We start from the raw sequence: 72,089 nt of genomic DNA on the forward strand, positions 1-72,089 counted from the left end.
AGACTTATGATAGGATAGGCTCCTGGGAAGATATGGGCATGACTTTTGATGAGACTCCTAGCGGCAGGAGTCTTGGAGACTAAAGAGGCCACCCTCTAACCAAAGAGACCATGTAGTGGAGGGAGGGGAACACCAACTCACCCACAAAACTTTGACATAAAATGCATCCTCCTACAAGATGTGAATTGGTAAAGATAGAGCAGAGATGGAGGGAATGACCAACCAAAGCCTGGCCCAACCTGAGACCCACTCCATGGGACACAGACAACCCCTGACACTATTAATAACAAAAACTCTGCAATGCTTGCAGACAGGAGCCTAGCAGAGTTGTCCTCTGAGAGGCTCTATCCACGGAGATTTGAAACAGATGCTGAGACTCACAGCCAAACATTAAGCAGAGTACTGTGAGCATTGTGGAAGAGTTGGGGGAAAGGAAAGAAGGACCTGGAAGGCTCAAGAACTCCACAAGAAGACCAACAGAGCTAACTAACCTGGGCTAGCCCAGGTAGGCTTGAAGAGACTGAAGCCCCAACCAAGAACCATGCATGGACTGGACCTATGCCCCCTACACATATGTGCCTGATTGGCCGCTTGGTTTTCACGTGGGTTCCCCAAAAAGGGGAGTGGAGACTGTCTCTAACATGGACTCTGCTGCATGCTTTTCAATCATGTCTTCCTGGTGGGGCTGCTTTGCGAAGCCACCATGGAAAAGGATGTGCTTAGTCTTAATACTACTTGATATATTTGGCTGGGTTGGTGTTGGGGGTGTGCTCCTCTTTTGTCAGGGGCTGAAGATGAGGATAGGGGGAAGAGGGAGGGATGGTGGAACTGAGAGGAGTGTAGGCAGCATGCTATAAATAAATTTCAACAAGAAGAAGATAATGGACCCAAATCCTGAAAATTTGAGAATCTTGAGTATACAAATGCAAAAAGATCAAGTAGAAGAAATGAGATGACAGCAACGTTATTCACAATCGCAAAAAATATGGCAACAATCAGTGATGAATGAATAAAAAATGGTACATATACACAACGGAGCATTATTTTTAAGAGGAATAGAATTCTGACACATTCTACAGTATGAATTAAACTTGGAGACATTAGGCTAAGTGAAATAAGACAGTAATAACAGGATAAATATCATACAATTCTATTTATATGTATGTATTAAGATTCATATAGACAAAGAATGGTAGTTGTCAGGGAGTGACATCTCATTTGGAAGATGCTAACATGTACTTCCTGTTTACTCATGTAATTAATTTTATTCCCCCTCAAGTCTTTGATGGAGTTGAAAACCAGACAGTCTAGATATACAATGAAGCTTACTTGTTTAGGGGTTAAGATGTTTTTAGTTCTAGATAAATGTTTTAAGTTGATAATGACAAGATGTGATGGAGACTGATTTACATTCAGAATTTTAGACTCATCAAGATAGGAAAAATGTTTTCTTCAAGATTGTCAAATACAAATACCCAAAACCCTAAGAATGTAACATTTTTATAATTCCTGATTGTGTCATGGTTCTTCTTGTTGTAGGTAGTTTATTGTATGTATGAGTAATAATATAAAGGCATATATAAAAATAATTAAAAAGAAAACAAAGTTATTGTTTAATGGGTACTGATTTTGCAATAGAAATGTTGAATGTTCTTGAGGTGGATGGTACTGATTACAGCAAAAAATTGGGAGTGTTCCCAGTCCAATTAGTTGTCTGGCCTAGGAAAATATATCCCTGGGGGGAAAAGTCACATTATTGCTATAGGGATAAGTGACCATTTTCTGATTGGGTTTAAGTTCCTTTTCACAGTAAGAACCTCATGCCTGGTACTATAAATCTGTCCCTGAATCCATGGCTTGAGAGCCCACTGGCTCAAAATGTGAACCTACTACTATTTTGCTAAATGGACATAGTACCAAACCATCTTTTCAATATCTATCACAATACCCACAGATTAGTGCGACCTTCACTATTCAAGCTGCCTTTTGCAGACAAAGATCTGTGGACTTTTTACCTATTAAAGGGATATCTGGCTTGATCCAAGATGGCAGCGAGCAGTGTGGACCGTGTTTGAAAGCTCCAGAGAACAATTCAGGGAATTGCACAGATTTCTGAGCCAGGAACACCAAGGTCCCCACACCACGGCAGCAGAAGAGCTCCACGGTTCGGAGGGACCAGGGTGCGGAGGAACTGCCTGCCCCTGCACACGGGAGGAGCGAGGACTTTCTCGGATCAGAGCGGTGGCGGTGGGGACAGCAGTGCCATCAGCAGCTCCGGCAGCGCCAGCGGCTCCAGAGGCGCCAGCGGAGGTGGCTGAGATTCGCAGCTCAGAGCCTTCCAGTGGAGGCGATTAGTGTGGTGGACGGTGGGAGTTGCTGCGGGAGAGGGGACTCTGGACAGGATTTGGGTAGCGTGGTGCCTTGAGACCCAGGCTGGACTCAGTGGACGGTTCGGCCCGGAGTCCTGGGTTTGCTCAGTGAGCTGTGCTGTGGAGAGGCTGGCTCGGCTCGGTGGGCAATTCTGCCCGAGGCGCAGCTCCCCTGCTATGACGCAGGCTAGGAGTGCCCGCTTCCACCCTGGGCTCCGGCTCAGCGCAGATGCAGTTTTCCTGCTGTGACGCGAGCGGGGCGGAGCGCTCAGTTATACTCCCGGTGCTTGCCCAGCGCAGACACAGTTTTCCTGCTGTGATGTGAGCGGGGCGGAGCACTCAGTTATACCCTGGGTGCTTGCTCAGCGCAGACGCAGTTTTCCTGTTGTGATGCGAGCTGGGCGGAGCGCTCAGTTATACTCGGGGTGCTTGCCCAGTGCAGCCTTGGTTTTCCTGCTGCGATGCAAGTTGGGCGGAGCGCTCGCTTCTACCCTGGGTGCTTGCTCAACGCAGTCTCAGTTTCCCTGCTGTGACACAAGCCTGGCGAAGCGCTCGCTTCTACCCTAGGTGCTTGCTCAGTGCTGCCGCAGTTTTCCTGCTGTGACGCGGGCTGGGCGGAGTGCTCAGTTATACCCTGGGTGCTTGCTCAGCGCAGCCTTGGTTTTCCTGCTGTGACGCAAGCTGGGCAGAGCGCTCATTTCCACCAGGTGCTTGCTCAGTGCAGTCACAGTTCTCCTGCTGTGGCAGAAGGTTCAGGCCCTGAGAAACTAGCTGAGCTCGACGCGTGGCTCGGGCCCAGTATCCCTGGCTGGACTTGGCAGGGGACCCAAAAGGTTGTGGATACCTTGGCCTGACCCAACGATCATTCAGAGACCCAGAACGATTGCAGGACCCACAGCAAAGGGGAGCTGAGGATCACTGGCGGTGAGAGCCCAAAACGACAGGGCTAACTTCCTGCCATCCACACCAGTGAAGTATCAGGGCTTCCAGCCTACGGAAATCATGAGAAAACAAGTGAATCTATCATCAGACTCCCTCCACTCAACTCTGGAAGTTACCCAACAAAAACAGAGACGGCAAGATGTCTAAAGGACAGCGTAAAAGCATTCGCAAAAAAACCCAAAACAATATCACGTCTCCAGTTCCCAGCTATCCCAAAGAAAACAACCCAGAGAACTCACATACAACAGAAACACAAGAAAATGACCTCAAATCCTTGGTAATGAGGATGTTAATGGAGGAAACAAATAAAATTCAAAATCAGATGCAGGAAGAAGCAGCGAAGCAGGTGTGAGACATAAAAGAAGCACATAGAGTGGAACTGGAAAATTTTCAGGAAAATATAAACAACCAGATGAAAGAAATAGAAAAATCTGTTCAAGATATGAAAATGAAAATGGATTCAATGATAAACACACAGACAGAAGAAAAACGAGAACGTGAGGCCTCAGAGAAGAAGGCAAATGACACAGTGCTGAGCTTTTCTAACAGAATCCAAAAGATGGAAGAACGAATCTCAAGTCTAGAAGATACAATCACAGATCTTGAAGCAACCATTAAAGAAAATGCCAAATCTGAAAAACTCCTGACACAAAACATCCAAGAAATTAAGGACACCATGAAAAGAAGAAATCTGAGGATAATAGGCATTGAAGAAAGAGAAGATATCAGACTCCAAGGCCCAGAAACTCTTCTCAGCAAAATCATAGAAGAAAATTTCCCCAATCTAAAGAAAGAGATGCCTATAAACATACAAGAGCCATACAGAACACCAAATAGAATTGACAAGAAAAGAAAAACTGCCTGGCACATAATAATCAAAACACAAAACATACAGAACAAAGAAAAAATATTAAAAGCTGCAAGGGAAAAGGGCCAAATAGCATTTAATGGCAAACCTATCAGAATTACACCCGACTTCTCAGCAGAGACCATCAAAGCCAGAAGGGCCTGGACAGAGATCCTACAAACCCTAAGAGACCACAGATACCAGGCTAGACTACTTTACCCAGCAAAACTATCAATAAATATTGATGGAGAAAACAAAATATTCCATGACAAGACCAAATTCAAACAGTACCTATCCACAAATCCAGCTTTACAGAAGGTACTAGAAGGAAAACTCCATCCCAAAGGGTCAAGCTACAATCAAAACTATTCAGGAAATAGATAACTATACCATGGCACAAACACAACTACACAAACGCTCAACTGGAACCAACATCAAAATTAAACTCTTAATAGTAACTGGTCGTTAATATCTCTCAACATCAATGGTCTCAATTCTCCAATAAAAAGACACAGACTAACTGAATGGGTGCATAAACAGGATCCAACATTCTTCTGCATTCAAGAAACACATCTCACCCATAATGATAGGCATTACCTCAGGATAAAAGGTTGGAAAAAATATTCCAAGCAAATGGTCACAAGAAGCAAGCAGGCATAGCCATTTTAATATCGAACAAAATAGATTTTCAACCAAGATTAATCAAAATGGATGAGGATGGACACTTCTTACTCATCAAAGGTAAAGTCAACCAAGATGACATCACAATTCTGAACATCTATGCTCCCAATACAAGGGCACCCACATTTGTAAAAGATTTGCTAAAAAGGCTTAAACCACACATCGATCTCCACACAATAATAGTGGGAGACTTCAACACCCCACTCTCACTGAAGGACAAGTCATCGAAACAGAAACTAAGCCGAGAAATAACATCATTAACCAATGCCATGGGTCAAATGGATCTAACAGATATCTATAGAACCTTTCACCCAAAAAAGAAAGAATATACCTTCTTCTCTGCACCCCATGGAACCTTCTCCAAAATTGATCACATCGTAGTTCACAAAGAAAGCCTAAACAGATACAAGAGGATTGAAATAATACCGTGTATCCTATCAGATCATCATGGGCTTACGCTGCAATTCAACAACAACAGAAATAACAAAAAGCCTACACGTATGTGGAAACTAAACAACTCTCTGCTAGATGACACCTGGGTCAGGGAAGAAATAAAGAAAGAAATCAAGGAGTTTCTGAAATTCAATGAAAATTAAGGAACAACATATCCAAATTTGTGGGATACATTGAAAGCAGTGCTAAGAGGAAAATTCATAGCACTAAGTGCCTTTAAAAAGAAATTGGAAGCATCGCACATAAGCACCTTAATGACACAACTGGAAGCCCTAGAAAAAAAAGAAGCAGAAACAACCAAAAGGAGTAGACGTCTGGAAATAATCAAACTCATGGGTGAAATGAACTAATTAGAAACTAAGAAAACAGTCCAAAGAATCAACAAACAAAGAGCTCGTTCTTTGAGAAAGTCAACAAGATAGACAGACCATTAGCCAAACTAACTAAAAGACAGAGAGACAGTATTGAAATCAACAAAATCAGAAATGAAAAGGGAGACATAACAACAGACACTGAAGAAATACAAAGAATCATAAGATCATACTTTGAAGGCATATATGCCACAAAATTTGAAAATCTAAGGGAAATGGACGATTTTCTTGATCAATTTCACTTTCCAAAGTTGAGTGAAGAACAGATAAACAAACTAAATAGACCCATTTCCCCTACAGAAATTGAAGTAATCATTGATAGTCTCCCAACCAAAAAAAGCCCAGGGCCAGATGGCTTCAGTGCAGAATTCTACCAGACCTTCAAGGGCGAGCTAATACCGATACTCTTCAAGCTACTCCAAAAGATAGAAAGGGATGGAACATTACCAAACTCAGTCTATGAGGCCATAGTCTCATTGATACCTAAACCTCACAAAGACTCAACAAAGAAAGAGAATTTCAGACCAATTTCTCTGATGAACATCAATGCAAAAATACTAAATAAAATACTTGCAAAACGAATACAAGAGCACATCAGAGATATCATTCATCATGACCAAGTAGGCTTCATTCCAGGCATGCAGGGATGGTTTAATATACAGAAATCCGTCAATGTAATCCACCCCATAAACAAAATGAAAATAAAAAACCACATGATCATCTCTTTGGATGCAGAGAAAGCATTTGATAAAATCCGACACCCATTCATATTTAAAGTTTTAGAGAGATCGGGAATACAAGGCACTTTTCTCATCATAATAAAGGCTATATATAGGAAGCCAATAGCCAAAATCAAAGAAATGGTGAGATACTCAAGGAAATTCCTCTAAAATCAGGAACAAGGCAAGGCTGCCCACTCTCTCCATATCTCTTCAATATAGTACTCAAAGTTCTAGCCAGAGCAATAAGACAACATAAGGAGATCAAGGGTATCCAAATGGGAAAGGAGGAAGTCAAATTATCCCTATTTGCAGATGATATGATAGTCTACATAAGTGACCCTCAAAATTCCACCAGAGAACTCCTACAGCTGATAAACACCTTTAGCAAAATTAACTCAAAAAATTAACTCAAAAAAGTCTGTAGCCTTCCTATACACAAATGATAAGCTTGCAGAGGAAGAAATTAGGAAAACTACACCCTTCACATTAGCCACAAGCAATATAAAGTACTTAGGAGTTACTCTTACTAAGCAAGTGAAGGACCTGTTTGAAAAAAATTTCAAAACCCTAAAGAAAGTGATTGAAGATGACATGAGAAGATGGAAGGATCTACCTTGCTCATGGATCAGGAAAATTAACATAATAAAAATGGCCATCCTACCAAAAGCAATCTACAGATTCAATGCAATCCCTATCAAAATACCTACACAATTTTTTAAAGACATTGAAAGTTCAATTCTGAACTTCATATGGAAAAACAAAAAACCCAGAATAGCTAAAACAATCTTGTACAATAAAAGGTGCTCCGGAGGAGTCCCATACCTAATCTCAAACTGTACTATAAAGCAATAGTAATTAAAACAGCATGGTACTGGCACAACAACAGGCTGGTTGATCAGTGGAATCGAATCGAAGACCCAGATATGAATCCACACACATATGGTCATTTGATTTTTGACAAAGAAGCCAAATCCATTCGATGGAAAAGGGATAGCATCTTCAACAAATGGTGCTGGTCTAACTGGATGTCTATGTGTAAAAAAATGCAACTGGACCCATATTTGTCACCTTGTACAAAACTCAAATCCAAGTGGATTAAAGACCTCAACATAAAACCAGAGACACTAAATCACTTAGAAGAAAAAGTGGGAAAGAGCCTGGAACATATTGGCACAGGAGACAACTTCCTGAACAGAACACCAACAGCCCAGGCATTAATGTCAACAATTAATAAATGGGACCTCATGAGGCTGAGAAGCTTCTATAAGGCAGGTGACATGGTAAAGAGAACAAAGCGACAGTCTACAGACTGGAAAAAGATCTTCACCAACCCCACATCTGACAAAGGTCTAATATCCAAAATATATAAAGAACTCAAGAAATTAAATACCACCAAACCAAATAACCCAGTCAAGAAATGGGGCATGGAACTAAACAGAGAATTCTCAACAGAGGAATATCAAATGGCTGAGAAACACTTAAAGAAATGCTCAACCTCCTTAATCATCAGGGAAATGCAAATCAAAACAATGCTGAGATTCCATCTTACACCCATCAGGATGGCTAAGATCAAAAATTCAAGCGACACCTCATGCTGGCGAGGATGTGGGGAGAGAGGAACACTCCTTCATTGCTGGTGGGATTGCAAACTAGTACAACCACTTTGGAAATCTATCTGGTGCTATCTCAGAAAAATGGGAATAGGGCTTCCTCAAGACCCAGCTATTCCACTCCTTGGAATATACCCAGAAGATGCTCCAGCAAACAGTAAGAAAATTTGCTCAACCATGTTCATAGCAGCCTTATTCATAATAGCCAGAACATGGAAACAGCCTAAGTGTCCCTCAATAGAAGAATGGATAAAGAAACTGTGGTACATATACACTATGGAATACTATTCAGCTATTAAAAACAAGGAATTCCCGAAATTTGTAGATAAATGGATTGAGTTAGAAATGATCATAATGAGTGAGTTAACCCAGAAGCAGAAAGACTCAAATGGTATATACTCACTTATATCTGCATATTCGCCCAAGGGGCATGTCCCACGAAAGCCTTCACTTACCAGGAAACTGCGACAGAGGAGAGGACATTCTAGTGGGACTCTAGATGAGAGAATCATGGGAGAATGGCAAAGTAGAAGGACCCAGAGGGTCCTAGAAGCCTACAAGTAGAACATTATGATAGGCAGATTTGGGCCCAGGGGTCCCGCTCAAACTAAGGCACCAGCCAAGGACAATACAGGCGGTAAACCTTAAGCCCCTACCCAGATCTAGCCAATGGACAGAACACTCTTCACAGTAGAGTGGAGAGAGGGATATTACTTTCTCACATACTCTGGTGCCTCACCTTTGACCATGTCACCTGGACGGGGAGACCTGGTGGCTCTCAGAGGAAGGACAGCAGGTTACCAAGAAGAGACTTGATACCCTATGATCATATAGAGGGGGAGGTAATCCCCCTCAGGAACAATCATAGGGGTGGGGAATAAGGGGAAATTGGGAGGGAGTGAAGAATGGGAGGATACAAGGGATGGGATAACCATTGAGATGTAACAAGAATAAATTAATAAAGGAGGAAAAAAATAAAAGGAACCATAAAACAGCCAAAAAATAAATAAATAAAAATAAAGGGATATCTGTACCACACCAGTTGCTCCACAAGATGCAGACAAATTTTCAGAGAGTACATTGTAAGAGATAAAGGTCAGAGAGAATTGGGATGAAACATTGTCATCTGGACATGATAAGACCAATGCATTCATGCAAACATGAAATCATTGCAGCTGTGGGTGACTGCACAAAATCAATCCAGCCATAATTCCAAAATCCACGTGGGAAGGGATATTGACTATTGACAGCCACAAGGAAAGAGTGAGTCAATTTTCTTTAGAGATATGGTGCCCTGGTAAGTTAACCATTTTCCAGTGAATAATATCACACACACACACACACACACACACACACACACACACACACACACACACACGCATGCATGCAAATGGACACACATATGCTTACAGGCACACAAATAAGCATAGGCACCCATGCACACAAGCATGATTCACATATATGAAAATAACTAATTAGGCTCTACGGTTTATTATACTATACCATGTTTAAAAATAAAAATAGGAAACAGAAAATCATCAAGATCAACCCACCAACCTGAACAGGAGTTTTAGCAAATATTTCTGACAGATGGACTTACAGCCTTGCATAAATCCTTGCAACTTCGTAGGCCCACTTAGAAAATGTTTGTTTAATAAAATGCTGAATTTTGTTGTTTCAGCTACTTAATGATCTTAATATTGCCTCACACAGCTATTATATTTATACTTGGTCAAGATCTCTTCATCATTTGCACCTGCTATTTTTAGTGTCACTATAGTGATGACAGAATAGCAACTACCAAGTTAATATGAGTTTGTTTACAAGTGTGTTTGAATATGGTAGTCATATGAAACTTCAAAGATGACTGGTAAGGAGGGTCAGTGGGTAACAGTGCCTGCTGTATATGCATGTGGGCTTGAGTTTAATAACATGGAATTCACATAAAAGGCAAGGTATGGTTGTGTATGCCTGTAATTCTGGCATTTGAGGCCAGACAGAGCCAGATGCGAAAAGCTTGTTGGCCAGCCAGGCTAAACTGATAGCTTCCGATTCCATTAGAAACCCCACCTCTAGCCATTAAGGTGTAGACTGATAGAACAAGGCGCTAGCATCCAATTCTGGTCTCTTCATGCATGTGCTTTAGCACACATGCACACTTACATAATTATACCACACATGTAGACTACACTGTACAGTACCCCATGCAAACACACACACACACACACACACACACACACACACATGCAAACAACTAGTAATTACTTAAGAGGTTGTGAGTTTGAAAAGGGATGGAGAGGCATGGGAGAAACTGAAGGGAGAGGTGGAGGAATGGAAATTGTGTAAGTCCATCATTTATTAGTAGAGGTAATATTTAATAATATATTATTCCTTATACTTTCCCTAAGAAGCTTACATATTTTGATTTGCATACATTTATAATAACACTGTTATAAATACTTTATTATAATAGCTTTTATTATAATAATCACTCAAAACCTGATTGCGACTCCAGTAAGTTTTGTTAAATGACCCTAATTCCCACCCAGGGTACTGCCATCATTGCATGATGCTATCTTGCGTACATGTCACATTTCTACAAACGTCTAAATAATATTTTACTTTTTGTTAAAAATGCAAATGCTATAATAGATATGGCTGGGCATAATGGTGTTTTGATGGCTCTATTTCATTTTCTATTGAGATTTTATGTTCTGATTCCAAATGGATGAAAGCTCTATGCTGAATTATGCACCTTCATGCCCTCTATGTTTATTAAAAATTGTTTCATTATCCTCTTACATCATAACTGTAAAAAACTGTGAAGTGGGGTCATCATTATTGCTCAGTGGTTAAAGGCACTGACTGTCAAGCCTTAAGACCTAAGTTTGATCCCTTAAGTATCACATGTTTGAAGCAGAGAACAAACACACAGAAGTTCACACTGTGACCACCACGCCTTCACAGCAGTTACTCACACACTAATACACACAGTAATAAACTGTAATACAGTATTTAAGAAACTAGAAAAGAAAAATCAAAGGTAACATCAAGACAGAAAGAGCAAAGAGAATGTAAGTGCTAGAGGATGGGAGAGGGGTCCTTGGCAGAGCTGTCTTCTACCATGATATGGCTGCTGCAATTGTGGTCTCACAGCAGATATGGCTATCTGCCTGAGATCTGTACAGGATGAAGCCAGTTAAAGTTTCAGCCTTGATGTGTGAGGGACTCAGAGGAACCCCTTCTCAGACAAGAAGCTTTTAGGAAATACTGGCTACTGGGGAGTAGAGAGTCAATTTTCTTTAGCCATGTAGCAACAGCTAGGTTGTCCACTATATAATTTCACACATGTCTATATGGGCAATAATAATTGAATTCAGAAGAATATACAAAAGAAGAAGACATGAATTGGAGGATGGTGTATGTTGGAGAATCTAGATAAAAGTAAAGGAGGAAATGAAGGGTGGCTATGATAAAAATACACTGTATAAAAGGGGGAGGAAGTTCCGCTCAGGAACAGTCATAGAGGAGGGGAGTGAGGGGAAAATGGGAAGGAGGGAAGAATGGGAGGATACAAGGGATGGGATAACCGTTGAGATGTAATATGAATAAATTAATAAAATAAAATTTAAAAATTTTCAAAAAATAAAACAAAATTCTCAAATAAGAAATAAATTGAATGATTTTTAAATGTCCTATTTGAAAGTGAATCAGATTATTTTGCCCTTTCCTACTTGTCCCAGCTATCTTCCCTTGAATCCCTGCCATGTCCCCCTCTGTCTTTCAAGTTGATGGCCACTTTTTCTTTTATCAGTGTTGTTACATACAATATGTACAATGTGTGTGTGTGTGTGTGTGTGTGTGTGTGTGTGTGTGTGTGTGTAACCTACTGAGGCTACTTTTCATGTTTGTCTGTATATGGCTTCAGAGCTGACCACTTGCATTGGTCAACACATAATGGTGCTCATCCCTGGAAGAGCCTAATTTTCCTTCTCACAGCAGTCATTAATTGCCTGTAGTTCTTTGTGACTAGGACCAAGAAATTTACCTCCTTCCATGTTCTCATTCCATTGATACTGCCATTGTCCTGGTCTTGTTTGTGCAGCCATTTGTAGGAGAGACTTTTACATAAGTAATCTTGGGATTATGACTCTTAAAATCTCTCTACCTCGTCATGATGTTCTAAAAGCCACAGATACAGATCTCTAGTGCATCCACTGAGGCTGGGCTACCCACACAAGCTGTTGGTCTTTCTATGGTTCCCAGTTTGGGCTTTCTATGATGCCCTCTATTCCTTGTAAATATGGGCTTTGGTGAAGTGTGATAGCTACACTTGTCTGTGGGTGTAAGGATAAGATTTTAAAGGAAGTAAAGAATTATGATGGTCTAGCTAAGTGACAAATGTAAATTATGTTCTAAGGTCTCTGACCACACTAGCCCATGGAAACTGGCTAGGATGTTAGTCATACATAGAATTTCTCTTCTTTTAAGTGGACCATAGGTCCAATTAGATAGTGATGGGTTGCCACTGACATGAGAGTGCACAGCATATCTTGTCATGCTGTTAATTGTCATGGTTCACAGGTATTGCAGGTGAATAAGGCTGCTTAATTGCTTCCCACTATGGGCAGTTTTCATAGTATTTTCTGGAACCATTGGATCTAGACCACAGGAAAGAGTATGTCACATCAGGTCCAGCTTGAATCATCCAAGTATAGTGCTCCAAGTGTGCATTGCATTCAGCAGTGGATCCCTATACAACCATCAAAAGGTTGTACCTTTCTTCATGTAAACATCCAGTTTTCCCAGCACTGTTTGTTCTTTTTTTTTGTTTTCGTCTTTTTTTTTCAATATTAATTGGCTGTAGTTACAAGTACTCAAGTTTGGCTCTTCTACTTTATTACATTTATCCACATAACTGCTTTGTGCCAGTATCATAATGTTTTTATTACTATAGCTCTATAATATATCCTGACATTCATGAACGGCAATTTCCGCAGTATTCTCATTTATCAGGATTGCTCTGACCATCCAGGGACTTTTAAGATTCCATATTAATTTTAGGGTTTTTTCTATTTCTTTGATAAATGTTGTTTGTATTTTGATAGGGATTGAACTGACTCTGTAAATGCTTTGGGAGAATGGTCAGTTTTGCAAATAATAATTCTACCAACCAGTAAACATGAGATGACTTTATTTTTCTAATACATTTCTCTATATGTTTTTTCAGAGGCTTCAAGTTTTCATTCTAAAGGTCTTGCACTCCCAGGATAAATTTTATTTGAAGGTTGTTTTTTGTCTTTGATGCTATTGTAAATTGGAATAAGTCCATGATCTCTTTTTCAGTGTGTTTGTCGGTGGTGTTTAGAAAAGCTGCTGATTTTCCTAAGCTTATTTTGCACCTTGCCAACTCTCTGAAAGTGTTGATTGTCTTGAATTTTTGTGGTTGGATTGATGGGATCCCTTAAGAACATCATAAGATATATAGTAGAGATAATCTGCTTTTTAATTTTCCTATTTGTATCCTTTTAATTTCCTTCTATTGAATTATTGCTCAAGCTAATGTTTCCAGCAATATATTGAAAAGGTGCAGGTAGTGGATGGCCATGATTTACTTTCCTTTTTTTTCCAATTTAGGATGGTACTGGCTATGAGTTTGTCATACACAGCCTTTATAATGTTGAGGTTTGTTCCCTCCTTTTGATGACTTTTATCATGAAAGCCTGTTGGACATTTGTCAAAGACCTTTTCTGCATCTATTGAATTATATCACTAATTACATTTATATGATTTATTATATCTATTTATTTATCTGTGTAGAACCCATCGTGCATTTCTGAAGCAAAGCCAACTTCATCATAATAGATGATCTTCTTGATATATGCTTGTATTTTATCTGCTAGTTTTGTTCTTTTTGGTTTTGAGGATTTTTATATCTATTTTTATCAGACATATTGCTCTGTGGGTTTTTTATTGTGATTTTATCTGGTTTGGATATTAAAGTTAATGGCTTCGTAATTGAACTTGAAGGTGTTTTTCTTTTTGCCTTCTTTTTTATTCTTTCTTCCTTTTGAAGAGTTTAAGAAGAATTAGTTGTAGTTCCCTGAAAATATGGTAGACATCTGCTGTGAATCCATCTGGTCTTGGATTTTGTTTTGTCAGTTTTTTTGGGGGGGAGGTTGCTTTTGTTTTTGTTTTGTTGTTGTTGGTTAAAAGGTTTTTTATTGTTACAGTCTCCTTTCTCTGGTTCTGTTTAAGTTCTTGATGTCTTCCTGGTTTGACTTTATAACTTGAATAAATCAAGAAATTCATCCATTTCTTTTATATTTATAACTTCGTGTGGTACAGGTTTTAAAAGTATTCTCTCACAATATTCTGTATTTCTTCAGTGACTATTATGATGTTTACCAATTTATTTCTGACTGTGTTACTTTGGGTTGTCTTTTTCTTTCCTTTGGTTAATTGCATCAAAAGTCAGTCAATCTTGCTTATAAATTAAAGAACTAGCTCTTAGATTTATGGATTCTTTGCATTGTTTTCTCTGTTTATATTTCCTTATGTTCGATAATAATTTATTTAAATCCCTGAATCTAGAGCCATTCGATCTGCATTTTAGGGCTTCCTTGGGTGACTGAAATATATCCAATGACTCCACCTTATAGATTCCATGGAGGTAATCATATTCAGTTAAATTCATAAAGTTCAACATGCTTTCACTCATGACATGATTTCAGCTATTACAGAAACATACTACTTGATAGCAGTCAATTCTAAGAAAAAGCTACCTTCTTGGATATATTTTCTGTTTTGCAAAGGAGGAGGCTTTCACAAAAAAAGTCAACTTGCTATATAGTTGAGACATGAAAAAGTTTGGAAGCCAGTCAAAAGAAAGTGAAAGCCAGGCATAATGGTTAGTGTTCACACCTTTAATCCCAGCATACACTAAGCGAAGACAGGTAGATCTCTGGGAGTTTGAAACTGGCCTGGTTTGCAAATTTAGTTCCAGGACTGCCAGGGCTATGTAGAGAGACCATGTCTAAAAAATCAAAGTGAAAATGAAAAGAGTCTCTCAAAGTATCATAATGGAGTGGTCAAAACATTTGATTTGTGTGTGTGTGTGTGTGTGTGTGTGTGTGTGTGTGTGTGTGTGTGTGTGTGTGTGTTTTGAGACAGGGTTTCTCTGTAGCCCTGGTTATCCTGAACTTGCTTTGTAGACCAGGCTGGCCTCAAACTCACAGTGATATGCGTGCCTCTGCCTCCCAAGTGCTGGGATTAAAGGTATGCACCACCATGCCCAGCTAAAAACATTTGAAAGTGTATTTTTGGATGGATAATTTCATGTAACTTAATTTTTATGCTTTCATCTGAGTAATGGACAGCTACATTGTGTTTTGCTAATATATTTTGGAAGGATTTCTAGAAAAATGAAATCAGATAGAAATTTGTCATATTTACATCAAATTTGAGATAAATGAAAATTAATAGTTCTTTCAGATAATTCAAAGCAGATTCATAAAAATTCTTTATTTAAAATTTTGTAGGACTTTTCACTATGCAAACTCCTTTCCACATACCATCTGTTCAGTGTTTTGGTGCATCTGCAGGTTCTATCTCAAAGAGAGGTATCAGAGCTGTGTAGTTTTAGACTATTTAAAAAATACTGAAATCTTTAAAATGTATAGTACTACTAAACCATTGCATAGTACTTATTGTCTAAAATGGACAAATTGTAGTCAATGAAATAAATCAATATTGTGTGGTCATTTAAGGCTTTGTTGATGCTATTTGTTTTAATGCACACATGACATCTATTACATTCCTTCATCAACATTCTAACTGAACTTCTTGAAATACCTTATAGGATGTGTTGTGCATATCACCAAATCTTATAATAAGGCTTCATTGTACATTTCTATCTGGGGTTATTTCATTTTTTTAAACTTCTATGTGCCAGTATAATTTATGAAATGGGAAGATATCACCGAATTGGGTTAAAATATTTAAATGAGTATTTAGAAATTCTTTCATTTCTGATAGAGAAAGGAAGAGGTCATTTGTGCCTAGAGTTAAAAATTCTCCCTTGCAAAGGTCTAAAATTAATCTATATCAGAATTTCAAAAGGCTTGGATACTAAGAAACCCATTCTCAGAAGCTATCTTACTAAATTAAACATTAAGATGATAAATCCTCATGATATTTTGTCCATAGTATGATACCTGAAAAATAATTGAGTCACTTACTTGTTAAATGCACTTTACTGTTAAATATTCCACATTTCAGAATTGACTTTTAAATCAATTTATTTAGGTACTGACTCTTGAGACTATTTTAAATGTAATATCACATTCTATCAAACCTCCTTAGGTATAGTAAGAGAAGGCATGGAAAAATAATATTCGGTAGTTTAAAAGTAAAGATAAATGACACAATGCTCTGTTCTTAAGGCCATGCAAAAGGATGAACTTGGAAACTTTATTGCTGCAATTATTAATTGTTGACTCAATTTATGATTTAATAAAATGAATGAGATACCAGTCCTTTTGAGTAAGTGCAAATAGAACCTATGTTTTAGCAAATGACTTCTTCCAGGAAGGTCAACAAATCCTCAGGGGAAAATGGTTAATAGATATTGGTAAATACACAAGGACTGAATGTATTGCTTTTTGACATGTTCTGAAATGAAATGATTTTCACTGGCACTTGAAGGTCAACTCAAATATCCTTTGATAAAGCATAAGAGACAGATTCATTCTTGATGAACTGTTAAGCACTTTGTCAGAAAAATTAAAACATACTCATCAACCTAAAATAGGTCTGGTGGGAAAAGAAGGAAAGAAAATATATGTGTTGTTAGAGAACTTGCACCAGAATTGGCTTCTATATACAGTTGTTTTTCTTGTGGACAAAAAAGCACAAAATATCTCTTTTGGATACCTAATGAGGATGTGATAGACTCCAGGCTTCCTGAATTTGCATATTCAGACATCATGCCATTAGTACAAAGCATCATGGTGCTCAAACATCTCCCTGGTAGCTGAATGCTGGTTTTCAAAGTGCCCTTGGCTCCCAAACAGCTGAAAAACACTGGTGAGCAGATGGCCAATGTGTGATGAAAAGTCTAATTGTATTTGCCTTCTCTAATGGAGAGAAAGCCAGGACAGGCAGGCAGGTCAAGGCATGTGGGCAGAACTAACATATTGTGTCTGAAGAGAAATTTGGGAAGCTCAGTTGGATAGCTAATGAGACAACTTACAGGCCCCCCAGGCTGAGTCTGTACCTGCTAACATTATGAAGAAAGGCGATGAAGCGCTAAGCCAGAAAACACAGTTACACGGGTCCTCTGAACACTATCTGACAACACAGGAGATTCAAAATTAGATAGAATTGTGCTTTGCATTCCAGCTGCACAATATAAAAATTCCATGACATAAGAGAAACTAAATCAACTCTCTAAGCCATAGTCATTTGAAGTATAATGTGATCATAATAACCATACTCTCTGCTGCTATGAGAATACCATGAAATAACATACACACAAATGCACAACACAAAGAATAGCACTGCTTGATGATAAGAGTTCACTAAGTGTTAGCTTATTTTAGTAATTATCTGGAGAATGCAGGCAAAAGTATGAGAGGTTATCTTATGTTGGCTTCCTTGGGCTTAGAGCTTAACATGATGATGCTTTAAAACTAATACAAGTGGCCATTGCAGGACCACCTTTGTTCTATGAGAATCCATTGTGATCTCAGAAATGGACTGTCTAGATCACTTCCCATTTTGTATTAAGTGAATCTGTGATAGTAGCTTGAACTCAGCCAGGGCATTTTAGCCAGCAATTCCTATAATCAATCCACTTCCCTTATATCTTTTAAAAAAACAGTCAAATATTAACCAGTATACCCTTGCTTGTAATTAAATTAGCAAAGGCTATTTATGAACTTAATCCCTATGTAGGATTTACAAGGTGGCATAAAGTCTAAATTGGGAAAGTCCCAATTGCCTGAAAACAGCTAAGAGATCCAAGTTCCTTGAGTAGCCTTTTAGAAACTTTGTTTTTAATTTTGTTTTGTTGTGCGAATAAAATTTGTTTTCTGTATGACATGTGTGTACATGTTTGTGAGTTTATGTGCATATGAAACTGAGGGGAGAGAGAGAGAGAGAGAGAGAGAGAGAGAGAGAGAGGAGGTCCATAAATGTATGTGTATGTGCACAAGTATTGAGGCCAGAGGTTGACATCAGGTGACTTCATAAATTGTTTTTCTGCTATCTTTTTGAAACAAGGTCTTTGACGTAATCAGGACTTTAACAGATTGTCTAGACTGGCTGGACAGCAAGTTCCTGGGATCCTCCTACCTCCATTTCCTTCAGCATTGGCACTAGAGCTGCTCATTACCATACCTAGAGCTTTCAAATGGGTGCTGGAGATCTGACTTAAAGTGAAGACTGAAAAGATTGAGTAGGAAAACATCAAGCACACTGAACACAGAGATCACACCATAGACGCTTTCCTCAGAAGGATGCTATACATTACTCAAATACAGTTTCAAGTTAATGGAGCTTATTTGCACAAGGAAGCACTCAAACTCACCAGAAATGCTTTCAAGCCATGACAAGAGTGTTTGAAAAACAGGCTTATCCAGTGCCGTATGAACAACAACTTCATGGACACAATTACCAAGGAGATCACATGGAGAATATACAAACATCAGCCCTAAGGATTCATTTTTGTGTTTCAAAATGATGATTTTAAATAATTTGTCTACCACATCTTCAAATATCATAAAAACAGAAGAAACAAAAAAGAAATACTCAAACTTATTTTCCAAATTCACTAAGTCCTTCAGGGAATTGGAACAAAAGCTTTGATTATAGCCCTGCAGGTGATGCCCCTTCCCAACTACATGCTGGCCTTAGCTTCATCAGAGAAAACATGCTGTTGATGTAATGCATGTCAGATATCCTACACCTACTATAAAAGGCCTTAAAAGGTAGATGTTTCAAATTCTCCTAAATCTCTTGGAGCAATGCAATCTAAGTCTAAAGGCAACTCGGATGGGCCCCAAGCCTTATCTGTGATAATAGTTCAAGTGTCATACATCATGAATTTGAATCATAAATACCAAACACAAATTAGAAGTATGTTTTAATAGCTCATTGGCAACATATATTTTAGCTAGATGATGATAAATGGCTATTCTCTAAAAAAGTATAATCAAACAAAACTTCAGTGTTTTAAGTTGTTTTCATAAACAGCACTTTCCAAATTTTAAGGAGTGCGTCTATGTATTCACCTCAGAGACGGCTTTCTTTCCTAACCTTACCCTTCTTCTTTCTACTGTTTGCCCTTCTTCACTCATCCCATTTTAGTTCATCACCCTAAAATTTATGGGTTTTCTCAGTTATTTAACATACATCATGAAACCTAAAATTGACTGCTTGTGATGCAATGATTTTCTGAATCACTAAGCAAGGACTTCCAACTTAATTGATATTGCAAATGTAATAATATTTTACTCTGCCCCTATACACAATTTAAATTTCACAGGAATGAGTACCATGTTTGCTTTGATAACTATTGTATTGTCACTAAGACAGTGACAGACTATAACTGCTTGCAGAATAAGTAGATCTAATCCAATCATGTTTAGAACACATTAAAAAACTGTTTTCTTTTTAAATAATTATGTAAAATTCTTAATACTAGTGTTTTCTACATAGTATTATTTTCCCTTTTCGTATAAATTAATAGTTTTTCTAACATTTCTAATGATAAAAAGGGAAGGTGAGGGGCATAAGAAAGAGCAACAGAGGAATGAATATGATATATATGGAAATTCATAATGAAACCTTTTAGTTATTGCCATATTATTTGAGATATATAAATCATGCAAACTGTTGTTCATGCTTGGCATTGTCAAAATAATAGCACCAGTATTATTGTGAAATAATAGTTTTTGTTTTTACCTTTGGCTGTGCAAAGGATAACTCAAGAATTGACAATCCCAAAGTAGATCTAAGTTACTTTTTGATGTTTTGCCTCCTATCTCCAGTTATATTTCTAACACATAGAGGATGCCTATATTTGAAAATTAAGCAGTCAAGTCTTAGTAAACACACATTTTTCAAATGTTTGTATTAATAGTTCACTATTTGTATACCCATCTAAAATTTGTATTTTCCCTATTACATACAAGGCTGTAGGCCAAGGAATGTGATAAATAAGTGTGGTGATAAAAACACTAATGAATTTGATTTGACCATTCTACACTGAATATATAAATACAATGAAGCACCATACTGCAACAGAAATATACTCAAGATAACACCATTGCCAAATCCTAAAACCTATCTTGTAGACTGTTGAAACATAGTCTTTGTGTATAAAATATTTTGTTAAGGAGTATCCTTTAGATAAACTTTTAGAAATGTAATTGTATCATCAAGTATTCACATTTTTACTTAACATGAATTGTCAGATATAGAATTTTGATTTTGTTTTGTTATCAAACCATATGAAAGAAATATTCTAGTAAGAGTCTGTTTTGAGCAGCCTATTTAGAAATATGTCTTTTTACCTCTATATTTCAATGCTTGTGCAAGTCCCACATAGGCACAATTGTGTATCTAGATTCATAAAATTAGCATCCAAGTTGCTTCATCATCTCCATTTGGAAAAACCCCACAAGATTACCATCCCTTAAATACAGTGTGTACACCATCTCATGATTGACTTACCCGTTAAACCATTCTATCCATGGTGTACCATTTAAGGTAAACCTGACCCAATTTGGGATGGTGTCCAGATTCATCAGATTCATTTATTTTTCCTGGTGTGTGTGTGTGTGTGTGTGTGTGTGTGTGTGTGTGTGTGTGTTCTATTTTAAATAGAGTATTTAGAATGACTTTCAGTCTATACCTTTTCATTAATAAAAGAATGATATTGATTATCTTGCTGCTGCCCCCTCTCCTGCCCCCCCCCAAATTGCAAATACAATCGGATTGGTGTTTGCAAAAATTTCAGATCACTGAAACCCAAAGGCAGCAAGTGATCTTTGAAGATGCCTTTCTGGATTCATCTATCAGTGTGACATCTTATATTTCTTGTCCCCCTAGAAAATACAGCTGACCGATTACCTCTACAATGTGGAGAGTTTTTGTGCTTGTCAAGAAAGCCCTGCAAAAGGTACTGAGATGGGGGTAAGTTTCCACCTTGGTAAATGTCTGCATCACCTATTAATAATGTCACTTCTCAAGGCAACTATCAAATAAGATAAACTATAAGAACTTGCAGAAGTTTTTAAGGAGGAAATGTGCTCAAAGTACATCTGATAGAGATTGTCTCATTTTTTCTCTCCTTTCAGATGACAGGGCATAGTACAGGATGAGAAGTGAAAATGTCCTTAGTATATAAGTTAATATACATGGTCTGCCCATTAGCTGCTGAACACTGAATCCTATGGGTTTCACCACTATGCTAATTTCTTCCTGTCTTTATGCTGTATTACTAAACTTTTTAAAGGCCTGTGATGACTTCAGGTCATATAGTAATTTTGGGGGGGGGGTTAAATTCTTTTATTTATTCTTGTTACATCTCAATGGTTATCCCCTCCCTTGTATCCTCCCAGTCTTCCCTCCTTCCCATTTTCCCCTTATTCCCCTCCCCTATGACTGTTCCTGAGGGGGACTTCCTCCCCCTATATTTGCTCATAGGGTATCAAGTGTCTTCTTGGTAACCTGCTGTCCTTCCTCTGATTGCCACCAGGTCTCCCCCTCCAGGGGACAAGGTCAAATGTGAGGCACCAGAGTACGTGAGAAAGTCATATCCAACTCTCCACTCTACTGTGGAGAATGTTCTGACCATTGGTTAGATCTGGGTAGGGGTTTAAAGTTTACCGCCTGTATTGTCCTTGGTTGGTGCCTTAGTTTGAGTGGGACCCCTGGGCCCAAATCTGCCTATCATAATGTTCTACTTGTAGGTTTCTGGGACCCTCTGGATCCTTCTACTTTGACATTCTCCCATGATTCTCTCATCTAGAGTCCCAATAAGATGTCCTCCCCCTCTGTCTCAGTTTCCTGGTAAGTGAAGGCTTTCGTAGGACATGCCCCTTGGGCTAATATGCAGATATAAGTGAGTATATACCATTCGAGTCTTTCTGCTTCTGGGTTAACTCACTCATTATGATCACTTCTAGCTCAATCCATTTATCCACAAATTTCGGGAATTCCTTGTTTTTAATAGCTGAGTAGTATTCCATAGTGTAAATGTACCACAGTTTCTTTACCCATTCTTCTACTGAGGGGCACTTAGGCTGTTTCCATGTTCTGGCTATTATGAATAAGGCTGCTATGAACATGGTTGAACAAATTTTCTTGTCATGTGCTGGAGCATCTTCTGGGTATATTCCAAGGAGTGGAATAGCTGGGTCTTGAGGAAGCCCTGATCCCAGTTTTCTGAGATAGCACCAGATAGATTTCCAAAGTGGCTGTACTAGTTTGCATTCCCACCAGCAATGAAGGAGTGTTCCTCTCTCCCTACATCCTCACCAGCATGTAGTGTCACTTGAATTTTTTATCTTAGCCATTCTGATGGGTACATATTTTCTGCTTATAGAAGCATAGAAAAAGTCAAGGCATACAGATACATGCTTTGTGTTTAATTGCCATTTTTGGAAGGTCTAATCAGCATCAACAAAGACATGCAAAACCTTGATACAGAGGAACAGATACTTCAGAAATGTACTGACTCCAGTGAACATTATAATCTGTCATTTAGTATCTCTTTTGGGAGTGTCTGTGGCCTTTAGTGGTTCATGATTAGAGAAAACCACAAAGTTCCATTGATGAATGCTTTTGTTTGCTGGTACTAAGTAGGTACAAATCTGATATGGTAGAATGATTTCCCTCAGATCGAGAAGTTTTGGGTTATCTAGGTTTCTGTATATATTTACTCTTACAGGGCATGCAGAATTCAATTAAATGAACTGTTATTTATTGCCAAGAACCACAATGGCCCAAGGGGTATAGACAGTATCAAGGAAGGATAGATATGTATATACAAAGGAAAGCAGTGGAAACTGCATCAACAAATACAGAACAGAATTTTCAGGCCAAAAACATTAGAACAAAAACTCCTCCCCTTAAGCTTAATATGACTTCAGATTTCCTCTCTCTCTCTCTCTCTCTCTCTCTCTCTCTCTCTCTCTCTTTCTCTCTCTCTCTCTCTCTCTCTCTCTCACTCTGTGTGTGTGTGTGTGTGTGTGTGTGTGTGTGTGTGTGTGTGTGTGTGTAAAGACAAATTGGGTAGGGAGAGCAGGGATTCCATTCCTTCAGATTTTTAAAGCTGATTTATTTTGGGGACAAGGTCTCACTGTGTAGCCTTTGATGGCCTGGAACCTTAAGATCCATGCTATACTCGATTTCATGGCGATCTGCCTGCCTCTTCCTCCTGAGTGCTGGGATTAAAGACTTCCATCACCACACCAGGCTCAGAGCTGCTTTTATTAAGGATGCTTCCACAGGCCAACAAATGATGATGGAAGTGGTAGCTGAATAGAGACAATATGCCTAAATGAATTGTGGGAAAATGACATAGGAAAAGACAAGGCAAGGTAGAAGTAACTCATTTTTTAAATACCTTACTGAAAAATGACATCAATAGAATTAGGTAAATAAGGACTCATTATGAGGGAAAATGGTGCTGTACATAAAAATTATGATACATAATTTCACGTAAACACGTATACAGAGAAACAAATGAAGTTTAGTCTTAATATAGTTTCAAATAGTTACAACTGAATATAAAAAGAAGAGTTCTCAATGTTGATAAGTGCCACTATCACTGTGAAAAATTAACTCACTACCCAAGAACCTGTCTATCTGTGTTTTAAGATAGATGGGTCAAAGACTTTCTTATGAAAATTTTGTCACTCAGTCAAACATAATCATGTTACTTCTCCTAAAACATTCTTCCAAATTATCATTCACATTGTAACAAAACTAATTATACAAATATATTTAATAAACACCTTCCTTCTCATAACTTCTGGCCATGCTCAACCACAAGTCTATGTATGAATAAGTAAATGGTCCTTTTATTTCCTTATGTTGATTTATGGTGATCTTTATGGAACATGAAATAGTAATAATTATTCTTAGCCTGACATTTTTATAAGAATGGCACTATACCAAGTATACTTTTCTGTACTTGTTTCACTCACGTAACTATAAACCTTCATTTCATCATTAAAGTTTCCTCATTCGTGCCATTCATTCATCCATTCATTAGGTATGTGTCAATTTAGTCATTCAACTGAATGAAAACATTTACATTTTTGATATTACAAATAGTGCTACAATTAACAATAAGAAGAAGCAAATAGCAAAATAAGCATAAGTTTATACAATGGATGAGTATATTTGTATTTGAATATTTAAGGAATCATCAGATTAAATTGCATTTGAATTATGCTATTTGTGTTCCTATCAGTAATATGAGGACACCCGTTCCCCTTTGCCACAGACCTACTAATGATGCTTTATATTTATTATGAAAGGTGATTAATGATATTTCAATATAGTTTCAAACATATTATCACTTTTTATAAGTGGAATGATATTTGAAAGTTAGATACAAAGAAGATCTAGAGCACTTTCCATTCTGCAAACATTTCTATTAGTTTATTTCTTAGGTCCATTTATAGATTTGATATATATCTGTCTGTTGGGATGGATAGTCCTTTGTGTGTGAGTTTTCTCATATTCTCTGTTTGTATTGTGCTGTCCATTTCTTGCTTCACGGACTTTTATGTAAATTAATGCCTAAGAATAATGGTGTATCTTATGACACAGTATTAAAAGACTAGTTCATCTCATCCTTAATAATAGTAGCAGCTAAATATTAATAGTTTATATATAACAAGATGCAAGATAGCACTTTTGCCAGATAAAATTCAGTATAATCAGTGATATTAGTTCATTCTTTGTCACTAATACAATAAAAATACTTGACTTATAAACAAAATAGGCATATCATGGCTCAAAGTTCTGTTACAAAACTGAGGTGTCTCATCCCATGAAGTTTTCTTATTTTCAAATTTCTAAATAGATGTAAGTATTCATAAAGCTGAGATAGAGAATGGCACGTAGTAAAGGTAACCAAACTGGCATGTAAGTAAGCCCAATCTGAAGAGAATCAATTAAACTATTACAACAGGAGGGATTTAAGTCATTCATCAAGACTGAACCCTAATCAACACTTAAAGGTTTTATTTGGCCCCATCTGTTAATACATTCAGACAGTTAGATATAACATTTTAGGAGGATCAAAACCATTTTAAAACCATAATGACAGTTAAATTTGTCTTCCACAAAATAATGATTTTAGTATTAGTGAATCACCAATTGGTCATTAAATATATGCATACTAAAAGACTATTCTTTGTTCATCTGTAGTTCAGATTTAACTGTACATTCTGAATATTTATTTGCTAACTTCAACAACTCTGATTACAATTTTATCTTTTGAGACCAAGATACTATAGCCATGGTCTACTGATCTTTAAGCATGTATCCAACTAATAATTTATAAAATTTTCAAATATTATGAAACACTCCAGAAGAAATGTAAAGTTTTATAGTCCTGGGGGTTGATCCCAGAACTTTGCATATGCTAGACAAGTGTTCAGTCACTGAGCTCTGGCTCTAGATAAGAATGTGTATACATGCTGTGTATAATATGCTCCATCACCCTGGAAGCTACTTATTTCCTTAGTGTGCACTTTGAGTAGCACAAAGTTGCTATTAGTAGGTTACAAGAGAGTAATATCCCACTCGATGTTTTCAAAGATCACTTGATAAACTCTTTCTCTGTTTTTCTCTATTTTAGTAGTCACTATGAGCACATTACATCCTTTTTCCTCATCAACCATTTAAATGTGTATTGACAACAGACAGTGTTGCTTCTTTCTCTCTAGTACATATTTTCAATTACCAGTTGAAAAATATTATTTTACTTCTGCTTATACATTAGTAAATATTGATTTTATACATCTTATGTGCTAGACATTGATCTAGATGAAGTGAAATTGAAATGAACCATAAAAAGTCACTACTCCTTGAGACAATCTTATTATAATGTGAAAGACTGTGTCCAAACATACAAATGATTACCACATCTGGTGAATACTACAAAAATTGATGAGTGGGATATTTGAAGGACAATGAAAAGTCGGTTCTACTTGAGAGGAAAAGGAGACATTGAGTGGCAGGGGAAAGGTTTAGACAGAGAATGGGGTGTGATACCTAAGACTTGAGTGTTCTATTAGAAGTTTCCAGTAAGAACAAGATAAATGGAAATTGCTAAATTCAGTGATGAGAGGTGAATTTGACTGAAATGTATTTTATACATGTATAACTATGTTATAATTAAAACTGTTATTAGGAATAATTAATATATCTAATAAATGCAAATATAATTAATTAAAATGTGAAATTCTAAGTTCTATAGTTATCACTGAAATGTTTCATAAGGTTGACATTCAACTGCCACAGTGTTGTTCTCATAATTCTAAGTATACTAATCTTGAGTTCACTAAAAGCACAGCATATAGACCAACTTCATTGGATTTTTATTTGTAAGAAGTACTCATCATATGTAACTTGAATGAAGTAAAAACACTTGCTGGTTTCTTCAGTTTCATTCTTTTCCAGGCCAATTTCAAACTAACGTACTATTTCTGTGTAGATTGATGTATCATACAAACTGTTATTTTTTTTCCAAGGCCAATGTCAAGGGGTGATTCACTTGCATCCTTAGTCATGGTGTCATGTTAAGCATATCAAGAAGCCTGTGATCTCTGGGAGCTAGTAATCCATTTATTTTTATATTTCTTTCTACCTTTACCATTCAGCAAAACAATATTCCAAAATAAATCACTAAATTGAAGCATGAATCTTCATGTCAGGAAATTATTTCTGCAGGTTAAATTCAGTTTGTCTCCTTGAAAACATTTTTTTCACAAGCTACTTCAAGGTTCCCAAACCTGGTTGTTAGCATCACTTTTATTTTATTTCAAACTAAATATGAATTAATATTTCTTATTGTATTTTCATTTTGCATTTTCCTCACAATAATATTTATTTGAATTGACTCAGACAAGCATAAATCTAATAATATGATAGAAATATGACACAAACACAACAGCAGAGGATGTACATGTGTATAAATATGCCATGCAAATAACTAATAGACATAAACATTGTCCGATGAAAATGATTAACACACATATTTTCAACATATAAAAGCATAAAATAAAAGTAAAAAACTGATAATATGCTTATATCCATTTTTTAAAAGATTTTAAAAGGTAGAGAGATGGCTCAGCATCTAAGAGCAGTGGTTGCTCTTCGAACAGACCAAAGTTCGAGTTCTAGCATCCACATAGAAGCTTATAATAGCCTATAACTATTGTGCCAGGGTTCCAAAGTCCTCTTCTCTCCCCTGCGGGCATCAAGCATGTATGTGGTGTACAAACATACATGCAGGCAAAATACTTATCCATGTAAAAGAAAATAAAACATAATAAGATAAAGTAAATAAAATAATTTCAAAAAGCTTGTGCATCTTAAAATAACAACTTGCCAGATAAAACAACACTTAATATAAAGTAGTATGTTTGTAATCTTCAGATACAGATCAGTGTCAAGTGAATTGAATTTTCTAATGTCATATAGGTATTCTCTTCACCTGACAGATCTAATTAATAGTTCACAATATGTGGCAGGAACTTAGTTGCAGTTGCCACCTAAATTTGTGTTGCAGGAATTGTGTCTGCAAAATAACTGGGTGTGTATATTTCCTACAGCCAGACAGTGTCCGTTTCTATCTTCAAAAACTTCTCACCTCACAATGACACATCAGTCTTGGCCTAAAGTGCTATTCTTGGCTTGGCTTGAGTTAATATGCTCAAGCCTTGGTTTTCAAAATATCATTGGGAAATATTTATGTCTATTGAAATGTCTTTGTATACACATGTACATTTGTCTGTTACTGTGTTTGCTGTATTTTCTCCAAAGAACTGAAATTGTTTGTTCACTGTATATATTATATATCTCAAAGAGCAATATTTAAAATATTATATGGAAAAAACCTATTTTGCCAGAAAAAAAACATAATCAAGGAACTCATAACAAACCAACAAAATCAGCAGTAGTAAACTTTTTAGTACTGGAAAGTACGAAGCAATTTGAATATCTACTGAGATGCTATATTCAACTGCTATAAATTTTCATTTCTTCATCTTTCAAAATATTGTGAAAATTATCAAGCTATTTAAGATGAAACACTTTATGATAGCTGAAAATACAGAATGTTAATTGGCAAAATATAAGCAATACATATATGTTAGCTAGCAATAGTACTGCTGGTAGAATTCATCATTAGAGTAATAGACAATTTCAAAGACAGCGTGGGCTAAATACCTATACACAAATTCTAAAACAAACAAAGTGACAAGCATAGCTTGATAGCTTAGACCTGTAATTCCAGATTTTAGGTAACAAAAGGATAGCCATGAATGTGAAGCCAGTCTGGGATATTTTGTGAGTTCTAGGCCAGTATAGTACACAAAATTAGAAAGGTGTCTTAAAACAATAATGACAAAAACAACACAAGAGGAAAAAGAAAGTTTAAATCTGTAACAGTAAAAATTAGGACATCTTCCTGAGTAACAACAGTAAGCACTGTTCAGTGTAATTTATAATTTTGGCCTTGAGATGGAGTACAGACTACATTTCTTGGCTTTGTTTTTTGTTTTTGTTTTTGTTTTAAGTAGAGACATGTAGGCATCTATCTTTTTAAACCTATTTTATTTGGGGTTCCTTAAGTCTCTACCCTCCCCTTCTAACCCAGCAAAACTATATAAGGGAGGAAGGAGGTTAGTAGCTACAGGGGAGGTATGTCTTAGATTAATTTCCTTGGGATGATTCCACTCTTTGTCATCAGGATTCCAGCAGTCCAGCTAAACAGAAAACCAGCAATCCAGCAAACACAACAGCAATTGTACCAGCAACCTGGACTGGTCCTCTCTAGGAGCACCTTGAAGCAATGCGAAGAAAAGAAGCCAAGAGATACAATGCAATCTCTCTTTGTTTGGGGGGTATTTTATACCATCCAGGAGTCCATACAGAATGTTTTCCAACTGGCAAAGAGCATGCTCCCACACAAAACAGTTCCCAGCTGACAAAGATCTTATGCCTTCTTACAAGGCTGTTTCGCATCTCACACTTGGAATCAAAACAAAAACATGTTTACATATACTACTGAGACATTATTAAAAGAACTGTAAACATGGCATAGGATAATTTTACTCTTTTATCCATTACTATATGTTGGTTATTATTATTTTGGTTTCTTTCAGCCAGAAAAAGAAAACAAAGGAAAGAAAAAACCCATGGCATTAGACATTTTTAAATTGTTTGTTATTTCTAGTCATCAAGGAAGTAAACATCACAAGTGCATTGAGAACCATGGTTACTATCAAGTCAAAAAATAAAATAAAATCAATACTGGTGAGGATGTGGGAAAAAGAAAACCCTAAATACTGCTGGAAGGAGTGTAAACTGGTATGACAACTAGGAAAACCAGTGTTGAAAGCTTTCAAAAATAATAGAAAAGCATCCTACTATACGAAGCAGGTATACCACTCATCAACATATTCAAAGAACTTCATATCCCACCCAAGCGATTCTAGAGATTCTTGAAATATTCATTGCTGTAGTATTCACAATGGTAGGAAATTTGGTCAGGTTAGGTGACCCTAAATTGATGAATTGTTAATGAAAGTAGAATATTAAAATAGGCTATGCAGGGTGAGAGAGCATCAATGTGTAGCAAGCAGATATGGGAGAAAGGAAACAGTAGGATCAGCAACATTACAATAGTACGAGAAAATTCCATAAGGAAATCCAACATTTTATATCTAATGAAATAGATTAAAGTATAAAAGAAGGTTAATAAAATTTTATATCTTGAAGAAATATCAAAACAATTAGACAGCAAATTTGGTGCAGGTTGACAATAACAGCAGAATATGAAATACAGCCTTAGAGAGTGTTAATGTGTATGATGTACTTGTATTGCTGCCTAGGCTGCAGCCCAGAAAGATAAACAGACCAAGGAGCAGAAAACATACCATCTTATGTGTTTTAGGAAGCAAACTAGGTGCATGACGTTGAAGAAAGAAATGAGGAGACTTATAACTGAGAAGACCTGGAATGCAAACAGAGAAAATAAAATAAAATAAGATAAAATAAAATAAAATAAAATAAAATAAAATAAAATAAAATAAAATAAGTACTCACCATTTCCTATTGAGTTTCATTTCTTTGCCCAATCTGTTTGGGCAAAGAGCCCTGCAAAATACATCTTTATTACTGCTATATTGATTATAGATGGAGGTAATTAATTACTTCTCCCAGGGTTTAGATTGGACTGTACAATAGGCAGTAACAGATGAACTTCTCAGTGAATCTTGGACCTTAACGGGAACAAATCTATCCAGAGCTTATTTAAAAATCTAGAATACAAGGGCCTTAACTACAGACAGTATTCGACAGAAGTTGTCATCTGGCAATGATGTTAGAACTCTGTCTTTGTTTTTTACTTTTTGGCCACTTTTCTAAGAAAAGCCACTGAAGGTGTACCACAGATCATATTTTGAGAAATAACACATATATTATCTCAAGAGCATGCTGAAATTCCCTAGCTATTTGAAAGTTTTCAAATGAACATTGTGTCAATGCTCTTTGAAATTTTCCTGTTGCTGCATGATTTTTCCCTCATGGCTGGTGAATTTTTCACAAGGTTATTGATAGAACTAAACAAAGAAATACATATGAATATGGAGGATACTCTGGACTAACTTGTCTTGCTTTGGTTTTCAATTGTCTCTACCTTAAAATTTGGTCTTATTTTTCACAATCAGGAATCACAACTACTAATGGAGCCACTATCATTTATGAGACCATGACAAATTCTTGAGTCTTTGGGATAAGAGAGTGGTATTGTACAATAATGATTCCTATAATTTTCTTTTGAAATTTTTAATTAGTAACTGGGTATTGGTGCTAAGAGGAAAGTATATAGAACTAAGTGTATTCATAAAGAAATTGGAGAGATCCCATACTAGCAACTTAAGAGCACTAATGAAAGCTCTAGAACAAAAAAGAAACAGACACACCGAAGAGGAGAACATGACTGAAAATAATCAAACTCTGGGCTGAAATCAATAAATTAAAAACAAAGCAAACAATTCAAAGAATCAACAAAACCAAGAAAGATAAACAGAGGGAGAATATTCAAATCAACAAAATCAGAAATAATAAGGGAGACATAATGACAAGCACTGATGAAATCCAAAGAATCATTGTCTTACTTCAAAAGCCTATATGACACAAAATTTAAAAATCTAAATGAAATGCACAGTTTTCTTGATAGATACCAACTACCAAAATTAAATCAAGATCAGGTAAATAAATCAAATAGTCCTACATCTAAGGAAATAGAAGCAGACACCAAAGGTTACCCAACCACCACCCCAAAAAGAGCCCAGGGCCACATGGATTGGGCAAGAATTCTACCAGACCTTCAAAGAAGATCTAGTACCAATTCTCTTTAAACTATTCCACAAAATAGAAACAGAAGGAACATTACCAAACTCATTCTATGAGGTCACAGTCTCTTTGATGCCTAAATCACAGACTCAGCAAAGAAAGAGATTTTCAGACAAATTTTTCTTATCAACATTGATGCAAAAATACTCAGTAAAATACTTGCAAACTGAATCCAAGCACACACCAAAAATACATTCACCATGACCACGTAGACTTCATCCCAGGCATGCAGAGGTGGTTCAATATATGGATATCCATCAATATAATCCACCATATAAACAAACTGAAATTAAAAAAAACCCACATGATCATCTCTTTAGATGCTGAAAAAGCATTTGATAAAATCCAACACTCGTTCAAAAGGAGATCAAGGGGATCCATATAGAAAGGGAGGAAGTCAAAATATGGCTATTTGCAGATAGTGTAGATAACACACCACCAAAAATCTACCAGAGAACTCCTGCAGCTGATAAACACCTTCACCTTCAGCAAACTTTCCAGATACAAGATAAATTAAAAAAAAAAACTAGCCCTCCTGTATACAAATGACAAATGGGCTGAGAAAGAAATTAGGGAAACTACACCCTTCACAATAGCCATAAGTAATATAAAGTATCTTGGTGTAACTCTAACCAAGAAATTCAAAGATGTGTATGAAAAACTTCAAGTCTCTGAAGAAAGAAATTGAACATGATATCAAAAGATGGAAAGATCTCCCATGCTCATGGAATGGGAAGATCATCATAGTAAAAGCAGCCATCTTACCAAAAGCAACCTACAGAGTCAATGGCACCCCAATGAAAATACCTACACAATTCTTTCCACACTTTGAAAGGCCAATTCTCAATTTCATATGGGAAAAAAACAGAATAGCTAAAACAATCATGAACAATAAAGGTCTACCAGAGGAATCTAGATCCCTGATCTCAAGCTGTACTATAGAGAAAAAGTAATAAGAAGAGACTTGATACCCTATGAACATATACAGGGGGAGGTAATCCCCCTCAGGAACAGTCATAGGGGAGGGGAATAAGGGGAAAATGGGAGGGAGGGAAGAATGGGAGGATACAAGGGATGGGATAACCATTGAGATGTAACAAGAATAAATTAATAAAGGAGAAAAAAAAAACAGGATGGTACTGGCATAGATATAGGCCATTTGATCAATTTAAAACCCAGAAACAAACGCACATACCTATGGACACTTGATTTTTGACAAAGAAGCCATATCTGTACAATGGGGGAGAAAGATATCCACAAATGGTGCTGGTCTAACTGGATGTCAACACGTAGAAAAATGCAAATAGGCCCATATTTATCACCATGCACAAAACTAAAGTCCAAGTGGATTAAAGACTCAACATAAAGCCTAAATAAATAAATAAATAAAATAAAACCACACACACTAAATCTGCTAGAAGAAAATGTGGAGAACTCATTGGCACAGGAGAAAGCTTCCTGAACAGAACACCAACAGTCAGGCTCTAAGATCAACAATTAATACATGGGACCTCATGAAACTGAGAAGCTTCTGTAAGGCAAAGTGCACTGTCAACAGAACAAAAGGACAGCCTACAGACTGGGAAAAGATCTTCACCAACCTTATATCAGACAAAGGCTTAACATCCAAAATATATAAAGAACTCAAGAAATTAAACACCACCAAACTAAATAACCCAATAAAGAAATGGGTTTCAGAGCTCAACAGAGGAACATCAAATGGCCAAGAAACACCTAAAGAAATGTTCAATCTCCCTTAGTCATCAGGGAAATGCAAATCTAAATGACTCTGAGATTCCATCTTATACCTATCTGAATGGCTAAGATAAAAAGTTCAAATGACAGTACATGCTGGTGAGGATTTAGGAAAGGGGAACACTCCTCCGTTGCTGGTGGGAGTGCAAACTTGTACAACCACTTTAAAAATCAATCTGATACTTTCTCAGAAAATTGGGAATAGTGCTACCAAGACCCAGCCACATCACTCCTCGGCAAATGCTTGACAGATGCTCAACTATGTTCATAGCTGCTTTATTCTTAATAGCCAGGATCTGGAAAGAACCTAGATGTCCCTCAACCAAAGAATGGATAAAGAAACTGTGGTATATTTTGCACAATGGAATACTACTTAGCTATTAAAACCAAGGAAATCTTGAAATTTGCAGGCAAATGGATGGAACTAGAAATAATTATCCTAAGTGAGGTAACCCAGACCCAGAAAGACACACATGGTATATACTCATTTATAAGTGGATATTAGCCCAACATAGATGTCCTCTGATAGATTCCACCCAGCGGGGGATCAGAACAGATGCTGGAAGTCGCTGCTGGATTCAACGTGAAGTGCTGAAAGTGGTATGGAAGAATGGGGGCATGGAAGGACCAGGAAGAATCAGGAGCTCCACAAGGAGACTATCAAGGCCAGGCAGATCTAGAACCATGGTGGCTTGCACAAACCATTGCACCAACCAAGAGCAATGCAAGCAGAGAACCTACACCCCCTATTCACATGTAGCTGATGGACACCTCCTTTTCCACGTGAGGGACTGGGAGAGTGGAGACCTCTTCTTATATGAACTCTGGTGCTGGCAATTTAGTCACTGCCTGTTGGCAGGGTGGCCACCTGGGCACACAGAGGAAGGGGATGCAGGCTATCCAGATGAGACCTAGCAGAAGTCAAATGGTGGGGGAAGAGCTCCACCCCACAGTTAGAGGTCTAGGGGAGGAGGATAGGGCAGAAGAGGCAGGGAGGTTGGGAATGGGAGGATAAGAGCCAGGGTATAATAATAATAGTAAGGATTTCATGTGAATAAATTATAATAAAAAGCAAAAATTTAGTTAAATACATTCTTTACAGTTTCATTTACAAATTTATTATATTCAGATATCTTTTTCATGTTGTTTTGTTTTATGACCCACTGACTTTATTTTTTAAATTTTTTGAGTGTTTTATACTGCCCGTGAATGTCCTAAGTATTTGACATAATATGAGATGAAAGCTAGTGATATCTCCATTTGATGGATAAGAAAAATGAGAGTGTTAAAGGTGAAGACATTGTAAAAAAGTATATTCCTTGCCAAGTGTGGTGGTGCATGCCTTTAGTCACAGCTATGGGGGAGGCAGAGGCAGGTTGATCACTGTGAATTTGAGTTCAGCCTGGTGTACAGATTGAGTGTCAGGACAGCCAGGACTCTGTTACACAAAGAAACTCTTGTCTTGAAAAATAAAGTACATTTGTTATTAATGAAGCAGAGATTTGAGTACACAAGTGCAGAGCACCCAGATTCTGTTGTTAACATTGCAAGAGAACTTTGGAGAGACATTCCTGTGGGATAAGCAATCTCTCTCCAAGAGCCTCTTATAAAGGGCAATGAACCCTGAAAAGATCAGCATGATGCATCACTGACACTTCAGGGACCTGAGATAGCAGTAAGTTGGCCCTTTTGTAAATAGTGAGTCTTTTCTGCTTGTCTGAACAGGGTGAACAAGTGAAGGGCAAATGTGAGAGGGAGGAAATAAATGTCCTAATTCCACTTTCCCAAGGTTTATATCAGAATTAAAGGTTCTACTTCAAAGCAATGGATGCGGGTACTTAAGAATTCATCAGGCACACTCTAGTTTCTACAATAGCTAGAATAAGACTATAATACAAGTTTTAACAAAATCCTTATCTGGTACTCCATCTTAGAGAAGCAATTTAGTCCTAGCAGTGGCCATTGCACTGACTTGCACAATAGATGACTGACAATAGAAGTCTGTGAAGCTAGTACAAGCCATATAGGTGTATGCTAGAATTGTACGTGTACTTGCAACTCCACTTTAGTAAAGAAGCTGTAAAACAAAATTTTTGATTAACTGGATAGAGGTAAATCTCATTAATGGAGTATTCTCTACTAATTGATCCTGGATCACACTTGGAATACACATGTCCACACATGGTTCTTGACTTACAAAATAAGAATTACGTGTCAATTGATATTTTTTAATTTGATTAATTAATTTGTTCAGATTATATCTATGACCAGAGGGGATCTCCTTCCCGACCATATGGTCATAGACCATCAAGTCTCATCTTGGTAGCCTGTTTAATATTTTAATGAACAGCTGCTTCTAGGACTAGAATTTTCACTTAGGTAAAGCTAATGCCTCCATATCCTAACCATCACACATGTCATGCACCTTCATGTAATCCTCAGGTTCCTCATGGTTAAATTGGAGACATTAAAGATGAAGGGTTATCACAAAGATATTGAGAGAAAAAAGTCGTGAATACATGCAAAATTCATAACACAGTGCCTGACGCGCTGTAAGGCTTTAGTAAATTCTACCCATTTTTATAAAGACACTTTACTTGTAAGAATAGAGAATACATGACTTTTAGAGTTCTTAATTCTAAATTGGACATCTGTATCACCTCCACACACACATTGTTCCCCCAGTGAAGGGAACATGGCAGGTGAGGAGGCAATACAATATAAGGAATAGACACTGGAGAGGGGTGCTGGGAAATGCTGTCTTCTAGAGGTGACATGGCTGATGCACTTGTGAACTCCCGGCAGCTGTGGTTACCTGCACATGACCTTCACAAGATTGATCTGATCAACACTTCATCATGGAATGGCAAAAGGATCATGAGTCCCCACCATTCCTTGGGGGATTATTGACAGTTTATATTGGCTAGAGGACAGGATGTCACTATCTTCAGTGATATAAGAGCTTTTAAGTTGCCCATACTTCAATAAATAACCTCCCATCCATTCTCATAAGGCAACTTATTTTTAACTCAGTGGATCACACAATGTGCACACCCAAACACACACACACACACACACACACACATACACACACACACACACACACACACACACACACACACACACATGCATGCACAATTGCTAGTAAATGCATGAGACTGAGAAAGAATTACAAATAAAATTTGTAAAATAAAAATTTTACAACCATTGCTGATTAAAAAAAAGACTTCCTATTTATAACTGTATCTCTTGCTCCAATTACCCTGATCAACAGCCTATCTACTGTCACTTCATGGGAGACGTCTTTGCTTAGTAGAAAACTTTTTCTTTTAAAATGAAAACTATATTCATTACTACAGGCTGCCTTGACAAAGAGTAAACCAAATGTATTAAAGGAGAGAAACTAAGCATTTTGTTTTCTCCTTTACTAAATACTCAAGCATCGTATTAAGCAGAAATTCCAACTCACCCAATTATTGACCTACTGGACAATGAGCCATCTCATTGACTTGTTCAGCTTGGAGCATCAGAGGAAGTGCCAATCTCTGGAGACAGATGATGCACTACTAAAGCTGAGTCCTCATTGATTTGGCTGCTAAGTTTACAAAGCATAATATTAGCAATCAGACAATAATTTACTTAGGTAGAAAGAAAAGAGTAACTAAAACTGCTGTGTCCCCTGATTACCGTGTCACAAACAAGGGTGGCCAAATGATGACAACAAAAGTGGTACGAAATCCAATTCTAGACTTCAGCTAAGTTTTGTAGGTGTTGACGTGATGGCTCAGTATAAAAGAGCACTCACTGCTCTTCCGGAAGAACTGGGAGTTGGTTTCCAGTATTCACAGACAGCCCACAACCATATGTAACTGTAGCTCCAGAAGTTCCCATTTTTCTGTGAAATAATGTTATTATATTATAATTTCAAAAGTAAAAATAATTATAAAATATTGAAGAAAATTTCCATGTCTCTAGACTACAGGAAATTGCAAATCAAAACTACTGTTTTGTGCTACCCCAATAAGAATAGCCTTCTCAAAAAAATTACAATAAATATTGGCAAGGATGTGAAGGAAGGAAAATGCTTGTACACTGTTAATGGGAATGTAGACTGGTCTAGCCACTACAAAAATCAGTGTGGAGGGTTTTTTGTTGTTGTTTATTTGTTTGTTTTTGTTGTTTTTGTTTTTGTTTTGAGACAGGGTTTCTCTATGTTATCTTGGCTGTCCTGGACTCGCTTTGTAAACCAGGCTGGCCTTGAACTTACAGCAATCCACCTGCCTTTGCTTCCCAAGGGCTGGGATTAATGGAGTAGGCCACCACTGCCCTGCTGTGTGTGGAGGTTTTTGAAAGGATGAAATTAGAATTACAATATGTCCAGATAAAGCATTCATGTGCATATATGCAATAGGGCCTGTACCATAAGACAGAGGTATCTGCATATCTATGTGTATTGCTGCCTTATTCATAACAGCTAGAAAATGAAATCAATTTAGAAGTCTACCAATTAATAAATGGATAATAAGATATGATGTATGTGTTTTAATAGTAATCAAATCACTGATTTCCTTAATGGTTGGCCTCTGTGTTAAATTGCTTTAATCCCTGCAATTCAAACTGCTTATATTAAGTGTGCTGTATTTAGACAGAATTTTTTTTCAGCTGTGCCCATCACAAGCCCTCTACTTAGTCTATTGTGTACTGAAGTGTGTGCAGACATTGGTTCTGCTCCAGTTTCACTTGTATTTAATGACGCGGCCCTAAGGCTTCCTTCACATCTGTGAGCTTACCCTTAATATTACTGTTGTTTATCTGCTAATGACTCTTGCCACCTCCCATCTCAAAACACTCAAGATTCTATCTCCTTTGTTTGTTCAAAGTAGATAGATAAAGCCATAACCACCTATGTATTGGCTACATTTTTATGTATGAAGATGAATTTTTCCTCCAATGAAGAATTCTTTTCACCTAAAAACCTATCTACTTTCTGTTTTGCCCTTTTCTTGGGTGAAATGGCCTGAAGCTCTCTTTGTCCCACCTGATCAATAGCTTAGCTGGGTATTATATAAAATAAAGTTTGTATTCAATTGTCTCCATAGCAACCATCACACATAGGATTTGATATAAAACTACTTTCTGATATGAATGCTTTCTGATAAAAGGCTTTAGAGTTGCCAAACTAAGCTTTCTAGAACAAAACTTTCAACAACACGTTGAAGCAGAATTTAGTATGGTTATGAAACAAGTCAAGAGAAAGCTCACTGCACTGTATCCAAATGCAAATAACCTCAGGAGGATTTGTATTTTAATACTTTAAACCTTTTTATCTAAGAAGAAGGCTAGATAGAGTTGCTATCTATGAAATGCTCCCTGCTTTTCAGAAGAGGCTGAGGCCATGTAACACTAACTCCTGAAAATTGCCTTGTCTCCACTTTGTGTTTTCTGACTCTATCCTATTTTTTCTTGAAAAACTACTCATTCTACATACTAATTATTACCTTAAACATTTGTGGGTGTGCCTTGCTTGCTCTTGTTCCCTTCTTTGTTCTACCTAGCATCTCATTGTTCTTGCTCTCTTCTCTGTCTTCATAGCATCTCCTTGCCTCACTCATCCAGTCGTTGTTCGCCTTAGCACTAATTTTCCCTTTGATAAGTACACATATGTAAGTCTTCTTGGACACAATAATTCCTTTCCTTATTCCTCACTTTTGTTTTCAAATTGTAGCCCCACTTTTCAACTTCTTTCAAGTTATTACGCGCATATGACACTTGCTTCTGCTTCTTGAATTCATCACCTCACATTCACCAATCAGAGACTTGCAATGTAGATTCTAGTTTAATTATTTTACTTGATTTACTCCATATTGAAATGTCCCCTATTATGTTTCCACTGAGAGACTATCCATGTTCCTGATGATAGTTCTACACCTTTGTGCATAGTAGCAATGCTAAGTAGACCCTGAATAAGAGAGAGAAAGAGACACAGACCATGATGAGATGGAGGGGAGGGAGCGTGAGTGTCAACATAATCAAAACACATTATAGGAATGAAGAAATTTTTCACAAAAAAGTAAAACTTTCTTCTAATTAATGAGTCTAATGATAACTTCTGTTCTTATTTTTTTTTGTTCTATCAACTGCCATTACAAATGGCTGCTTCTGTCTGTCCTAGGTTCCTGTTCTCATCTCTGCATCCCTAATCACGTTGTGTCACTGTCACTGTAGGTTCGCTCTACTGTCTGTTCCTCATGCTTTTTGCTGACCTCTCTTATCATTTCACATTTTTTCAACACTTTAGCCTCTCTCATGGCTTCACAGTCTTGATAATTCTTGCTTGGTATCTAATTTATCTAGTAAATTCAGACATGCTCATCCAAATGACTGCAACTTAGTAGGTCTACATATGTATCCCCAAAGCACTTTAGGCTCAAAATATGTATTTCTGAATTTACAGTCTATCCAATTCACTTCGTCCACAAAACCAGCTTTGTTCCTTTGTGGCTTTTATTTTCTAAGCTAGTGCCAATATCAACCCTTGATGCACACTCAAGCTGAAATCCTGAGTTACTTTCAGCAGTTCTTTTATTGATTACTCCCTTGCATCTAATCAGTATAAAATCATACTAATTATACACAAAAGGACAAATGATTTCCTCTTTCTACTTCCAATAAGGTTGTTTAAATCATTATCTCTTGGGCAGAAAGTTTTTAGAAATAGATCCTAAATTCTTTTCCATACTCAATCCCTCCTGAGATACAGCCTATAAACCCACTCAGGATCACTTCCCTAAACAAGACTAATCATTACCTCATTCAAAAGTGTCACGGGTCCATTATATCTACTCCTTACCAAATTACAGAGTTCCAGCAGATATTACTTGTATTATGATATATATGAAGTGCCTTCAGAACTCAAAGCAGTTATAAAACACTTAGGTATTTATAACATCCCAGATTCCGATATAGACACTGCTCTAGATACTGAGAATATACATATAGCAGTGAAACAACCAATTAAAACACACCTTTTGCTTTCTTGGAGTTCTCAGTGTAGTGGTGAAAAATAACAGGTAAGTGTGGTAATCAGATAACATTATCTCAAAACTAAAAAACTTTTGATATCCTGCCACCAAAATAAGGAAAGTGATCATTTTTATAATAAGGGCATCCACGTGTGTGATGAAAAGTCTTACCCTCTTCTGTGTGAGTTTTCTGTGCAATGCAGCCAAGCTAACACAATTCACTTAATTCTTCAATACGTGTTTTACTCTACACTGTCATGCCCCTATATTTCTCTGCCCATCTTAATAACTTCCCATTTTAATTGTGTTCATATTCTACTACTTAAAAATCTACCTTAAAAGATATTTTCCAAAAGGTCTTTAATATTTTTATAACTAACATATTCTATACTCACAAGGTACAGGTACATTTTTAAAAAATGGCCAAGAAGTGGTGGCACATGCCTTTAATCCCAGCACTTGGGAGGCAGAGTTCGCATAAAGATCTCTGTGAGTTAGAAGCCAGCCTGGTCTACAGAATGAAATCCAGGAAAGCCAGACATACACAGAGAAATAAAAAATAAAAAATAAAACAAAATAGAAAACATGAGACATAGAAATTGATGGAATTAAATATGAATTTAAATTGTTTAAACAACACCTAAGACACTGGGACAGTGAATAAACCTCTTTGAGACCTATCTTTTTGTTTTGTTTGTTTGTTTGTTTTTTCAAGACAGAGTTTCTCTGTGTAGCCTTGGCTAGTCTGAACTTGCTCTGTAGACCAGGCTGGCCTGGATCTGCCTGCCTCTCCCTTTGCTCCCTGACTACTGTGATTACAGGCTTGTGCCACAGTGCCCAGCTGAGACTTCTGTTTTTTCTTTCTATTTTTTTCATTGTTGTTATGTGTGTTTTTTTGATAATTTATTTTTTATTTGAATAATTATTCAGATTATATCTTAATTGTTATCCCCTCACTTTTATTTCCCATTTCCCCCTTCCTCCCTCTCTCCTAGGCCTGTGACTGAAGGGGACCTCCTCCCCCACCATATGATCACAGCCTATCAGGTCTCGTCCAGGTATTGCTATGTGTTTTTATATTAAGTTTTTTTTAATTTATTAACTTTACATCCTAATTGTAGCCCCCTTCCTAGTCTCCTTTGGATCTCACCCTCACTCCCTCTCCTGTCCTCCCCCTTTACCTAGTCCTCAGAAACGTGGAATCTTCCTCCTCTACCATCTGTCCTCAGCCTATCAAGTCTCATCAGGACTACCTGTATCCTCTTCCTCTGTGGCTTGCTAAGGCTGCCCAACCAAAGTGAAGTGATTAACAAGTGGGCACCAGAGTCCATGTCAGAGGTAGCCACTACTCCCCATATTATGGCACCCACGAAGAGACTGTGCTGCCTATCTACTATGTCTCAGCAGAAGGTCTAGGTACTCTCCATCCATGATCCTTTATTGATGAATCAGTCTCTGTATGTCACCCTGGGCCCAGATTTGTTGGGTTTGTTGTTCTCCTTGTGGAGCTCCTTCTATCTGTCTCCTACACGTCCTTCTATTGCCCAACTCTTCCCTAATTCACCCTGTGCTCTGCTCCAAAGTTTGGCTGTGAGTGTCAGCATCTGCTTCGATCCTCTGCTGTATGGAGTCTATCCTGTTCCCTCTCTTCCAGCACTTCCAGTGTCTAGTCTGTCTTATTCTTTAATTCACTGTACACCCCAATGGTAGCCCCCTGCTTCCTCTCCTTCTAGTCCAATCCTCTCTTGCTCTTTCCTCTCCCTCCTCCCCTACGCCTCAGAAAAGGGGCGATCTCCCACCCAACCCACTGTGGCAAGTACTACTCAGATATTAAAAACAAAGACATCTTGAAATTTGCAGGCAAATAGATAGAACTAGAAATAATCATCTGGAGTGAAATAACCCAAACCCAAAAAGATATGCACGGTATATACTCACTTACAAGTGTATTATAGCCATATAGTACAGGATGCCCATACTACAATTCACAGACCCAAAGGAGATACGTAACAAGGAGACCTGTCTTAATTACGATTTTATTGCTGTGAAGAGACACCATGACCACTGCAACTCTGATAAAGAAAAACATTTCATTGAGGCTGGCTTACAATTTTAGAGATTTTGTCCAGTATTGTCTCTGGTGGGAAACATGGTGGCATGCAGGCAGACATGGTGCTGGAGATGTAGCTGAGAGTTTTACATATTGATTTGTAAGCAGCAGGGGACTGTGAACCACGCTGGGTGTAGTTTGAACATACATGATCTTAAAACCCACCTCCAAAGTGACACACTTCCTCCAACAAGGCCATACCTTGTAATAGTGTCACTCCATATGACTAACCATTCAAACACATGAATTTATGAGGGCCATTCCTATTCAAACCACCACAGGACCACAAGACCTCAATTTCTTGATATGCATAATTGTGGTGAAAATATATCTTAAAATTATGATAAAATACACACATCATATGCATCAAGTGTGCAATAACACTACTATGCATACTGCTAGTATTCAACATCAAGTGTAGAAATAGCACTAAGTATACAGCAAGCACTTAGCAATTGAGAGTTATTTAGAAACTAATGGTGAGGGTTTCAAATGACACCCTCAGCTATTTAGAAACTGTGTAACATTGACCATGATCCCTAATCTTCCCTCGACTTCCAGAAATTCTGTCTGCTCATCCATAGTGACAGTCACAAATAAGTCTCATCTTGACTTGAATTCAGCACAAAGGAGACATTGAAGAGAGGCATCTTTACTGAGCTGTGACTGAAGTCATATTGGTTTCCATATGTGCATCTACATGCTGTCACTTCCCTACAGTCTATTTCTCCCACTTAATTATGGATTCTATTCTTCAGGTCCAGTACATTCACCCAGCTTTCTGTTGTCCACATTACTCCTTACAGTAGTTCAAACTTGGAAGTGCACTCCTTTTGTTGCTTTTCTGTTTGTGCCCAAGTCCTTGTTTTTTCACTAACCCTTTCTCTCATACTATTGTCAGATAGGTTACTAGGTATTTGAGTAACAGACAGCATGGAGATAACTCTAGTCTATTTCATCCCTGGAAAGAACCTTAAACTGAGAGCTTATGTAGTAGGGCTTCAATATTTTGGTTAATGTGAATTTAATTCTTATTACATAAACCATGAAGTCTTCATGAGAATCATTGCTAGAGTTAACCATAGGAAGTACAATGTCAGTAGATAATATAAAAAGAACACTTTGATAGAACAGATCAATCATTTGGACTCCAATATCCTGACTATCTGTATGATGAGTGATCCTTTTCTTAAATATCTTATACAGCTCAACTGAACAGAAAAAAATAAATGTTCATGACATTTATTTCCACATTCCACAAGCCCAGATCCAAGAGAGTACTTTTGCTTTTGTCTATCAGCTCCAAGGTTCATTAAAGTGGTTACACAAAAGAATATTCAGACAAAGGCCATTAATCTAACCAAGATATCAACTTCAAGATAAAGAATTGCAGTAGAATTTGATTATGCTCCAGCTCTCCTCTGCTTTCTTCCTCGTGAGTTTTGATCATGGTGTTTTATATTAAATTCACGTCAAAAAGTCACAAAGGTGACAGATTCTCATTTGGGCTTTACATCTAATATATAGTCATAAACTGCTTTGCTAAGATGCTCTGCACAGATCCATTTAAAGTCCCAGCCCACAACTGACAGATGTGCTGACATCTGATAAAAATGGCCCAGTGTATTTTGCTTCGTGTTACTTAGTTTTGTATTAGATGATAAAAGGACTAATGATTCTGGCTTGGTCAGCAATGAAGTTTATTGTGACATCCACTCTGTCCTCTCATAATAAAATAATAATAGCAATAATAATAATAATAATACAACTCCAGGAGTCAGTATGATGAAAACAGAAAAGGTCATGTTGAAGATTGTCAATGAAATAGAAAGTTAGAAGATGAGAGAGTGACCTGAGAATCCCATATCAAATCCTTTTATCTTGGCTTTATTTTATTGGATCTATGCAGATGGTAGAAAACCTAAATTCCATGCAATTGGATAGAATTTATATAAATAGTGATATATTCATAAAATGCTATGAAAACCTTAAAATAATATGTGTTTTCACAGAGAATTCAGTAAATAAAGTGGCATATACATATTATATATGCTCTCTCTATTTCCTGGTTTTGTGTTGAAAAGTAGATTTTTCTCTGCATGATTTTGTAACTGGAGCTTATGAAAGTTAAAGGCAATGAAGGGGAACTATTGAAACATGACCTGGCAATGAAATGAAGACAGAAGCTTTTCCCCTATTGTGTTTCCAAGTGTTTTATTGAGTTAGTTCTTTGACAATTCATACATGTTTATAATATATTCTGGTCACTGTTTCCCCTCAGCCTGACTTCTCTTCCTCCATCAATAACCAAGCAAAACTGGAGGAGGGACTAAGGGGGATGCTAAACTCTCACTACAGAACTGTTTCTTTCATTTTTCTTTTCTAAAAAAAAAAAAGTTTAGATTAATTTATTCAGGTTACATCCTGATTGTTATCCCCTCACTTGTATCTTCCTGTTCACCACTCCTTCCCTCTTTCACCTTATTCCCTTCCCCTAGAACTCTGACAGAAGGGGACCTCCTCTCCCACCATATGATCATAGCCTATTAAGTTTAATCCACGTAGCCTGCTTCCCCTTCCTCTGAGATCCACCAGGCCTCCCCACCAAGGGAAAGTGGCCAAATAGGGGACATCATAGTTTCATGTCAGAGTCAGTCTCTGCTCTCTCCACAACCATGGAGAATGAACTGTCTATGAGAAAGATCTGAATAGGGGGTCTAGGTTTACTGCATGCATGGTCCTTGGCTGATACAGCAGTTTTTGCAGGCCCTGCTGGTTCCCGATCAGCCAGCCTTGATGGTTTTCTTGTGTGGCTCCTGGACACTCTGGGTCCTTCTATCTCCCGACTCATCCATACTCCTCTCATGTGGAGAGCAACAGTGAGTTCTCCCAGCATCTATCCTGTTCCCCCACTGAGTGAACAGTCTCAGAGGACATCCATGTTGGGCTAATATCCAATTATAAGTGAGGATATGCCACATGTATTTTTGTGGGTCTGGGTTATCTCACTCAGGATGATCATTTCTAGTTCCATTCATTTGCTTGAAAATTTCAAGATTTCCTTCTTTTTCATAGCTGAGTAGTATTCCATAGTGTAAATGTACCACCCTGATCTCAAGCTGTATTATAGAGCAACAGTAATTAAACTGCATGGTACTGGCATAGAAATAGGTGATTGATCAATGGAATCAAATAGAAGACCCAGAAATAAGTGAACACATCTATGGACACTTGATTTTTGACAAAGAAGCCAAACCTATACAATGGAGAAAGCATAGCGTCTTCAACAAATTGTGCTGGCCTAACTGGACATCCACATGTAGAAAAATGCAGGTAGATCCATATTTATCACCATGCACAAAAAAGTCCAAGTGGATTAAAGACCTCAACATAAAACCAGATACACTAAATCTGTTAGAAGAAAAAGTGGGGAAGAGCTTTGAACTCATTGGCACAGGAGACAACTTCCTGAAGAGAACACTAACAGCCCAGGCTCTAAGGTCAAAAATTAATGAGTGGGACCTGATGAAACTGAAAAGCTGATGTAAGGCAAAGGACGCTGTCAACAGAACAAAATTACAGCATACAAACTGAGAAAAGATTTTCAGCAACCCTACATCTGGCAAAGACCTAATATGCAAAATATGTAAAGAATTCAAGAAATTAAACACCACCAAACCAAATAATCCAATTAAGAAATGGAGTTCAGAGTTAGACAGAGAATTCTCAACAGAGGAATATTGAATGGCTGAGAAAAATTTACAGAAGTGCTCTAAATCCTTAGTCATCAGAGAAATTCAAATCAAAACATCTCTGAGATTCCATCTTATACCTATCCAAATGGCAAAGATCAATAACTCAATTGAGAGCACATGCTGGTGAGGATGTGGGAAAAGGGGAAGACTCGTCCATTGCTGATGGGAATGCAAACTTGTACAACCACTTTGGAAGTCACTCTGGAACTTTTTCAGAAAACTGGAAATAGGGCTACCTCAAGACCCAGCTATTCTACTCCTGGCCATTATACCTGAAAGATGATCCACCACACAACAAGGACATTTGATCAACTATGTTCATAGCAGCCCTAGATGTCCCTAGTTGAAGAATGGATACAGGACTGTTTCTTAGTGAAAGATTCTGGGAAGGAAAAATCATTGCATTCATCCATGTAATTACAAGGGTCTACAGGATAGTCACAAAATGGCGCTTGGGTTACATAACAAACCTAAAACTGGTTTTGTTACTATAAATTGCACAAGACAGTGGGTTTCATTGTGATATTTTTATGCATGCATGTAGTGTGTTTTGCTTTTACTCATACTCCATTACCCTCTTTTTTCTCCTTTCCCCATTATCTTTCCCAAAATTGTTTCCCTTCTAGTTTCATTTCTTGTTTTTAAAAATCTAGATTTTTCTTTTGTTGTTTTAAATATTAAAAATGAAAGGAATTTTTTCTTTTTTATTATTTATAACAGATTTTATTTTTAATTATATTTTACATATACATGTATATTATTACATATAAATACAATACATATAGCAAGAGGAACCATGAAACAATCAGGAATTATATAAATGTTACATTCATAGTGTTTTGGTTATTTGTGCTTGGCAACATTGAAGAAAACACCTTCCCTATCTTTTTGCATATGAAAACATACAATGTTTTTCCTTCTATGTTTGAATTAATTATCCTTTTCTTGAAGATGGCACACTTATCCTTTATGATAAAATAATATGTATCGTGTATAAGTAGCACATTTTCTTTGTTTATTCATCTGTTTATAGATGTCTAGTTAATTTTCATGAGTTCTCAATTAGACTAGGACAAAAATGAGTATACTGGTATTGATTCCTGACAGGAAATAGAATATGATAGTAGTATCATGGTTTATTAGGCATATACTATCAGACTCTGTGCCACCTTTATGATACAGTGCTGAAAACAATAAACAGTCATATTAAACATTCAGTGAGTAACACATATAGTAACAGGTATAGTTTACTACTGAAAACAGAACAAACATTTATTCTCTAGGAGTTCTATGTCAATATTCTTTGAAACAAAAAGTTAAATTTAAAGAAATTAAGTTTAGAAAAGGTAGCACACTAGCTTAAAGAGGCAGAAGTCAATCACGGCTGTTATTCCAAAACCAGTGTTCTATGCAGCACTTACCTGCGACATTTAAATAATGGCAGCATCTGTGGAAAGCAGGTAGAAACTTCAGCTTGCTATTTAGAGGCTTTGAGAAACCTATGTTTAACACTGGGAAAATACAGCTATGAATATGTAAATGGAACTTAAGTAATTCACAGCCACTGATTTTTACCTAACATAATAATTTGATAATTTGGCACAAAATTCAGTCTTTTTTAGTTTTATACAATGGCTTTATATTTTGGTCCCTATCAACTTGAAGAAACTATTCAATATTTCTATATACAATACTCATAGGTAGAGGCTTTTTCAGCCCTGCCACATTTAATCCATTCTCGTTTCAATGGCCATTGGGTAAAAAAGGGTATACTAGGTTGCCAGTTTGATTACTATTTCAAATACAATGTTCTCATCAAGTAACATTGTGTGCAGTATTTGTTTTGAAATATTAATGACATATAATTTTCACAACAAACTTATTCAATACATTTTTAGGAAAATAAGAAAGCTATATAAATACCATCAAAACTATTTGCTGAGCATTTTTATTTCTTCAAAACCAAACAAACCCATCTGTTGGCTGTTGGTCTCCTAACCCTGCTCACAGGAGACTGTGGCAATATTAATTTACTTTGTCTCTATGAATCAGAGTTTCATTGATTCAATTTTAATTCTTTTTGGGCTTCCAAGAGCTCAGTCATTATAAGGAAAGCCATATGAAATTAATATCTGAATTGACCAATATTTGCCAAAGTGGAAGAAAAAAGGAAAAGAGGAAAAGAAGGACCACATTTTCTGGAGTCGAGACTTTTCAGTTTTCCTGCTTTAGTTAGTAGGCACCCTTTCTATAGGTTGTCTTTCAAGAACATGTAGTGGTGACATGGGCAGAGTCATGACAATGACTAAAGCCTTAGACCCAAGGGAAATTGGCAAAGCTTTTCCCATGTGAATTAGACTCAACGTTACCAAAACCTTTTGATTCATGTGTGAGTATTTACATATAATTCAGCAGTGTGTACAAAAACTAGCAACTGGAGCTTCTTCCTTGATGTTTATAGCCTTATCCTGCTGGTCTACAGCCTTCTCTCTGTGCTGTACTTAACAAATAAGAGATGGTGGTAATAACATGTGTGACTCCATCAGAGTGCAACAGTTCTCCTGACCTCATGTCTTTACTGTCCCTAGTCAGTATTTCAGACCCAAGCTGCTTAGGTCATGCCAGAACCCTTAGCCAGTGACCATGGTCAGACCCATTGTTAAATTTGTGATATCACACTCATGGTTAGGCTGCATTGCCTGAAAGATAAAAGGAGTTTTGTTGACTTAATTATGGCTCCAAATAAGTTGATTTTGGGTTACTGAAAATACAATGTCCTGAATTGATGTGACCTCATCAGACTAATTCATTTGAAGAAGGTATAGACTTCAGAAAAAGTCAGAGAACGCCTCTAGTTTGTATAAAGTAATAAACTTTTATAATTTTTTACATGTATGAAGAAATGAATCCTACATTTTACCAATAGCCATGTAAACCTGGAAGTGGAATGCTTGCTTCTGATCAGACCTCCCCTCTGACTAATATATGGATTATAGCCTTGCAAATGATCAACGTAAACCACACCCCGAAATTAAAGCCTTGAATAAAATGTTGTTTTACGCTGATAAATCTGTGTGATTTTGTTAGGCAGAAATGTAGTACCAACATAGTAAGTTGTTAGGAGGCTACAAGCTGACTGCTGCTCTATATCTATATCTATATCTATATCTATATCTATATCTATATCTATATCTATATCTATATCCATATATATATATACATATACATACATCTATCACATAAGTATTCCAAGATTAAGAATGAAAATATACTCAGACTCGCACACCAGAGTGTTCATTTATTAGGACGTCTTGAACTTTATACAGTTTAATGACTCTTCATCCTTGGCTATGAACTCCATTTTCCAAATTCGATTCATAGATATCTTGTGGGAAATCTCCACTTACACTTCCAGATATGTATGTGTACTCCCAATTAGGATTTCACTCCCTTTGATTTTGCTATTCACACAGGAAAATTAAGTAGATTTTAATCAACTGTAAACACAGAGAGGTAATTACCATTTTATCAATTCAATCAAATCCTTTTTAGCTACACTAGATATTCCTAGTTACAGGATTTTAATTGGTACACTTGAAAATGTTAAGTAAGCCAAAAACTTATCATTGTTTCTTGGTTTTGTTCAACCTTCAGTATTATCAAAACAATTTTTCAGCATCTTATATTTTAAAACTACCTTATGAAGATATGAAAACATAAACACTTTGAACATACATAGTTTTTATAAGTCAGTGAGTTTGGGGAGAACCACCACTATCAAGCCATAGTCATGTAGATTGATTTAAAGCAGTCTTGAGAATTGTTATTTTCATGATAGGACTATTTAGTGCTCTGATTTGATCACTACCCCTTGGCGGGGTGGCCTTGCAGGCACACAGAGGAAAGGGAGGCAGGCTATCCTCATCAGACCTGATAGGCTGATGTCAGATGGTGGGGGATCAGGAAAGATGTTGGGACTTGCTGCTGGACTTGCTGGTGGAAGAATAGGGGGATGTAAACACACAGACGGGTCAGGAGCCCAACAAGGAGATCAACAAGGCTAGTGGATCTGGACTCAGGGGCCGAAAAAAACTATTGCACCAACCAAGGACAATGCACAAAGTAAACCTAGACCCCCTGTTCAGATCTAGCCAATGGACAACTCATTATCCATGGTTGTAGGGAAAGTGGGGACTGTGTCTGACATGAACTCTGGTGCCCTCTGTTTGATCACTTCTCCTTGGTGGGGAGGCCTAATGGCACACAGAGGAAGGGAAAGCAGGCTCTCTGGGTGAGACCTGATAGGCTGTGGTCATATGGTGAGGAAGGAGGTCCCCTTTTGTCATTAGTCTAGGGGAGGGGAATAGGGTGGAAGAGGGAGGGTGTGAATGGGAAGATACAAGTGAGGGAATAACAATCTGGATGAGATCTGAATAAATTATAATAAATTAAAAAATTTTTTAATATCTCCAGAAAAATTAAATATGCCATCCACTATTGTTAGCTATAGACATTCCATTTGACTGATGGAATTTATATTGCATAAATGTGCCTTATTACCCTTTGATCAACATCTTCCCATTTTTCTTACTTCAAGTCCCTAACAACCACAGCTCTATCCACAGCTTCTATAATTTGACTGTTTTGGAGTCTACACATGACTTATGCCATGCAGAACTTATTTTTATGTTTCTGTCTTATTTCATTTAGCACATTATTCCCCATGTCCATTAATGATGTTGCAAATAGCAGGAGTCCCTCCTTTTCTAAGTTAAATAGTTAATAGTGAGCACCATACTGTAGCTTACTGCCTGTATTCATCCATCAGAAGACAGAAGGGTTTTTTCCAGTATCATAGATGGTGAATATAGTTATCATGAACATGGGTATACAGGCATCTCTTTGAGATCATGAATTTGAAATTGGGGAGTGTGGAAGTAGGCAGAGTGAAGAGAGGGAAAAATTATCACATTTACTGTAATGTCAGACTACTAAAATCTAAAAATTATTAATAAAATAAATATATTGAAGAATACAGTAAAAATGAAAAGAATTCTCACATTTACAGATAAGATAGAGTAATAGTACAAAAATATTCATGTAACTCAAAGTAAACTACAGCCTCAAAAACAATGGCAATTTTCAGAGAAAAAGGAAGAAGAATTACCTTTAAATTCACTATGGTGCCCCATATTTGACCACCTCCCCTTGGTCAGTAGCCCTGGTGGCACTCAAAGAAAGAATAAGCAGGCTACCAAGATGAGACTTGATAGCCTATGAACATATAGTGGGGGAGGGGGTCCCCCTCAGTCATAGACCCAGGGGAGGGGAATAGAGTGAAAGCGGGAGGGAGGGAGGAATGGGAGGATACAAGTGATGGGATAACAATTTAATTGTAATCTGAATAAATTGATTAAATAATAAAAAAGAAAAAAATTCACAATAAACACTGAATAGCTAAAGTTATCTTAACCAAGAAAAACAAAAAGTGGACAATACACTTTCTGGTTCTAGATTATATAACAAACTACAGTAAGCTACAGTATGGTACTCACATGAAAACAAACATAGCATGATAAGACTGAATAGGTATTCTTTTCCCATGTACATATATAAATTGAAAGCAAAACAGACATATAGTCTATAGACCAAAATCCTGAATCTGCAACCCAAGGAAAAGAAGTGATTATCTTGTGGTCATTAAATCCATCACTCAAAATACTACAAATAAGAAAATAAATAAGAAAAAGGCTGTTGATGAGTAGAGGTCATGTGTATACAGCAATATTGGAAAAACTGAAAGCAGACATGCAACTGACTTCATAAAAATAAAGGCAAATTCAGTCAAATACACTTAAATACAAAATCTGAAACTGGTGAAACCACCAAGGGCAAACCTCATTGAGATTTCCGTATGTGATGAGTGTGTGTGTGTGTGTGTGTGTGTGTGTGTGTGTGTGTGTGTGTGTGTGTGTGTTGTGTTATATGTATATCTGTGTCTGTGTATATGTTATTAGAGACAAACTGGGAGTGAGATTAAGTAAGTGTTCTTCAATTCCATACCCTACAGTAATACTTTTTGGACATGATGATATAAGAACAGGCAGCAGCCAAGAATAATTACATCAACTTAGAAGCTTTTTAAGCAAATTATCCCTACAATGAAATTGCAAACCTGTTTGTGTCCTTTGGATCAAACATCACAGGATATTATCATTGCTCTTTGTTATCCTTCAGAATTTGACTGTATAACCCTATTACTGAAGACAACACATACTTGCACCATAGCACAGGGCAAAAAGCAAACTAATACAAACATGGAAGTGGCAGCCTACTGGCTAGAATTTATGGTGCTGGAAGATATTATGGAAACTATCAAAGGAGTAAAGAAATGTTCAGTCATATATCCGACTTTAAACACTATGCACTAAAATAGTGGCAAAATATACCTAGTGGTGCCTTAGTGGTATGAACCTTATGAGGAAAATACAAAAAACAAAACAAACAACAACAAAAATTACTTTCTGGTGGAATGTAAGTACTGCTCATAAGGTGACACCCATCCATGGCACCATTGTTGGATCAAGAACCTTTGACTAGACAGGTCATAGGCACCAGAGGACAACTATTACTATTATGTTGTTAAATGGACATTATTACACTAATCCCCAATGATACAATATTATACACACAGATTCATTCATCTCTCATACTGCCTCTGAAAAACATCTATCTGCATTAAATGGTAATTAAAATAGAAACTCACAACTGATTAGGGTGCGGAGAATAAAAGAACGCAGAATGATGAGACTTAAATGGAAAATACATTACATTCTTTCCTCCCAGGGCTCAGTGATCATTGTGGAAGAGGGCGTAGAAATAGTGCAAGGGCCAGTGGCAAAGGATACAAGGAAATAGAATCTTCTGGACACATAACGACAGCTGTATATGAGAATGCACACTGGTAGTGACAGCATGGCCAAAGCCTGTGCAAGCCCAAGCTAGACAATATCCCAGCACGGAGAGGGGAAATGGAGCCAAGGTTCCATGCCTTGCCAAGGAGCAGCTGGTATCTTTAACCCTAACCTTAACCCTGAGTTAGCTGCTGGGAAACATAAGGTCAGTTTTCATTAGCTTCTGATAACTTGAATATGGCCCAACGTAAGACCACACATCCAGCAATAGGGAGGCAGAACACAGTGGTTTTCATGGATGAAGAGCAAAAAGGCACAAAGGTGAGTAGGCAGGGATAAATTTGTGAAGAGTTAAGGGTAGGGTGAATATGAGTAGAACACATTGTATAAAACTCAAAGGACTAATAAAACCCAATTTATTTGTGGTAGAAAATATTTGCAACTTTATATCTAATAATGTGGAATGTCTACAAATAACATAATTGTAATGTTCCATCCCTTTCTATCTTTTGGAGTAGCTTGAAGAGTATCGGTATTAGCTCGCCCTTGAAGGTCTGGTAGAATTCTGCACTGAAACCATCTGGCCCTGGGCTTTTTTTGGTTGGGAGACTATCAATGATTGCTTCAATTTCTGTAGGGGAAATGGGATTATTTAGCTTGTTTATCTGTTCTTCACTCAACTTTGGCAAGTGAAATTGATCAAGAAAATCCTCCATTTCCCTTAGATTTTCAAATTTTGTGGCATATATGCCTTCAAAGTAGGATCTTATGATTCTTTGTATTTCTTCAGTGTCTGTTGTTATGTCTCCCTTTTCATTTCTGATTTTCTTGATTTCAATACTGTCTCTCTTTTAGTTAGTTTGGCTAATGGTCTGTCTATCTTGTTGACTTTCTCAAAGAACCAGCTCTTGGTTTTGTTGATTTTTTGGACTGTTTTCTTAGTTTCTAATTTGTTCATTTCACCCCTGAGTTTGATTATTTCCAGACGTCTACTCCTTTTGGGTGTTTCTGCTTCTTTTTTTTTCTAGAGCTTCCAGTTGTGTCGTTAAGGTGCTTATGTGTGATGCTTCCAATTTCTTTTTAAAGGCACTTAGTGCTATGAATTTTCCTCTTAGCACTGCTTTCAATGTATCCCACAAATTTGGGTATGTTGTTCCTTCATTTTCATTGAATTTCAGAAACTCCTTGATTTCTTTCTTTATTTCTTCCCTGACCCAGGTGTCATTTAGCAGAGAGTTGTTTAGTTTCCACATACGTGTAAGCTTTTTGTTATTTCTGTTGTTGTTGAATTGCAGCGTAAGCCCATGATGATCTGATAGGATACAAGGTATTATTTCAATCCTCTTGTATCTGTTGAGGCTTTCTTTATGAACTACGATTTGATCAATTTTGGGGAAGGTTCCATGGGGTGCAGAGAAGAAGGTATATTCTTTCTTGTTTGGGTGAAACGTTCTATAGATATCTCTTAGATCCATTTCACCCATGGCATTGGTTAATGATGTTATTTCTCGGCTTAGTTTCTGTTTCAATGACTTGTCCTTCAGTGAGAGTGGGGTGTTGAAGTCTCCCACTATTATTGACGAAATATGTGAATAAATATTCATTTCTCAAGACAAGATGTACAGATGACCAATATGTAAACATATGTAAAACATTCTCAACTTCACCAACATTCAGGGAAATGCAAATCAAGACTGTCATAAAATATATCTTCACATCCATTCTGATAGCTATTCGGAAACATAGGTAACAGGTAATAAATCGTAGAGGAAAGGAACCATGGGACACCATGGATAGGAAAATATGGGGTGTATATACCCTGTGAACAGATGGCCAAAATGCAGAGAATTTAAGGGAGTATGAGGGGGCCAGGCCCAGTTGATACATGTGAGGCTGAGGAACATTGCATAAGATAAGGTGGAAAGTCTGTAAGAGCCAAAGGGCCAGGACACCTGCTGCAAGATAGTGTCTTATAGACATTATATAAATGCTAAACCCATTAAATATCAACAATGTGGTTGCCTAAGAAAGATCTGCATAATGCAATATCAGTAGACATCTCTATGAAGACATGGGAATTTAACAAGTCCCCACTCATAGATGAAGAGATAGCTGTTGAGAAAGAGATGGCTGTTGAGGGGAGGGGGTCAGTTTTCTCTGATGATACAGATTATACAAATCCCTTACAGATTATACAAATCCATTAGATATTATACAAATCCCTTACAGATTATACAAATCCATTAGATATTATACAAATCCCTTACAGATTATACAAATCCATTAGATATTATACAAATCCCTTACAGATTATACAAACCCAAGTGGTCAAAACTGATTAAATAAGAATTAATGATTTTGAAACAGAATGGAGAGGACATGGGAGGAATTGGAGAATGGAAATGAAAGGGTGATAATGAGGTAAGAACAGCAGTCATTTTTAAAAATATATAGAAAGGACATATTTATCTACATGTAACTAGAGAGTCAACATCCCTTATCCAAAATGTTTAGAATCAGAAGCATATATAATTTAGGGTGAAATATGATAGTGGATAGTTTTTCATTCTTATTTTTTTCAAATTTGAAATATTTGCATATGAATTACTAAGGAAAAACCAAGTTTAAACATGACCTTCATTTAGTGTTTTATTTATAATATATACAAATAATAATGATGACTATATATAAAACACTTGATAAGTTTGTACATGAAGCAAAATATCATGGCATAAATATGTCTGTGTGATTATGTCAGTGCTTAAAAAGATTCAGATATTTTCCAAGAACTGCAGCATTCTCAACCCTAAATGGGACATTTATCGCAAAGCATTCTCTATGAGGCTTAAGAATCATAAGCAAAGAAGAAAGACTGTAAGATAAAGAGGTAGTAGAAGACATAAGCAAAACACTGCTTTTCAGACACAAGGAAATCATTGTACGTATGAACTCACAGAACTGTGACTGCAAGCACAAGACATGCACAAAATGAAGCTGACAAAAATTCAAGCATGGAAAGAGGAAGGGCTCATAAATTCACAGCCCTAGCTGAGGAGCATTGACAGTTGACAGATGCTGGGGGAAGGAAAAGGAAATTGTATTCAGCGATGTGGACTGTGGTAGGCTTCCCATGCTCCAGTAAATGGCCCTTATATTCATTCATGTACTACTAGTAGCACTAAGTGAACTAACTCACTAGGCAGAAAAAGAAGGGCATGGGAAACTGAGAAGACATGTGACAGAGAGTAGTGGGAATGGGGAGGTGAGGGGAATATGGGGTAGATGGTTTCACAACACTTTATATAAGTTGTTTTTCATATCTGTTACTCATGTAGGAAAAATTTCAAACAAAAAAGTTACAGATTTTGGAACATTTCAAATTTTAGAATTTTGGATTATGTATGCTCTCCTATACGGATTTCAGTACTGCATCTGCTGATGACTTCAGTTTTGGAAGAGTATTTGTCTGCAGCTGACCTCTGAATCATTGCAGGCAGAACAAAAGAATTAAATTGTTGCAGATCGCTTTTAAGGCATTTTATCTGAAAACAAGAAGTCATTTTCTCTCTGGAACCCTTACCTTGCACTTGTTAAATGGAGTGTACTGAACTTTCAGCTCAATTCACATTTGAAAACTATACATTTGGGGATGTAGGGAGGAAATGGGAGGAGTAGAGGAAAGAGAAAGCATAATCAAAATATATTGCCTGAAAAATAGTGAATTTTATTGAAAATATATTATTAATAAAAGAAAAGAAATAATTAAGAATGTTTATTGCTAAAGGGAGGGAGGAACATGAGGATATATGTGATGGGATAACAATTGAATTGCAATATGCATAAATTAATAAAATAAAAAACAAACAAAAAAGAATGTTTATTGCATCATTGTCCCTAGTAAGTTAATAAGTTTGATAATTATACTTATGGCTATTATTATATAAAATGATTACCTGTAGGAGGTTGTTGGCACTAATACCGTCATACAATATAGCCATTACAAAGGATAATTCATGCCATAGCCACTATCTTGAAGGAATTTCAATGAACTATTGTGAATAAACAAAACTATATAGCTATGTTTATAAAAAATAAAACTATCTGTTTGATAATACATTGATCTATTAACATATAGAAAAGCAGGCATTAGGAATCACCTATTTTTCTTTCTTTTGCATGATTTTGATATAGAGGGAATACACAATAAAACATGTAATTATGATATAATGTGATAATTATTGGATTAATACATGTTACTGAGTTACAAGAATGAGACAAGTAGAGTGCTTTGCAACAGAAAGAAAAGTATTTCCTATGTATGCAAGAGCAGAAAATAGAAAGTCGGCGTGGTTACAGCATAGGTGCAGACAGAAAATAAGAGAAATCTAGTTTTTAAAATGTTATGGCTAATTAGCCACATAAAAGAGCTGAGACTTTAACCTAAGGCAGGGTGAAATATATGGGTGAAAAGGCTATTCTTAACATGTTGGAGAAATCCAAAGAAGATTTTGTATGTGTTATAAGTATCAATACTCTTTGTACTAGAAATTCAACTTAAAATAAATTCAAAATACTGTTTGTTCAGGGAAAAATGTCCATTTAATTTCCATTACACATTAACAACCACAAAAGATGTACTCGATGCTTCTCTTTAATCTTTCTATATATCCCAATTCTAACATTTGAAGACTAAATTGTTAATAACTTCACACTCTGGAACATTCAACTCCCATGAGAAAATGTACATGACAAAGAATGTCTTAATATATTATGAACATGCTCTTGACTTGTGAACCAAAATAATTTACAAACTTTTAGAGGCCACTGAAAGAACAATTTAAGAACAACATTATAAGACATAGAAAAAAATAAAGGGTTCAAAGAATGGAAGTAGACAATATCACAGTCATCTTTACAAACCTACTATATAGAGAACAAAGGCTATTATATGAGCTACTTCATATGCTGCTGTGACAAACACCATGCAAGAACAGCTTAAAGAAGGAAATATTTATCTTGCTCACAGTTCGTGTGTGTTGTGAATCACATACATAATGAAGTCTGGATAGAAGGACATTGAGGCTGCTAGTCACATTGCATCTGCATCACACTGCATCCACATCAGAAAGCAAAGGGCTGTGAATGTTTGTGTTCATCTTGCTTTCTCCTTTTCCTTCAGTCTGGGACCTCAGCAAATGGAATCATTACACTTACGGTGGACCTTCACCTCTCAAATACCCTAGTATACAAACTTCCCATAAACTTGTCAAAAACTTGTGTGGTGATTCTATTAATAAATAGCATCAAGTTGAGTATCAAAATTAATCACTAGGTATGTTAATATAGATTTCAAAAAAAATGTATGTCAGATCATGAATATTAATTGAACTACTTTAAAATTTTATATGATATTATGCATGCTGAACCTACAGAACCTCAATACCATTACACTTACAATCACTCACCAAGTCAAAACCCATGTAAATTTGGCATGAGAAAACTGAAGCTTGACAAAAATGTAACATTCTGGGGGGAAAATAATCTTTCATAGGCCCCTTACCAGCTAAGGAGGCATCTATGATTGCACTTGTTAAGGTGTGGTTTAATGATTCACTCCCACACAGAGTAATATGTGATCTTTGCTATATTGAGTCAACAGGATGCAAGAATCACTTCTATGATTTTATTTAGGTTCTTTTCAACATCAGATGATATGGGTCAGAAAATGTCAATGGGTAGTCCATATGTATCATAGATGTGGCTGATCAGTACTGTGTTTTGTGTGTATTATCATTTATTTTGATTTATGTATGTTCAGAAATAATAAACACTGATTTAAAAAAGAGAGATGTAACTTTTTAGGTGTCAAGTCTTGCAACCCAATGGACAATAACCCACTTACTATTGCTTCATAAAATACTAAATGATAATAAAGGTATACTGAGTAAATATTTTGACAAATAAAACTCTGGATCAAGAAAGAGTGGGAAGACCTAGCAATAATTTATAAAAGTTGCTGACATCAATAATAATTACTAAGTAATATTTTAGATTCTATTCCCTAGGTGCTATGCTAAAGGATATACAGTTACTTCAATTGAATCTTTACAACAATCTGTAAGATGGGTTCTATCTTCCTTTTGAGTGGATATTATGGTACCAATACCAGGTATTGGGCAAAAGATTTTATTTTATACTAATGTAATCATTAAAAAATATTACAATAGGTACCTATTTTAGACACTTTTATTGGAATAATGAAAAATCCAACAAAAGTTACTAATGATGTTTATAATATAGTTTCAAGTTCGAGTGTATATCATAGTAGTTTATAGTAATGGACGGGTATCTATGATAGCAATCAAGTGATTATATCATAAACCAACACCAGAGAGAAAGGGTTTTCATCAATACAAAGCTGATCATGACACTACAAATTTAATCTTCCAAATCTGTTGTTAAAATAACCATTTCTCCTAATAAATTAAGTGACTCTAAAGTTTCTTTCTAAGGGTCCAAATCTAATATTCAGTAACATTAATAGCATTAACATTTCCATAATGAGAAAACTAAAGGAAGGATGAGATGCCTATGTCTGGGAAAAAGAAAAAAATAGGCCATTCAAGGAAGATTGTATAGTTAGTAAATCAGATCCAGAATTTGAACTTATGTCTATGTGCCTCCATAGTCAACGTTCAGCCACTATACTATACTATCATCATGTAGGTCACAACATTTATAAGCCAGCAAGATACTGTGCTAAATAGATGGGTAGAATTAGTGACAAGTAAATAGTTTGTACTAAGGTAATTTTTACTTTGAGTGAAATAGTATTACTGTGGACCCTAAAACAAGACATCTGAAGGAATATAACTTGGTCTTAAGATGGTTAGTACTATTTTGAGTACAGGTATATCTTGATGATTACCAAACATACAACTGTTTATATTCTGCTTGTTGTTCAAAAACTTTAATATACTCATTGCTAGTCAGTGGGACACTACACAATAAAATCAAAATCTAAACATACAACTTTGAAATCCACCTCTCTATCACTATATATGACTTCAAGTACATGATTATCCCTCCTATACATCGTTTTCCAAACCTATAAAATGAAGGCAATGACAGCATCTAATTGAAATGGTGATTTATTTAATCAAATTCTATTGCTGTATCAAGTATTTATAACAAAAGATAGTACAAATCAAATGATTAAGCCTGTTAATTACATAGACAAATATCACTCAAAAAATTCTCATCACTTGTGGTGCTACTTAAGGACTACATTTTTTTTTCATAACTGGTTCCAAGAAGGATCATGGTGGCCATGATTTCCCAATCTTTAGCAACTGGCGCTACTAAAACTCTTTAGTAAAGACCTTTGTCACCAATACAACCACTTGATTACTGTGTCTGCTAGTCCTTGTTGATGCTTTCCTCTACTGAGACAGCTCCACAACTAAGCTACTAGAGCTTCTCTGAATCCAGAAATGGCATGTCCAACAGCAGGATGGCATGCGTGAACACATCCACAAGTGAAGTCCTTTTCTTAATCAAACCCAGCCCATAAAATCTGGAGGAGGTAATTGTCTTCTTCAAATATGCAGATACCAATGTAAGACTTGAAGGAAAAATACAAGCTTGGTTCCACCATTGGGATGTGACTAATTACAATGTATGATTTTTCCATGAACCAACTCCAAGGAAATGGATATCTAGTAATTTCAAATATAAAATTAAAGTAATTATTTTACTGAGGTCTGAAAGATATAATAAAATACAGATGCATAGTGGGATAAAATCAGGAAAGAATAAATAAAAATAGACATTCAGAAAAGAGATAAAAGCTACATAGAAGAAACCATTCAGAAATTTTAAATCATACAAATTCGGTGAAAAAACTAAAACACAGAAAAGAGATCATTACTTAATTTTAAGTTTTATAAAGGAACCTGTCAACTAGGACAAAGCCATATATATGTGAACCAAGAGAAAAAAATAGTAGTGAACAAAAAGACATGAATAACAAGATACCATCAAATCAAATCATAATCCCAATATAGAAAACCCTGAAGGAGTAGAATAAGAAACAGGGTGTTGAAAAGAATAATGTCAGAAAATTTACTAAAACTTAGAGACTATGGATCTCAAGATACACCAACTTCTACATTCTAATAAAATTTCAACTTGAATATAATTTTAGTGCAAAAAACATTACAATCCACAAGGCAAAAGTTAAGACAAAGAAAAAATTAAAAGCAGGGTGAGAAAAAAAATTTATCTCATACAAGAGAATTCTCACAAGTAGATTTCTCCGCAGGAATCTTACAGACCAGCAGAGAATAAATTTTATTTTTAAAGTACTGAAATAGAGACTGCCAAGCCAGAATATATTACCAAGCAAGACTCTGCTTCAAAAATGAAGAAAAGGTCCCTGGAGAGACAGCTTAGTGATTGAAGGCACTGGTTGTTCTCTCTGTGAACCTGAGCTCAAAGCCCAGCACTTGCATGATGATTCTCAGCCATCTGCAACTCCAGTTCCTGTAGATTCAGTGTCCTCTTCTGACCTACATAGGCACTGCATATGTATGGTACAAATACATAACATGCAGGCATAACACCAGTTGACATAACAAATAATTTTTTAAATGGAGTAATGATAAAACAATATTCAATAGTAAACAAAGACTGAGGAACCAGAAACAGGAGATTGCTGAGTTAAACATTAGCCTGGTGTAAAAAAATAAAAAAATAAAAAAATAAAAAAATAAACATTAGCCTGGGTTATATAGTGAGTTAAAAGCCAATATTTTTAAAGGGCATATATTGTAACACACCTAAGTAATGGCATACAAAGAGGTATGTAGTATTCATGGAAGGTTCAAGCTTCCGTGGGGTTAGGGCAGCCTAAACACCCTGTGCTCCTCCTGCGTGGACACAATGGAAGCAGTGTCAAAATGATCAAAACATTCATTGGAAGGAAAGTGGTGCAATTCTAAGACCAAACCGCAATCAGTGAAGGTACCAAAGTTTTGATAAAATGGACTGGAGATTTTGGTATAAAAAACAGTGACTAAATTTGGCAAGATGAGAATAATTTTTGAAGAAATTGAAATAGAATAGAATTTACTGAGAAGTGAACTCTGAATGTCAGGTAATTATAATCTTCATCCTCCCTTCAACACTGGAAAAGTTGTGAACCTATAGAGAAATCTTTTTCTTTTAAGGCATTCCTAATCATATAATTTAGAAAAATAATTTCTCCCAAATTTACGGACATGCATACATGTTCATTTGTACATGTACCTCAGGTACCTGGTTCTTAACTGAGGATCATATTTACCTTTCATATGTTGTACCTGAATCCGTACATATGTAACTGTAGATTGTCATATTAAGTAAATAAGTTAGAAAATCACATATCATACTTTCTCTGATTTGTAGAATTTATAGGAGACAAAACATGTTATGTATATACTCATAACACAGATGTAGAAGTGAGATTATCTGGGGGATGGAAACAGTGATAGGGAAAGAGGGAAGACATTAGAGTGAAGGGTAACGCAGTCAAAATACATGATAAACTTCTAAGCAGACATCTCTGTTTAATTCCTCATTATGTACAATGAGTACAAACCATGGACAAAGATGTAAAGTTTTCATCTTATTTTACTTGATATTTATTTCACCAGTAAGTCAAGAATTATTTTCTGAGATGCAGTTGGAAAAAACTGAGCCATATGCAAACCTGAAATAAATGTATTCTGGTTAATATATTCAAGCAAAACAACTAAAATCTATTTAAAATTAATTTTCTTAAGAAAATAAAAGTGGAATGAGCACACCAGGCACATACCTTTAATTCCAGTGCTATGGGAGGCAGAGGCGAGAGCATCCTTGAGTTTGAGGCCAGCCTGGTCTATAGAGCTAGTTCCAGGACAGCAAAGGCTACACAGAGAAACTATCTCAAAAAAACAACAAACAAACAAAAACAAACAATTCACAAAAAGATAAACAGAGCCAATTAACTGGAGGGGCTTTCTGAGGCTGAAGCATCAACCAAGTGCCATTCATGAACTGGAGCTAGGTCCTGTACATACATGTAGCCGATGGGCAGCTCAGGCTTCATGTGGTTCCCCTAGTAAGGGGAGCAGGGGCTGTCTCTGACATGGACTCTGGTGCCTGTTTTTGATCATTTCCCATTGCGGGGCAGCCTTGCCAGGCCACAGAGGAAGTAGACATGCTCAGTTCTGATGCGACTTGATGAGCTGGGGTGGATGCGAAGGGTGGCTCTTCATTTCTGAGGAATATGGGCGGTGGGGTGAGGGAAAGGAAGCAAGGGTGGGACTAGGAGGTGAAAAGGAATAGGGCTATGACCAGGAAGTAAGGTAAATAATAAACAAACAAACAAACAAGCCAGTCGAAAGAAAGAAGGAAGAAAGAAAAAGCAAAAGAGGGAGGAAAGGGAGAGAGAAATGGAGCAAGGAGTCCAAGGAAGCTAAGGTGTGTAGAGCTCACAAGGGAGACCAGCACTAAGTAGAAAGACACACACACACACACACACACACACACACACACACACACACGCAGAGAGAGAGAGAGAGAGAGAGAGAGAGAGAGAGAGAGAGAGAGAGAGAGAGAGAGAGAGAGAGAGAATATGGAAGTCTGAGACTGGAGAAATATTTACTTATATCATATATAAGGCTTTACTCTAAATATATGTTACAGAGGCTTGCTTATACCTCTACAAACTATGGCAAGCAATCCATTCAAAGGTTGTTGATAATACTTGAAGGAATACATCTCAAAAGCAAATGAATGAACAATAACAAAATAAGATATTTAATATCAGGGGTCATAAAAGTAAAGAACAATTAAAATATCAATAACTCTATTGCTTAAAATAAAAAAAAATGACTGTCAGTTCAAGGATATTGGAGACTGTATGGGACAATTTGAGTATTCCTGATGAGGATGTATAATTTTATAACTATGACAAAAGTTCTAATCTTTAAAATTTTTGCATTTTAAACTATTTTTTCTTACACAAAGAAATGGTATTCATTGCTTCATGTTAATAAATATATGCAATTATTCTATGTTCTTATTCATTTCTTATTACCCTTCCTTGTTCTTCCTCTAAACCTCTTAATGGTCTTTCTCCCTCAAAAAAGTTCTTCCATTCTTCTTTCACAGTCCCTGTGATACACAATATCTATTGTCAAGTTGATAAGATCTGGAATCAGTTGGGAGACAGATCCCTGAGAATGCCTATAAGGAATTAATTTAATTATGTTAAATGAGGTGAGAAAATCTGTCCACTGTGGGTGGCTCCATTCCCTTGGGAAGACTGTATAAAAAAGAGAAAGCTAGCTGAACACAAGCAGTCATTGGTTTCTTTTTACTGACTGTGCATGCAAGAAGACCAGCTGCCTTAAACTCATGCTGGTATGAATTACATCTCATGACGGAATGTAATCTTGAACTGCAAGTCAAAATGGCCCTTGCTCCCTCTAGCTGGTTATGTTAGAGTACTGCATCATAGCAGCAAAAAAGCAACCAACACAGTTCTCTTTCTGTTCGCATACCATCCATATAATAAATAAATAGTAAAATCCAAACTCAACACATGTCTTTATAGGTCTGCCTTATTTTGCTTAACGTAAGGATCTCCTGATTCATGCATTTTCCTGAAATTTTCATTTTTTTCATGGCTGAATAAAATTCCATTGTTTATATGACATTGTCTTTATCTATTTATCTTTGATGACTACCTATTCTGCTTTTGTATTCTGGCAAATGTGAGTGATGCAGTAACAAACATGGACATGAGGGGGCTTCCTCAAGGATATTGAGCATCCTTCCCTGCAAGAAGCCACATTGCACCTATTGTACTAATGTGTACATCTTCTCTGGCAGATTATTATTGTAGCATGTATGGTACAGTGCTAAGTAAAACCACTGATGCCTTCCATACCCCAGCAGCATAATGAAAACTAGCCAGCAGGAATTTAATATCCTGTGTCAATTCATTATTTATTTATCTAAGTGCTGCACTTGAAGTATACAGTTTGTTCAGCCAAAGGATCTTACTCTCTAGTTATGCCATGCAAACTAATAACAAGGCAATAGCCTGTCTTGTTTTGGAGGCATCTAAGATTTCACTGACAAACAACTTGTAGGGAGATAACTTGTGCATGGCACTGAGGTTTTCATTTAAAACTGCATTTCTTCTGGGAGTGGCATTCATCCCATGTGAAACACCTCTTTTCAAACTCCTTTTTAGAAGAAACCATGGCTTAATTAACTTAGGAACTGATAGGGTTTCAGAAGGATTCATCATACATCTTTAGCTCTGGTAAACTCACCCCCACTTCAGCACTCCTTTCCCCCACCCTCAGATAAATCTTTACTTACCAGTATCCCCATAACTCTGCCTTATCATATCACATATGTTCCACTATCACATTTTTGTATTGTTTAACTGTGTTGCAAAGCCATAGGATCCCATATAAGTTCTTCATGCATATTTTATTTTTTCAACCTCTTGCTTTCTCTTCTCGATCATTTCAGTACCTCATTGAACATTTCCACCCCCAATATTATCTCTATTACTTTCCGTTCACCTCAACTATAATCTACTATCCTCACTCTATGTTCCTGATGAGCACATGTGCTCTGAGATAAACACACAAAACACACAACTTGGGGTTAACATATACATTTTTTCCAATTGCTATTCTTTAATGAAATCAGTTATTTATAGTTTCTCATCAACAAAACATCTTTTTAATTAAACATTTTTTATTTCTTACATATACATTTATATTATTACACATATATACAATAAACTACCTATAGCAAGAAGAAACATGAGCAATCAGGAGTTATATAAATGTTACATTCTTAGTGTTTTGGCTAGTTGTATTTGACAACCTTGAAGAAAACATCTTTCCTATCTTCGTGGGTTTAAAATTCTCAATGTAAATCACTCTCCATTTGAAAGGGAACACTGTATTTGTCTTTGGGGTTCTGCATGACTTCACTAAGAATAATTCATTTTGAGTTCCAACAACTTGCTTGTGAATTTCATGATTACATTTTTCTTTTTTTTAATTTTTTATTAATTTATTCTTGTTACATCTCAATGGTTATCCCATCCCTTGTATCCTCCCATTCTTCCCTCCCTCCCATTTTCCCCTTATTCCCCTCCCCTATGACTGTTCCTGAGGGGAATTTCCTCCCCCTGTATATGCTCATAGGGTATCAAGTCTCTTCTCGGTAACATGCTGTCCTTCCTCTGAGTGCCACCAGGTCTCCCCCTCCAGGGGACATGGTCAAATATGAGGCACCAGAGTACGTATGAAAGTCATATCCCACTCTCCACTCAACTGTGGAGAATGTCCTGTCCATTGGCTAGATCTGGATAGGGGTTCGAAGTTTACTGCACGTATTGTCCTTGGCTGGTGCCATAGTTTGAGCGGGACCCCTGGGCCCAAATCTGCCTATCATAATGTTCTACTTGTAGGTTTCTAGGACCCTCTGGATCCTTCTACTTTGCTATCCTCCCATGCTTCTCTCACCTAGAGTCCCAATAGGATGTCCTCCCCTCTGTCCCAGTTTCCTGGTAAGTGAAGACTTTCATGGGACATGTCCCTTGGGCTAGTATGCAGATATAAGTGGACAAATGGATTGAGCTAGAAATGATCATAATGAGTGAGTTAACCCAGAAGCAGAAAGACTCAAATGGGATTACATTTTTCTTTACAGGCAATATTATAATATGCATACTTAACACACTGAACTTTTTGAAGACACTACAATAGAACAGAAAATAATTATAAGACCTGAGAAATGGGAATACATGAGATGAAAGAGATGCACAAGTGGCAACAGGAACAATGATCAATATCTGGAGGCAGGAGTCCTTTTTTTTTTTTAACCGTTATCAAACAATCTAAAACTTTCATCTCTGTGTACATTTTAATATAGTGAAAGATATATATACAAATATTTCTAAGTAAATATTAATGACAGATTTATTCAAAAATAACCAAATTTTCTTTCAAATGGTAATGGGTAAAAATTGTTTCCATCCAAAGAGCATATTACTACCTGGCAAGAAAAAGGGAAAAGAAAAATAATTCCCAATTTAATAATAAGAAAAAATAACAGAGACAGTTTGCTGCCTGAACAGTCACCCATAGCTCTCTAAAATGTTGAAACATCATCTTCAGTCTTCTTGTCCAATATATCTTACAGACAAATTTGTGAGGCAGGAACTATTGAGGATTTCATTACCCTGTCTTGACAGAGTTTGGCCGTCATCAACTCTGCCTGCATCAAAGCTTGCCAAGTTTTAAGCAGAATTCTGTCACTGGTCGAAATGAGGACATTTTGCTCAATGACTGGTTTGCCATATTTGAATTCACCCCCATGAGGAGGTTCTTTGGTGCTCATCATCCTCTTTGAGGTAGGCTGGGTGTTGTCAGAAGTTAACATGTTTTGTTGTCAAATAATCATTTTATAGACAACTTTAAGTGCCATATTCTGTAGGACTCTGAGGTGTTTGAAGACCTTAACTATTTTAACTTATCTGTCTATAGAATTATACTTATCTATTATATCTATGATGCACATTCTGGGGTATAAATAGACTAGTAATTGAAATGGCCATGATTTGATCAATTGACAATTAACTCGTCTAATTTATTTATCCTAAACAGCCTGCAGTAGCATTTTCAAAGTATAAACCTTGTATTCTGCTTGAGTGCTATGGGTACAATACCTCACATTAGAGTAGAAATATGTATAATGTGTGTAAAGAATAATCTTAAATTTGAATTCTAAACTAATGTATCAAAATTAAACTTATTTTGCATTGATATATAAATTTCTATACCAATGAATTATAAATAACCTTGTGTGCACAGTTAAGGCCTAAAAGTTGTGGAGTTGACTCAACAATCCACTTTTTGTCACATCTTCCCCATGCACCTCCAACTTTCTTTCCCCTTCTTTCTTTTCAGTCCCCATCTCCAAATCCAAGAAAGAATGATAAAGGAACAAAGAGAGATCTCTGAGTCCAACCTCATTTTCTCTGTAGGTAAGACCAATAGTAACTTATAACCAACTCCCAGTGAAAACAAACACCTAAAGCCCAAGAAAGCATCCAAAAACCTACCCAACCACCATTAGGGGAAATGGGTTGTCGTTCTCTTAGGGTTTCTTCCAGCTGATTTGGGACAAATAATATGCCCCATTTGGGGAAAATGGTTAAACAAGGTAGGAATATCATTTGTGGTCCAGTTTCTAAATGTTGAGAACTTCCAGGCTTAATAAAAGTCCTGCGTGGGACAGTCTGAAATGCTGGACCAATTGGGTACAGAAGCTTTCTTCAAAGCTGTCTTGGGAACTGTCCTGATGGAGACCAACAACTGACATACTTGAGTTTCAAAATTAAGCCTAGTTGTTTAGGGATTAAGATATCTTTAGGTATAGATAAATGTTTTAAGTTGATAGAGATGAGATATAATAGATATTGAGTTACATTCAGAATTTTAGACTCACCAACATATGAAAATGTTTTCTTCAGGGTTGCCAAATACAAACAGCCAAAACACTATGAATGTAACATGAATGTAATTCCTGAATGTTCTGTGGTTCTTTTTCTGTATGTATTTCATTTTATATAGGTGTAATAATATAAATAAACATATAAAAATGTAAAAAATTAATTAAAAAAGAAAACTAATTCCTGTACTGGTATATGCAACAGCTTTGAATGAGTCTCACAAAAATTTTGTGACCAAACACAGCAGACACAAAAACAAAATTACTGGCTCTTAGAAGCCAAAGAAAAACTAATCTAAGCTTTAATACTATCAAATGAATTACTGTTCATCTTGGACCACCACTTAAGGTGATAAATGAATGAAAAACCTTCCAGAAGACCCTCAGAAGTGGTCCTATGTTATGTGGAGGCCAGTTGTATACTTGTATTTCTACCTTTTCACAATCACGGACAACATGAACAACTTGAAAGTGAATGGTTTCTTCATGAAGAACCATGTGCTAAACATTTTCGGCAATATCACTGTTTTAGGGAATTCCTTTCCTGACGAGAAATAAACAGTGCCTATTCCTTATACTCTAACAATCAAGTGAAGTCCAATTTGAATAAAAAATCTCAGTAGGGAAGAAGAGTTTATTGGGTGTATTTACCCATGCTCTCACTGGTGAGGTGCTGCTTACAGGAATGCAAGGGACCTTAAAACAGCTGCTACAGAAAGTCTATACCCAGCACCAATAGTGGCTTACCCATAACAGCTTATATGGAGTTCCCCTTCAGTTAACTTGTCAGACCCTCTACTACTGTAACTCTTGAAACCATAAGACCAAGTAGCACAGAACATATGTCTGGAACATACAAAAGATAGTCCTCGAACTCCCTCACTCTATCCCTACTTCTATAATGGAATATCAGTGGTCCACAGTCTTTACCTTAAGGGTCTCTTAAATGAGGGCACAACTGCTCTGATGAGGATGGCAGATGTTTCATCATGAGAACCACATACTGTATAGAAAGTAAAAGAACATACTATATCCAGACTTAATTTTTGGAGACATTGTTACAAGAAATTGTCCAAACTCCTACTATATACTTATAATGTATATATTATTATATTGGGACTTTTTCAAAAGAAGCAACATTTACAACAACCACATCATAAAAGGTGTCAATGGTCACTGCAAAAATGCTCAAAAATATCAGTCATGAGTAATATGTAAATTGAACACATAATCTGATAATACTTTCCATTATGAATGTCTCAAACTTAAGTTATGCCTCCAATTATATGTCCTGCCCAGAATATGGAGCAGTTAGAACCATCTCATGTTACTCTGTGGAATGAAAAAAATGAGGTTATCTTTTTTAAAATGTCTGACCATGTCTTATAAAGCTATAGCTACACTTACTCAAAGTATATGTAAATATGGATAACCCTCACTAACATTTTGATGAGTTGCAGAAGCTAGATGAGAAAGAGTATAGCCTACGTGCTTGCATTGAAAGCAAGAGCTAAAAGAAGCCAAAATAATTTATGATAAAAGATATCAGATGTTTTCCTCAGGGAAAGGAGTCACTCAGAGAGTAAATTTGCCAAAATTAATGGTGCTTTATGCTGAGTGAACTTTATTGTGTGAAAATTAAACCTCATTAATGAAATCAACAAAGGAAATTTCACTGAATTAAATTTTTTTTCAAACATCAACAATGTACTCTTGAGACTCAAGTTTTTGTTTATAATTTTATTTACACATTAGAAATGCTTGAGAAATTTTAAAATATGCAGTCTTGTGCACTATTGCCGAATATTGAGAACTATTGGACTGCTGTACAACAATTCTTTTATTAATTGGAGAATATTGGCATAATGAGATAATTTCAAGGAACCAGTCAGAACACAAAGCAATCTCCATGCTCAAATGTACTATTTAATGCCTTCTTTAAACTGATTTGATACTAGTGGAAATTTATATAGTAATTAAAAACTGGGGTTGAAGAGATGGATCAGTGGTTAACAACACTAGGTGCTCTTGAAGAGGCCAAGGTTCAACTCCCAGAGCTACATGGCAGCCTTGAAACCAGTAGTAACTCCAGTTCCATGGAATCCAATGCCCTCTTCTGGCCTCTGCCAAGATCTGAACATATACAGAGAGAACAACAATAAGAAGTAAAAAAAAAAAAAAGCACGTTTTAATTAAAAATTTGTATCATATATTTCAGAAATTGTCTAGTCTACAACAGTTAGTTATAAAACCAAATATAGCCTTTATTCATTATATTTTCTTCTAATGGCACATAAGAAATACTGCAGAAATAGGAACAGTGGTCAACATTAGCAAGATTTTTGAATAGAGATAAATATTTCAAAAAATACACTGGATTCTAAAGGATTAAAAAGGAGGTGACCATAAGAGAAGGAAGCAAAAACAATAGGAAACTGGATTGGAAGTTAATATCCTTTAGCTACTAAAGGTCATTAAGGCCTAGGAATGATACTCAGAGCTCATTATTAAAGCAAACTGAACTGCAATAGCAAAAGCTATATAATTTAAATAAGTAGTGTAGGAGAAAGAACCTATGACTAATTCTCTAACAATCTAAGTCAAAGACCAATTCAAACTACTTTTGGAAAATTCCTTTCCTACTTTAGATAGCTTCACCTTAATGAAGTAAAAGGTTAGAATTTTACAACTTCTAAGCCTGGACTCCTTAAGCATTTGTTACTTAATGTTAAGTATAGGACATAATATATTCCAGGATGTAGGAGATCTTACAAGGGCGTATTTCAGGATTCTGAGAAGCAGAAATTTCCAGAACTAGAAAGGCCAAAAACTTTTATTTTATGTATCAGGAGCAAAAGAAATTAAACAACCACGGAACAAATGAATGTCATCTCCAGTTCAGCTTGCTTATTTATCATCATTCTCTGTGTCTTGCACCTATAAATTTCTCACAATCAAAATGATTGTGTCCACTTATGGTATGTGTTAAAGCTTTGCTCAATCCACTTCTGTCTGTACCTTCCTCTCAGGGGTTATGAGTGCTTGAGAAGAAATGATGCTACACATTCACTAGAGAATATTCTAGCATCACATTCTGGCTTGTATTTAAGAATATTAGCATTTTTATTGGATAAAGGTATGTATCAAAGATAAAGAACATTTTATGCTCTTACTGAGGACCTGGGTTCAGTTGCCCCCCAACTCATAATGTCTTATAGCCAGTCCCAAAGGATCTGACATCCTCTTCTGACCTCAGTGGCCATCAGGCATTTGCATGGTACACAGGAAC

This window comes from Acomys minous, assembly GCF_964271855.1.
Source record: "Acomys minous genome assembly, chromosome: 7".
Classification (NCBI taxonomy): domain Eukaryota; kingdom Metazoa; phylum Chordata; class Mammalia; order Rodentia; family Muridae; genus Acomys; species Acomys minous.